Raw genomic sequence first — 72,089 nt, 5'->3', positions numbered from 1 at the left:
CTCTATTCTTGTCGGGCGAGGTCGTTTCCCTGCTCAGAGTTTGTAACTTTGGTAACTGCAGCTCCTACTGCCTTCTTGGCAGGTTTCACCGGACAGTCTCGAAGAAAGTGCCCTGAGTTTCCGCAATATAGGCATAATTGCAACTGTTTCCTCCTTTCCCGCTCCCTTTGTGTTAGAGGACCTTTCAGACCCCCTATTTGCATGGGTTCCCCGGAGTCTACTCCTTTGGAAGGAGTTGGCGGTTTGGAAAATACTCGAGCATCAAACTTGGAACGATCGGCCTTCCTGTTCTGCAGCCTGTGATCTATTTGAACGACCAAGTCTATATAATCCGAACAGTCTTGTGGGGGATTCACTACTTGGGCTAAAACGTCTTTGAGCTCTCCACGTAGACCTCTATAAAACAGCGTAATCCTTTTGTCCTCAGGCCATTGAGTTTCCACTATTAGTCTATTGAAAGATGCAATATAAGCCAAAAGGTCTTGATTAACCTGTCGCAACGAAAGAAGCTCATTGTCCAAGGCCTGCCCCTGTGAATGTCTTGCAAACAGTTTTTCCATACTAAGCTGAAAGGCTTGAAAATCATGGAGAACCGGATCGTCTTGATTAACTAGAGGGATCGACCAGTCTGCCGCATTGCCACTAAGGTACGAAAGTACAAAAGCTACTTTTGCTTGATCAGTTGGAAAGGCTGCTGGCCGGCATAAGAAGTGCAACCGGCACTGATTGATAAATACTGCAAACCTCTTTGGGTCACCAGAAAATCGTTCGGGCGGAGCCAGAGGTACATTCCCAGGTAGGTTGATCTGCACTGGATTCATAGAGGATGTTGAAGGAAGATTTGCCCCTGATGCGGGTAACGGGGTCTGTCCGGCTTGTGACTGTAGCACTTGTCTAGCAAGATTGTCTGTTCTCTCCTTGGAAATAATTAGTTCCCTTCTTAGAGCATTCGTTTCCTGACGAGCTGCATGCACTTCTGCCCTTAGTTCCCCAAGTAACCGGGCTAGGGGGTCAGTATCCGAGGTTTCCATAGCGCCTGGGCGAGAGTTTTGCGGTAGGCTTTGCGTTCTGTAACGCTCACCTGATTCTCGCAGAGGCGCTGGTCTTGACTGGGCGACTACCGTATCTTCAAAGGTGATGTGTAGCACCCGGTTGGCTCTTTGGGCTGGACCTCTGTGCACTGTATGCCTGACGTGTAGAGTAAGATGTCTGCAGATAGAAAATATGGGGTTAATGAACTGGGGTTATTGGGGTGTCCCTATCTCTTTCCTCTTCTCCTCTCCTGTAGACCCACAAAGGTTAACGCTCTCACCTTAGGTAAGTGAATGCCGAGCTCTCCATCTGCCTCGGGGCAGGGTGCTGTAACCAGTTTCTTCACTGGATAGGTAGCGCAGGCCTCTTGACTTCAGAGGACTGCTGTCCGTCGTTTACTGCACGAACGGTAAGTTTCGAGTCATTCAAATGTCTTTAAAGTCTTTAGTAATGATGTCTCTTGTTTTGCAGGGTTCCGGCGATGGCGGATGACGGGCTGAAGTGAGTTGAAGATGGAGCCCGTGTGATGAATAGAAGCGCCTGGAAGCACGTAAGTAAGCGCTTGTTGCCTGCTTCACGATGCGCTCTAACTGTCTTTTTATTTTGCAGGTACTAGTTCGGAGCGGCTGCAGGGTGCCGGAATACCCACTGGATTAGATGTTGAAAGGAGTAATGGCACGTGAGTATTAAAGTTCCCCAATGTCTTTAAACGCACCTTGTTTTGTCTTTCAGATGCGGGATGCAGCGCCGAAGGCCTCCGGAGCGTGCGAAGAGTTGGTAAGCTTTTGTCTTTCAGATGCCGGAATGCAGTGTGAAGACCTCCGGAGCGCATGAAGAGTAGGTAAGCCTTTGCCTTTCAGATGCCGGAATGCTAACCTGTTCTTTCTTGTCTTTATAGGTGTTGCTGAAGACTGGATTCAGGATGGTAAGCCTTTGCCTTTCAGATGCCGGAATGCTAACCTGTTCTTTCTTGTCTTTATAGGTGTTGCTGAAGACTGGATTCAGGATGGTAAGCCTTTTTCCTTAGGCCCAGGACCGGATGCAGAAGACACGATGAGCGTTCTGCTGCAGAGGTTGCAGAATAACGCAAAGCAAGATTCATCCACCGGGTGTGGTTTAAATAGCCTCCTGTAGTGCTTCGGTGTCTCCTTCCACAGCCACGCCTAGGTAAGAAAAGAGTTCCTGCTTTCCAGAAGAGTTCCAGTGTTCTGAATCTAGGGAGTGGCTCCAGCCCCACCCAACAGGAAAAGTAGTTCCAAACAGAAGGGGATCAGAGGCTCAACTGAAAGGCAAGTAAGCAGCATGGTCTGCTGCAGGTAAGTCCACCCAAGCATTATGAGTACGGCGCTTCCAGCGCTGGGACTGGGCATATTTATGAGCCTGGTGCCACTGGCGCCAGGACTGGGTCCAAAAGGTCCCAATTGGGACTGGTTGGCACTCGGAACCTGGGTTATGGATCTGCTTCCAAGGGAGTTGGGAAAACCCTGACCTTTTGGAAGCAGAGATCATGACAGGTTTCCCTGCCACAACAAAACGAACTAATTGAACAGTCTTCGTCAGGGTTTCCAAAATGAATGTGCACCGTCCTGTGTCAAAACCTAATCTGGCCGTCACACTAAAATGCTGCAAAATCCTACTATAAGGAGAAAGAAAAATGTCTCTCGGCTATCTCTCTGCGGCCTTCCTCTGTTCTCTGCACACTTGTCCCTGGTGTACAAAGTAAAGTGCCAAAAAATGTCCAACCACAAAGTTATGCCATCAATTGGCTGAGGGAGTTTCTCACATGAACGGGAGTCATTGTCCCCTAAGGGGGAGGCCATGCTCGTGATGTCCAATTGCCTCGACCCCTAAGGAGGGTGTTACAGAGCGGGCTCACCGCCCTAGCCTCACAGGGGCGGTCTCCCCCCTTGGGGAGAAGGGACGAATTCCCTCAATTCTTCACATACAATTCCACCACAGGCCAATATCTCTTTGGGTCTAGAATTCTAACCGGCTAAGCCTATCCAATCTTCCTCGTTCCTTCTCCCTAAGGCGGAGCCTCCACCTTTGAGGCTGGGAGGGGGGTAGCCTGCTCTGCAAGACTTTTATAGCTAAGTACTGTGATGAGGAAGAGTAGGACTAGGAGTAATGAAGTTTACCGGTAAGTAATCAGAGCAATAACGCACAGTATTATTTTCCACTTGCGAAAGGGAAGGAGTCAACAAGGATACAGCTTCTGGGGGCAAGAATTTAGGGAGGTCTTTTCCCAGCCTTGAGTCGCTATCTCCATGAGGGTAGTCTCTCACTACGATGTCCTCCTGCTGTTCACCACCTGTGACGAATAATGGATGGTGTAATTTCTCCCCTTAGGGGAGCCCTGCCCTGCAAGGATAGGGAGGAGAGGACGCTAACCGATATTCCCCATAGGGGTGTTAATATGCGGGAAGTCCTCACAGGGAGAGACTCCCCTCCCAAGAATAAGGACTCCCGTTCCTTAAGGGAACCCCCTTAACCTCTTTATTGTAAAACAACATGGTCTTTACAACATACCACTGATAATATAGGTGACACCACTATTCTGTGTTGTAATGTTTCCACAGAGCCTTCTGTAAACCGTGGGGAAGATAAGGTGATAAACCAGCAGGGTCATTCTCAAATATTTGGGCGACGTACTGAGAAGAGTAGGCCCCAAGGAGGCATAAAGACTCCTCCATTGACAGCAAGAATGGATTTGGGCGTTCCGCTGGGGAAGGCCCAGCACTTTAATATAAAAAGCAAAGAATGACTGTTCGAAAGGGGAGAGAGAAACCACAAGTATTCAAACTGGGCAGAAGGACAAGATGCTGCAGAAGCACAGTGGCAACCCGGAGTACTCCATCAGAGTACAGGCAGACTGCAAAGAGGAAGCTGGATGGAGAGCAAGGGAGCTTGTGGAGGTGGACCGTTTGGTCCTAAAACTGTGCTGATACCGCTGATCTGAAGGAGCACCGAAGGAGACACTGCAGGACACATGAAGTCATCGCAAAGCATACCAAAAGCGAATACTGAGGTTCAATGTCCCTGGAAGAACTGCCAACGTGTCCCTTTGAGGAAAGATGTAACACTGAACACTTTAGACCTGGTAAGGGAGTGGGACCAGTAAAGAACAGTGAATAATCCATCAGGAGAAAGCTCCCTCGTCCCAGTAGCTGCATTAATGCTACTGGTGAAAAATAAATGTGAATTGTAAATTGGAGAAAGCTCCCTTGGCCCAGTCGCAACCATAATACTACTGGTGGGAGGAACTGTGAATTGTGCATTGGGAGAAAGCTCCCTTGTCCCAGCCGCAACCATAGTGCTACTGGTGGAAGGAATTGTGTATTGGGAAAAAAGCCCCTTTGTGCCAGTGGCCACCCTATAGACCCTCCATAGACTCGCTAGTGGTCTGGGTAACTGGGACCTTACCGGGAGAGACTCCCCCCTTGGGGGACAAGGACTCCCTAAGCCACACAGCTTAGAAACATACATGGGACTATCTGCTACGAAAACAAATGCGTTTTCTACATATTTGGCTGAAGGTAATGCTGGAACCTACCAGCTTGGAGAAGGAAAGGAGAATGTCTCTTTAATAGAAGACGCATACTTAACTGTGCTAACATGGAGAAGCCACCTGATGTGAGCACGCCTTGGAGAGGCAGACCTGAGATGAGTTACGGAGGCCACGACTTTCAAAGAGCTGCAGAACGCCAGAGTGAGACACTGGAGGCCTGGCATACCCAACAACGGAGGAGCTGTTGTGAAATAGGAAAGCAGAGTCCTGTGTTAGGTGGTGGCGAGACAACTTCCATATTGTGATGGGCAGGGCACTCAATGGAACATGCTGAGACCACTAGAGAAGGCAAGTGGGAGCACAAACAGCTTCTTAGCATTAAAGCCCTTATACAACACGAAAGAAGCCGAGAATGGAAAGCCCCCCTCCGTGTACGGCAGAAGGGAAGCTGAGGACGGGAGCACAATGAAATCAAGAAAAATGAAAAGCGGTATCGAAGAGGATCACCTGAGCGAATGCCATGGCCTGCAACATTCCCAAAGCTACAGAGCCAAATACAAGAAGAGAAACTTGTCCCAGTACTTATGACGAGTTACTTAATATAAACCTATTTAATTGGAACTGTGTAAAGCTGATAAAGAGGAGATTGAATAAATCTGTCTGGGAAGTCTCTGAAGACTCTGAACAATGACCTGATAAAGGAGGGAAATTACTACATTAGCACCAAGATGAAAAGGGGAGAAACTGTGGCATAGAATCTTGCAATAAATAAGGACAGACAAGACTATAACGTGAAGAAGATATTTAAAAAGGGAGAACCCAGGAGAGTGAGAAAGTACCAAGTGGGGAGAAACCACAGCCAAGCTGAGAAAGCCTGGATCAATAGATTATGAGAGGTCTTAAACATCCAACAAGAAGGTGACAAAGTATCACGATGTACGTTGTCACAAATACCTTGCTAAACAGAGTACCTGTTGCAGAGGAGTTACAAGAGTTAATCCAAGGGATCAAGAGAGACTGTAACAGAGGATTATGCTAGACAAGCAGCCCAAGGAATAGAGACATTGATATAAAGATACGGCCAGAAGATATTGGGTGTCATTACGACCCTGGCGGTAGCTATGCCGTTAAAAACCAGCACGGCTACTGCCGGAGTCATGAATTCACAGCACCTGGCAATGGGGACTTAGCGGGGCATTACGGCCCTGGTGGACCCGATAAATCCCCATTGCCGCTAATTATTACTCGCCATTCCCATTGTAACCAATGGGAATGGGGAATACAGATGCACCGGCACCATTCATGAATGGTGCTGGTGCATCCATCGAGTTCTGCGAGTGGGTGCCGGTCCGCACGCCACGTCAGACCTGGCAGGCTGAAAGGCTCCCGCTCGCAGAACTCGTAGTTTGCCGTTCCTGAAACAACGGTACTGGCAAGCTTACTGGTACCGTTGTTTCAAGACCGGCAAACTTGTAATGAGGCCCATTGGCACACCAGGATGATCAAGCCAATCTCCTGGGCTTGTTTAAGTTAGTTATCATAGAGCAGGGCAGGTCAAACTAGATTTGCACTTAGGACATTTCTTTCTTTGGGACTAACTGACAACAGACCAGCATCTTTAGTTCCTTTAGATAGGCAGGGAACTCCGTCTAGGAATAGGGACAGATAGGGTGTTCTCTTATAATTTGAATAAAAGTGAATTAGGATGTCCTCAAAAAGTCAGACTCCTTCTTCCAACCTACCACAGAGGGCTTAGATATTTGGTGTGAGATGGCAGGTTGGAACAAATGATTGGGTGAGAGGAGAGGGTTCTAGGAGAGAGGTGAGGAGAAGTGTGATGCGAGAGGACACTAATAGAGAGAAGGAGAGGAGATAGGAGAGGGGTCAAGATATAGGAGAGGAGAGGGGTGAGGAGGCAGGAGAGAGGGTGAGGATAGAGGAAAAGAGAGGGGAAAAAGGAGGAGGGAGAGAGAGAGAGGACATCAGAGAGAGAGGGAGAACAATAGCAGGTATGAGTGAGGGTAGAGGTGGGGTGAGTGAGATTAGAGCAGAGGGTAAGGCATAGGAAGTAGTAAGATCGGGAAAAGGAGAAATGGAGTAAATGAGTGAGCGGATGGACCAAGGTATCTGTTGGTGGCACAATAAAAATCCCATTCTTATTGAAACATCTGGGATCGGTTTAGTTGGTCATGAGTAAGTCCTGGAGCGCAGGAGACAGATATGGCTGCCGCTTGTAGGCCTTCACTTTTCAATAGTAGCATTTACCGTTCACATATTGCCAAATCCTGGGGTTCGGGAAGCCTGGGCTAGGAAGCTGGGAGCCCATGGGTGGTTGAGATAGGAAAGCCACACTGGAAACATGTTTACATATTGTGAATTAAAAACCCTTGAACGCATCCTGGGGGTTATTGAAGCCATCCGTGACACCTTGTTGTGTAAGCCATGAGTATGTTCTCACATTGGTGATACTGGCATAGGTTGTGGGCAGAAGCATCATAATCATGTGCTTGGCGGTACTGGCATACGCTATGTATGCAACATAATGCACGGTGTTGTTCAATGATAATGCTGACATATTGTGGCAACAGGCATGAGTGCAATGGAAAATGATCCTGTCTGCTGTTGGTTTGCATGCACCTACCCTACAGAATCAACTGTATCCGGTGTGTCACAATGTAACATGCACCACTTAAACCTATTATTTAAAACATGTTTCCAAGGGAATAATCCCCCCAAACAACTCTTCATATTCTGGTGGTCGCTCCTCACCAGCTAAACATATTGACCAGCTTCCAATGAAGCTCTTGGATTCAAGCCATAAACTGGCTTCTTCTACAGTTAAGAAAAAGTTGAGATTGTCATTACACATAGCAATGCGCCAGATGAATATTTGCTTTATCTTTATATACAAAACTGAATGTATGTATGTGTGTATGTCTGGCTATACAAATCCCCACCGTTGAACGCAGGTCTACCAAATTTTGCATGGATCCTTCCTTTGTTTGGGGCAAGATCATAGTCTATTTTCGGATGCAAAAATCATATATGCAAAAAAAGTGTTGTTTGTATGTTTGTCTGGCTACACAAATCCACACCGTTGAACCCACAGCTACCACATTTTGCATGGATTCCTCAGTTGTCTGGGGCAAGATTGTAGTCTATGTTTGGATGCAAAAAATGTACTCTGTAGACACCCTAATTTACTGATGCTCACCATGATTGACTACAGTAGGTACTAGAAGGAGGCAAAATGTTCGATATGTTGGTTATTCCTTTAAAATGTATTACTACTGTATACAGTTCGAGCGTGTTTATTAAAGCATTTTTAAAGAGATTTTTTTTATCACGCCACTCCAAATTTAGGGAAGGTTACAGTTTACTTAAGTTCATTCACGAGAAGAGACCACAATCAATCAATCTTTCTTGGACATTTTCTCAAATGTGCTGAAGCCATTAAGTGACTGAAACATGCCGCACAAAAAACGAACATCACTTTTGTGGAAAGCGAATATCAATATCAAGACTTTCTGAAACACAACAACAAACAGCAGCGCATCTTGCCAACCAGAGGACATGAGCAACTTTCTCCAGGACAAATGAGATGCCAGAGCAAACTGTAGCAAGACTTGTTGACAAGAGGACAAGAGCAACATCCTCCAGGGCACATGAAACACCACTCGATCAGGGCACGGGCAACGCCGGGTACCCCAGCTAGTTTTGTATAATTTAGATGTATTGTTGGCTTGTGCATTTCATCTAGAATGTGCCAGTAAGCGTTACCCTTTGTCCAGACTTCGAGTCTGTAAGTCGATCCTTTGTCCACAATTGTTGTAGTGACTGTCCTGGATTGGTATCAGTGGCAAGCGGGCATTCTAGCCCACGGTACGGGAGGAGGGCCAGGCATTGCAGAAATGCCGGTGGAGGTCAAAGGTATCACATGATGGAAGAGGAGATGAGTGTTGGTGGCCTGCTTAGGACCAAAGGCAAGATGTCTGGTGCAGCATTAGCTCATCACCACTGCAGTAATTGTGGTTTACATCAAATTGACTCAGACTCGCTACAAATAAAGACTTAATTGAGGGCATAACTGAACAAGTCTTCTTTATTTAACACCAGCATAGTCTCTTGGCACCAGAACACTGCATACGTCCCACACACCTCGTGCTGCTGCTCTCGGCGTTTCCTTGCTCGTTCATGCAGGTGCTGTGGTGCGTGTTCTCATCTGGATGTGGGCAGCTTCTGCTGTGCGTGAAGACACATTGCATGATTTAAAGTGATATTACAGGACCAGCAAGTGTCTGTGAACTTTTAATGGTACCAATTGCTAGGGACCAACTTTTAATATGGCTGTTGTACTCTACTCTTATCATTTGCAAATTGATTTTGCACATATTGTATCTATTCGGTTATGTATTACTACTACTAAGAACAACACTTGTTACTATTAACTATAGAGAAATAAATTAAAGTAGCCAAGTGTGGACGATGGTGTCATTTGGTGTCCTGACGTTTATACTTTTTTTAGACATATCCACCAGGTACCTCTTCCTCGTCCCGGAACTTACTTTGAGACCACACTCCCAATGACAGGAATCTTTAATCAACTTAAATGCGTGGTCTCTATCTCCATGTTTTATATAAATGCACCTGAGTTAATCTTTTCCTGTCCTCCAGACAGGGGCATGCATCCTCTTGCTGCTTGGCTTTTAGTGGCAGCGTTGCTGGCAGTGCGTGTTCTCTCCTACTGGGCTCCGTGCTAGGTGAGGGGGCTTGGTTGTGGTATGGATTTTAACACGCAGGCGTTGGACATAGCTTTGGCTGATTGGCATCACAGGTTGTTTCTCTGATTGCACACAGGTGTTTCACAGCAGTTAAGAGCTTGCTGGGGTGGGAAGGCTGATCTACCTATTTGGGTATGTTTGGCAAGTCTACTTGATTGGTAGCTGGACCCCTGGGTGGTGTGGTTTAGTTTCGTTTGGTTTATTTATTTGGAACGTGCACCTAACCCTGGGGTAACTGGGTGAAGGAACTTAATAGAGGTTCCAGACATCCAGGAGGATTAAAATACAGACATGCCGGTCGACTGGTGGTTACAAGGTAGATGAAGTGCGAAATAAGTACATGTGAACATGTGGGAAAGGTGCCGGAGGTTACAGTTTAGGCGACAGTACCAGTCAGACAATGTTGCAAAAGGTGAGGCAGAATAAATTAACAGTACGCATAAGTGTTTAGTCAGTTAGTGTTTCTTATCAAAGAGCCAGCTCTTGACTTTGGCTCTGAAGGTCCAGATGGATGGTTCCATTGTGATGGTGAGAGGGAGGGAGTTCCAAGATTTAGCAGCCAGTACAGGGAAGCTAGCTCCTCAAGGCCTTTTCAATTTGAACCTCGGAATAGTGAGGCAGTGTGAGTACAACATTCTAGTAGGTCTGGTAGATTGGTGTTTGGAGAATTTGTCTGACAAATACTTGGGGACTGAGTTAGACAGACATTTGTGAGTAATGACTAAAGTGTGGAGAAATATTCTGTCGCACACTGGGAGCCAGTGGGCATCCTGTCTGAAACTGGTGATGTGATTGGATCTGGGGATGTTCAAAGCAGATCTTAGGGCGTTGTTTTGTAAGACCTTAAGCCTGTTAAGGTTCTGTTCCGAGGAACCTAGGAACAAGGTGTTACAATAATCGATCTGAGATAGTACTAGGACCCTGGCTAACGTGATGCAGCTGTTAGGAGACAGAAATGATTTGCATGCGTTAATGAGCTTATTGGTGTTGGCAGTATTAGAGGTGGTGGTGCTCACATGTTTCTTGAGTGAGAGGGTTGAGTCTAAGTGTGTATCAGGGGTCTTGTTTGTTTAGCCTTACTTGGGATCCGACGATCAAGAGCTTCGTCTTCTCATCAATGAGGGAGAGGCTATGGTTTGCCATCCATGCCTGGATCTCCAAATATATGTAATTGATCAATTTGGAGTCTTCTTCGTAACATCCTGACAGTGTAATGAGAACTTGGGTATCATCAGCGTAGTTCGTGTAAGTGACGCCCAAGTTGTCAAGACGGTCGAAGGGGAGCTTAGTGAAGATATTGTAGAGTGTCGTCGAGATGCAGAAGCCTTGTGGGACACCACACTCGTGGGGAATTGGGTCAGCTGAGGCTGAGGGTGCGAAGACCCTGGTAGTTTGATTGGCCTGAAGCGGGATTGTCTCAGTCCAAGTAAGTTATTATCCTCCAGATGTTTCTGCATTTGTAGATAGGACACTCTATCTAGTATTTTTAAGAGGAAGGGGACGGTAGTGATAGGCCTGTAATTGGTAGGTATATTCTGGTCTTGGGTAGTTTTTTTAAAAAAGAGGCATAACACAGGCCTCCTTGAGGTTGTTGGGAACTGAGCTGGTCTTGAATGAAGAGTTAATGACGGTAGAAATGAACGGTGCTATGTGCTAGGTCTTTGGCGCCTTCCTGAATGATAGCGGCCGTACAGATATCTCCTTGGCATCTAGAGGGTTTAAGGGCGTTGATAATTTTTTCAACTTCATTAGGTGTGACTGGTGAGAAGGAGAAAGGTAGGCAAGATGGGGCATGAGAGTTTAGTGAGTAGGAAGGATTGGAGCTATTGATCAAGCTGTTCTTTTTAGCCTTGATTTTAGTTTGTAACAGAGCAATTTTATCGGTGAGAGCTTTCTGTATTTTGGCACACCAGTCTGTGTCTTTCACACAGGCTTCAGTGGATGGGGACTCCATTTCCCTTAGGATGTAAAAGAGCTCCTTGGTCCTAGATTTGGTATTTACTATTCAATTGTTGTACGACTCTTATTTAGTGTTGTGAATAGCCAATTTATAAGTAGAGGCAGCAGAGGTAAATAGCATCTTATTGGTAGGGGTGGGTGATTTTCTGCATGAGGATTCAGCCGCTCTTTTGGCATTACGGAGGATTTTTAGTTCAGGTGTCAACCATTTGTTCAGGTGAGCTATAAGTTTGGCTTTTTTTAACTTGATAGGGGCAATGCTGTTTATGGCTGAATCAAGGGTGTCGTTGACTAGATTATTTGAATCTAGGTCTTTGTAGTTAGCTGGGTCCATGATGTCATGGATCAGAGGGCGTACATTTTGAAAGTGTTATGTTCTTATTGTTTATAGGATTTTGGGTGAGGGGTTTGTTCACCTGAATGGAAATAGTGATGCAGTGGTGGTCAGACCATGCAGTAGGTTTGTTGTGGCGGATGGCAGTAGAGAATGTGAGATCTGCCAGCCAATCCAGCGCTCGACCTTTGGTATGCATGGGACCTGCGATACGGTGAGTAAAACCAAGTTGGGAAATTGAGCTTTTCAGTGCAATAGCATTAGAGTCGTTAGGGTCGTGGAGACCTAAGTTGAAATCACCAAGCAAAATCATTTGCAAACAAGGTTTAGTAAGGTTGGATAGTAGGTCTGTAATATCTTCCTCGAAGGAGGACATGGGACCCGGAGATCAGTAGATAAGATGCAAGAGGATCGTTTGAGTAGCTGAGAGGGGAAGCTTAACTGAGAGTAGTTCCGCCGACGGGATGCTGGCATGGGAGCTGACTCTAAGACTTTTAGCTATGAAAGCTACTCCACCTCCTTTGCCAGAGTCTTTATCTGATCTAGTGATTGTGTAGCCCTCAGGGATGTCTAAGGATAGTGCTGGGCCTGCTGCCTGATGTAACCAAGTTTCAGTAATGGCAAGGAGGTCCAGGCCATTAGATGAGATAAGATCAGCAACATCGAGTGCATGGGTGACTACAGACTGTGCATTAATGAGTGCTCCTTTAATGGATAAGCAAGGTGGTTGAAGCTCAGTCAAGGGTTGGGGAGTGGATGGCGGAGGGCAGGAGATTGCAGTAGCCTCCGAAGTTTTTGCTAGGCAGATGGTACGCTTAGAAGTGGTGTCCTGCTGCTACCAGGGGTTTTCGTTAGGAGCCGGATATGGAGAAAAAGTTACTTCAAACGCAAGCATGTGGAGCTGGTCTCTGTAGGGGAGTCTAGTTCCACTCCTCATTTATGGGGTAGAGGCGGATGAAGCATGAATGGGGGCTTTCTATTTTTAACAGGGATTTGTGTTGCAGTCCCTGAAGGGAGCTTCAGGGTGCAGGAAGAGGACCATGGAGCAGGTGGGCTCCTCGTGCTCTTTTCAGTCATCCTCTACTTTGAGGTATTGTTTTTCCAGTAAGGAGTGGTTGGTGGAGAATGGTGATCACAGGGTAAATTACTGCTCTTTTCAGTCATCCTCTACTTTGAGGTATTGTTTGTCCAGTAAGGAGTTGTCAGTGGAGGTTGGTGTTCACGGGGTAAGGTACTGCTCTTTTCAGTCATTCGCTACTTTGAGGTATTGTTTGTCCAGTAAGGAGTTGTCGGTGGAGGTTGGTGTTCACGGGGTAAGGTACTGCTCTTTTCAGTCATCCTCTACTTGGACGTATTGTTTTTCCAGTAAGGAGTTGTTGGTAGAGAATGGTGATCACGTGGTAAGGTACTGCTCTTTTCAGTCATCCTCTACTTTGAGGTATTGTTTGTCCAGTAAGGAGTTGTCGGTGGAGGTTGGTGCTCACGGGTAAGGTACTGCTCTTTTCAGTCATTCGCTACTTTGAGGTATTGTTTGTCCAGTAAGGAGTTGTCGGTGGAGGATGGTGATCACAGGGTAAGGTACTGCAGCTTGTGGCAATGGCATGGGGTACCCTCTCCGGAGGTTGGCCCAGACATTGGTGCCTGGGATATCACAGGACCCCAGTGTGTGGCAGTTCAGGACGTCTCCCCGAATGGGGAAGCCTCTGATATCTGAGATCATCCACGGCATCTGAGGAGGAAGCAATCCCGCTCTTACCTGCACCCAGAGCTTTGGGCTCTAAGGGTACATACCTATGGTCCTTATGCTGCTCTGACTGTTGGGGGATTTCAGGGAGAGCATTGGTTTAAGGAAGGAATTGCATGCATATCTGAGATGGCATGTTTAGGGTTCTAAAACAGTGATTGCTTTGCAACATCTTGTTGAGAGGGCCAAGTTGATCAGGGACTTACTTATTGAGAAGGTGCATGAGGTCTTTAAGGGGCATCCCAAACTTCCGTGCATGGCTGGGGAATCTCTCGCTTCCTGCGGGCTTTGTTTCATAGGCCTGGTTGGACTGTATCTTTGTCTCAGCCACATCGACAGGCGTACATGAGGAAGGGAGTGGCTTGTATGTCTTCAATTCGTCAGGCCTCAGCAGGAGCTGCAAAGGTCCATACAATCAGTGCTGAGCAGTGGTGGGGCGGCGGCTACTGGAGGTCTTCAAACATCGGCTAATCCCTAGGTCCCTCGAGTAGTGCAGCTGGGATACAAACTTGACTTAATTTCTCCTCCCCTTCACCTGGGACCCATCATGACTCCTTGGCACAGGAACAGGTGGTTCTAGAGGTGGGGACTTCCGGAGGGCTAAGGGATTGTTTGCCTAGGGGGCCATCAGGTGAGTGTCCAGGACCAATGTGAGTCTGGGTTGTTATTCTTTCTTGTCCTGAAAGGTTTGGGCAAATTTGCGTTGTTGCTGGATTAGAGGGGTCAAACCTCCATTTAGAATGGTTGTACTTGTATGGAAAGGGGACTTCATGGCTTCCACTGACCTACAGGATGCATATTGTCATTCTGATTGGGAGGTCTCGACAGCAGTTCTCTTGGTTCGTTGTGGAGAGGCACCATTTTCAGTTCCAGGTGCACTCCGTCGCTTTGTGAGTAGCTCCCAAGGTGTTTAGGAGTGTCTTGGTTCTTGTAGTAGCGCCCCTTTTTCTGGAAGGGGTTTGGGTTTTACTTACCTGTATGTTTTGGCTGGTGATGGCATCCTCGACTGTCTTGTTGGAAGAGGGGGTTTGTTCTATGTGCACTCATGTTGGCTCACCAGGGCGTCTTGGCTTCTTGGGCAACTGGGGTTAGTACCATCTTTTGCCCTCGCAGGACCTGTCGTGTACTGGGACACAATTTGAGACACAATTTGGGATGCACCTGGGAAGGTTTTTACTTCCGATAGATAGTACAATGGGAAGGGCTTTTCTGCAAGATGTGGTGAGGCCACAGCAAAGATGCAGCTCTGTGCGCAGAGGCATATGGCATCATGGATGTTGGTTGTGCTACGGGCACGGTTGCACCTTAGGTGTCTGGTGGCTCACCTGCATCGACATTGGTGCAGACTTGCAGAAGTTCATGGGTCTTGGGCCTGTGACACAGTAGCCGCAGAACTGTGCTCACTTGGGGGTGGGGGGAGCGGTTTGGCCATTCAGAGAGCCTAATCTTTTTTTTGTATTTGGTGTATAGGTGCTGCTTGGTGGTCTAGATGGACAATACAATGGACTGGGGAATAGGCGGAGTCGAACCCAAAAACCCTTGATGCAGTGCATAGCAATGGGTGGACAATGGCTCTGCGGGCTAGCTCAGCAGTGTTTCCCCCTCGTTCCAGCAGGTGCTGCTGCAGCTGGTCTTAATCCATATGATTAGGGCAAGATGTGGGTTGTCCAGTCTGGATCTCTTTGCTAATCTGGAGACTGCTCAACTTCCTTGGTTCTGCTCCACATTGCAGAGCAAGGGTGCTTCGTGGTACATATGATGACCATTGAGTGGTGGGGGGCTGCTATACACGATCTCGCCATTCATGTAATGTTTTAGCTTGAACGATTCGCTCCATTCACTCTTACCACAGAGGCCGAAAGGCAGAGCATGTGGGGAAACTCTTGGGAATCCAGCTCCTCAGGTAGTCTGGTATCTGCAGAGAAAATGCATTTTTCCAATTGAAAGGAGTTGGCAGTAATGGCTAGGTCCAGCAGTGTTGAGCAAACTCCAGGACAACACGTCCGAGCTACTTTTGATGGTACCTATTGCCCACAGAGGTGCTGGTTTCTCCTTGTTATGACTCAGGCATGAGTCCTGCCTAAGTGTCATCAGATGGGATTCTCCAGGGAGCTAGGTCCATCTCTGGTGAGATGATCGGTTTGGACACTGAGAGGTAATGCTGGCAACAGTTAGACTTTACTCCTGAGGTGGACCTTCCCTTGAGAAATGCCAGAGGTAGGCCACTCTTAAGTGCTGTGGCTCAGATGGCCTTAAGAAGGCCAATATTCCAGGAGATGGTTCAAGTGTTTTTATTTCGCGCCTTGAAACACATATGTATAGGTGTGTTACAAAAGATATGATATGATAGGTTATTTATAACGCGCTTAAAACCCAGAGGTCTGTAAGCGCGGACCCGTGGATCGAGCCTGTGTTGCTCGCGTCGTCTTGCTTCCAAGGCGAGCATGTTGCCGCTGAGCTATCCTCCCTATAAATGCCATATCATATATATCATATCATTTTTCAAATGACGCTGGCTATTGGTGCTATGGAAGGGTGTGGGATCTGGCTTGTTTGCATGCTGAGTGTCAGCTGTCTTAGCTATGCCAGATGGAAAGTGAATAGTGAGTGCTATAGTGGAATGGTGAATGCTGGGGATTCCAGAGAGGACCATTGGTGGGGACTTGGAGATGGGAACCTGAAGTAGTAGCATGCCTAACCCTATCTCTCCCATGTAACCTTCTACCTGAGGTCTTAGTAATAAAGTACATTTCCTATTTGAACTTACCTGACTCCTGTGTGGTTCAGGTGTGCTGGTTGGCAGTTCAGAGGTTCCCAGATGCTTCAAAGGGCAATAGGACCAACTAAATGCCCTCTCTCATTTCCCGTGGGCTTCCTAACTCCCTCGCTGAGGCTTCTCTTTCCCCTAGGTTGACTAGAGATTGGTAACGCTCTTGTCTAAAAACCTGAAATAATGTCCTAAGTTGCTTCTCCCACTTGTCCCCTCTGGGATATTCCTAGGTGAAACCTATCTTTCCTGCCCAGTAATATCTGGACTTCACAATGGGATGAGATGCCTTTCTCAACTGCCTCTGTTTTACAGTCTCCCTCTTTCACACTCTTGTCTTCCTACTTTCTCCTTTTACTATTTAATTCCTTCCTCCTCCCACTTCCAAATTTCTTTCTCTCACTGTTTTTGTCTCTCCGATGTTGCACAACTCCCTCCTACTCTTTCTTTACATCAGTCTTTCTCTCTCTCTCTCTCTCTCTCTCTCTGATAATATCGGCCTAAAACTCTCTACTCTGTTCTCTACTCACTTCTCTCGTCTACTCTCCACTCCCCCTCCGCTATGTTCTCCTTTATTCTTTCCTCTCCACTACTCCCTACTCTCCTCTCCTCAACGCTACTATCCCTTCTCCTCCCCTTCTTACCACTTACATTCAGCCCCTTCCATTCTCATCCACACTTACCTCACTCATCTATTCTCCTACACGTTTGCTTAGCTTCCCTCACCTTCTGCACACTCTCACACACAAAAGTACCGCTTTCTCTCACAAAGCAGTACCTCACCTTTAACAAACTCTCCATCTCCTCCACGCTCCGCTTCACAATCCCCCCTCCGCTTGGCCTTTTGGTCCAGCTGCTTTCTCCGTGACCTCAACTGAACAACCCACACTTCATGGTTCCGCTCGTTCATTTGTATATTGCCTTGGGTGGTTTTGCCTTCTCCTCCCCTTCCATTGGCTATTGTGTTCATCGGCCTCTGCCTTTTCCCCAGGGGCCGGGTTACTTAAGTCCTTTCCTTTTCGTGATATGAAATTATTGACTGTGAAGTCACTCTTTTTGGTGGATTTCTTGTCTACTCGCAGTTCAGGGGAGTTTGGCATTCTTTTAAGTTAGGAACTTTTCCTTATAATTCTTCTGGATGCATTGGTAATTCCCTGTGATTCTGGTTTTCTTCCAAAAGTGCTTCTCGATTCCATAGGTCTCAGGCATAGCTCTCAACCCACACGCTTTTGGCGGGTGTCACCCGCCTTCTAAACAGCTGACTCACCCGCCAAGCCTCCTGCATGCCCATTCATTTCAATGGGCCTCTCACCCGCCAAAAATTAAATCGGGTGTTTTCACCCGCCTTTGTGACACAAATGGTTGAGAGCTATGTCTCAGGACAATGGGCTCCCGTTTTTCCATCCGAATCCTTCTTCCCCAGAGGGTGAGAGATGTATGCCTTGGAGGCCAGAAGAGCTGTGCTCATGCACATTGGAATGCCTACATGTTTTCAGAAGGTGGACAATTCCTTTGTCACCAATGTGGCCTCGGGCTGGCAGGAAGGCATCTGTGGTTTCCTTTAGTTCATGGGTTCAGACTATTATTGGTGTGGCTTTACGAAGCAGCTAGTTTCCCTCGAACTGAGACGCTTTAGGGGAGACCACCCAGTGGCAGGGCGCCATCCAGGTCTGATGCACAGGGTTCCATGTAATAATGACCCGCAAAAATATTACCATGCAAAAAAATCGCCGAAAAAAGGCTTTTTTTTTTGCGGGGACATTATTACATGGAACATGCGGGGGACACCACCGCAACCCCCAAACCCTTTTTTTTCTTCATGGGGAGCAGGGGACAATCCCCGCTACCCCTGTCCCGATATATATGGTCACCCATATAATATCGCCACAACCTTTTCCCGGCAATATTATATACGGCGACCATATATAAGGGGATAATATTACCTGATGCCATGCCAGTGAGTTTCTCTGCGTTACATTTTCAGAGGTGCTACATCAGCAGAACAGAATTCTTTCATAAGACAGTAATGGCTCAATGCAGGTTATCAGGGGGCCTGTGCACTTCGTACTGATATTCTGAGTTCCAGGATACACTGAGTGAAATGGTGCTAGCTGTCTGTCGACAGAGGTGGTGATGGGTTGTGCATACATGCCAAACCTCCAGATTTAGGCCAGAGACTTACAATTTTTCTGTCAAAAATGTGGCTATTTTTGTCTTTCTGCTTCCTAAAATATCCCTAACATCAATGGAGTTCAATGGGGACATTTCATTCTCCTGCTTCTTTTGACAAAATCTCCCTTCTAGGCAATCCAAAACATTGGCATGCATGGGTGTGTTAGAGCATATATTTGAATTGTGTTGTGTTCATACATGCCAACATTTTACATCACCTGGGATGGAGATTTTGTCTTAAAAAGTGGGAGAATAAAATGTTCCCATTGCATTGCATTGGGTTAGAATAGTTTGAGGAGGGTGAAGGTAAAAAATTGCAACATTATTGATTAAAAACTTGTGAGTCTCCCAACCTGAATCGGGAGGGTTGGTATGTATGTGTGTAGTGTTTAGCTGGTCCGATAGCACAGCGAGTAGAGTGCTAGTTATGACATCTGAGCAGAGCCTGCTAATGCAGGTTTGAAACCTGGCAGGGCCAATCTCAGCCTTTCATCCTTCTGAGCTCGATAAATGAGCACCACACTCCGTGGGTAATAATAAACAGCGCTCAGATACCTAAGGGTTTGTAGCACTATATAAATGCTAAATTATTATTTATAGGCAGTATCATCGTTTTTGGAATTCCTCAAAAGTAAGAACTTGAGTGAGGAGTAGGTACATGGGGGTAATGCTTAGATTACTTACCGATAATCCTTATTACTTCTATTCCCATGCTTCCTTATCACAGAACTTTCGACCTGCCTCTCTCTTGCATAGCTCCCAACTCACCCGCTTTTGGCGGGTGTCACCCGCCTTGTAAACAGGTGAGTCACCCGCCAAGCCTCGTGCACGCCCATTCATTTCAATGGGCCTCTCACCCGCCAAACACAAAATCGGGTGATTTCACCCGCCTTTGCATCGAAAAAGGTTGAGAGCTATGCTCTTGGGGTGAGGGATAGTAAGGCTCATAATCCCTGGTGGGGAATAATCAACCTGAGCTCACTGGGGAAGACAGGGTTTATACTTCCTGGAGGGCGGGGGAGGGGCATTACCATAGCTCTCAACCATTTGTGTTGCAAAGGCGGGTGAAATCACCCGATTTTGTTTTTGGCGGGTGAGATGCCTATTGGAATGAATGGGCGTGCAGGAGGCTTGGCAGGTGAGTCAAACGTGTGAGTTGAGAGCTATGCATTACAGTTGGAGAAAGTGCATGTCATTGGAGGTGTAACTGCAAAAAAAAGTACTGTGATGAGGAAGAGTGGGACTAGGATTAATGAGGATCACCAATAGGTAACCTAAGCATTTGTTTTTTGCTTGACATAACAATGTGTCTGTGAGTGAATGGGCTAATCATGATTCTGGTACAGGCGTTAGGTGTGCATTACCTCCACGTCCACTCTTCCTAGTCCCAGTACTTACCTCATGAAACACCTGCCTCTGACACAGGACCTTCTTTTATTTCGATTACTCCCTATAACTCATCCCCTCAGTTTACATAACCAAGCTGGAGCATGGGAATTTCCCTGCAGGGAGAGATGAGGAGGGTGGTCAGTACTGTGAAGAAGAAGAGTAGGACTGGGAGTAACGAAGATCACCGGCAAGTAGAGCATGACCCATCGCGGTTAGTTAGCGTGCTTCCAAGATGGCGGCTCCGGTGGCCTGCGCTTAATGTTTACAGATGGTCCAGCTGCTGCGCATGCGCAGTACATGTACGTCCCTGCAGCGCCTTGAACCGGAAGGAAAACCAGCGTCCGGGGGCAAGGAGCAGTACAGATCCCCCTGAGAGGCGCACTGAATATGTGCGCAGTATTATCTTACGTGTTCATGTAAGGTATGTATTAAAAAGTATTAAATGCAGGCATGGGCAGAGCGCGAGGCTTCTCCGAGCTCCGACATGTGTGTGCTTTTTGCAGGGGAATGTCGAGAGTTTTTATTTACTATTGTTTGTCCCCTTTTTCTGCCTTTTTTCGCCCGTTTTCGTCGAGGAAAGCATAACGTCCCGCGTCTGGATGCTTTTTAAGATGATAAAAGTACCTCGCGAAAGCACGGTTCTGACGGAACAAGTGCAGTAAATCTATATGCATCCCACACACTGTTCTAGGATGCAGCAGGTTACTTGTGTTTGCAATGAGAATAAAATAAACTGAAGCTAATGCAGTTTGATACAATACATCGTCTTGTTTAATATACCAAAGAAGCCATATATTGTTTGGCCTAGATCACAACATTGCAGTAGTGTCCAGCATGACTGGTAGGGGGCAAACTATGACTATGAAAATCATCTTGATTTTTAGGAGGGCACACAATGGTAATGGTTCTCCCAAAATGTGGTCAAAAGCCAGGCATCCTTGCGCACATTCCCAACCCATTCTATAATGTTTAGTTTGATCTATCTTTTGGAAGAAAGTCATTCTGGCCCTGGCACTCCTAAGTTTGAAAATGTTGGGCACATTCTTACAACATATCATCAATAGGTGTCGAAAAAAGGGGTTGTTTTAACTAGTCCCACTTGCATTTTGGTAAAGGTGCTTCCTTTTTATTAATACACAGCGATAACTGCTAGATGGATTTGAGACAAATAAGTTGGGCACAAAGAGGGTAGTTTGAGTGAATCCATTCCGCAGTTTTTGAAAAAAAACGTTGAAAGAGGCGACCTCGGACCCCAAATAAAGTTTATTTATATTCCATGGTGCATTCCTGCAGGTGAGGCTTTTCATAAATTAAAATCCGCCATTTTTTTTGTTTAATTCATACAAATCTGTCTCACAGTAAATTCTTCCAAGAACGAAGGGACGGGTAGTTCACAAAAAAACTATGCTAAAAGACAATACCACAAAAGAAAGCCTGCAAACTGTAACAGAGAAACGTCTCGTTGTGCGTAGCTTAGGAACATACTATTGTATTTTTATAGCGCAAACCTAGCTCGGGAGCAGTGTGGAACTGTACAGGCCATAGAGCAAAACATTGGTAGAGAAATTGTAAGTCCTCACAAGATATTGTGATATGATATGGCATTTATAACGTGCCTATACACAAGTGTTTCAAGGCGTGACGAGACAAGGGAGGGGGGGGATCAAAGGGAGGACGGACAACGATCCTACTAAGCCAGGTGTCATTCAGATCGCACAAGTGCATGGGAAAGGGGAAAGTGCAAAGGTAAGTGCAGACATCAGGTGTCAAGTGCTGGTAGTAGGACTATAGGGATACAGAAACAGTCCACAAGTGCGGGGATTGCCAGGCAGGCAGTGCTGGTGTGTGTGAACTGGCGGGGGAGGGACCTGGGCCCGACAACAGCGGTTGGCCAGGTAACCAGTGCAGATTCAGTTTCGGTCAAGAGGTCAGCAGGGGAGAGGAGAAAAGGCAGAAGCAAAGAGAAAGGTTTTGAGGTGCTTCCGGAACCGGAGGTAGTTCTCCTCAAGTTTCAGGGAGGCTGGAATGTTTTCCTGCTCTTTTTCTAGCTCCTTCTCGTCCTGCTACGCTTCTACAGAAATTCAGAAGAGATTGTACTTGCAAACTGTTGCTTTTTCAGTATCCTTGAAGAATGATGGACGGAAAAGCTTTGAATCAATCACAACCAATTCCAGTAATTCATGATTAATTCAGAGTCTTTAATCAATCACTTTTTGGTTTCAATTGGCCAGGATGGACTTGCTGCATCAAAGGAACTCAGGGTTCACATCACTGATGATGCCCATCAAGGTCAAACAAGTCTTGGGTAGCTTGTGTTCTTATGCAGATTGACAAAGCATAGCAGCTGGACTGTTCCCATTGGTGCAGGACCAAAACAGATTGTCATATGGTTGGTTCCTGTGCAGACACGCCTAAAAAGCCAGAGCAGTGTAATCAATGTCCCACCCCCTCCACTGAGCGTGCCCATTGAACTTCGTCTGCTCAGCCTTCCTTCTGCCAGCACACCCTGCCCTACAGTTGACGACTGTGAAGGATCTTACACAGGACATCTTTTCTCACCTCTCTACCTTACTGAACCTCTATCTCCCAACTGCCATCTTCCCAACCCGTCAACAAAACATCTACGGTAATGCCACTCCTAAGGAAAGGTATGACCCCCCCCCCCAAAAAAAACAATCTGCGATTTGTCTGTTGCCCCTTCCCTACCACTCGAATCCTCTAGAGGGTTGCCCTTGACCGCATAGTCCACTATCTCAAGGTACTTTCACTTGCCGCTTCGCTGCGAAACTGCACAGACTGCTTCTAGCTCCAATATTCCTGTTTTTATATATATATATATATATATATATATATATATATATATATAGGTCTTTACCAGCAGTCTATACCCCTTTAAGTTCCTCTCAAAGTGGGACATGGTTGTAAAGCTTACTAGTGCAGAATAACATTTTTTTGGTGGTGTTTTTGCTAACTCTGTGATTCAACTATTTTGATGGCTTTCTTGGTTTTAAGAATTCGTTTTCTGGCACAGAGACCTCTGGCAATGCATGTCTGTTTTTTGTGTGTCATATGTAGTAGCCACATGGCTATCGGGGCATCCCAGGAGGTTTCACAACTAGAAAGTGTGAAAGGTAGTAGATTGATGTCAGTAATATATTTGGATTTTTCAATGCACTGAGTCATATTCCCATATATAGTGGTAAGCTGGGTACTTAGGCTTTATATTTGATGATCTTTCTTTTTTAAATGAGCCTTCAGGAACAGTCCACATTGCTATTATTAGGGATGTAACTGTATGACGGTATACCGTTAAAGATACTGTGAACCACTTAATTGAACAATAATAACAGTCACATTGTTTATGCCCATATACCGTTAAGTGTGCTTTTCAATCTGATTTGGAAAGGCTGCAGTAAGCAAGTGCTGCATAGTCTTGGTCTTGCACTATTGGATGTGCAGTCTGCCAAGTAGTTTCAGTTGGAGCAGTTTTTAATGCCATTCCATAAACCACATGTGCCTGACATAAAATCAATGTTAGCAATAGGAAGAATAAATACAGTGCCAAGAAGGAAAAGGGTTTACTTAGGGATTGCGGCTTTGGGGTTTATATATTTATAATGGATAATGTTTGCTAAACATATGACAATGGGTGATTTCCCTGGTTCCATCATTGAATTTACATATAATAAGTCACACTGCGAAATTCACTCATCTCTCTGGGTATTCCCTGCTGCCTTACCAAAGGGTAACATGTCCGTGATTACTGAACACCTTTTGGCCCGCAAGTAAACTAAAGGCTGTAACATAAAGAGAGAGTGTGTGTGCATGTGTGTGTATGCGCACAAGCGTATACGACCATCAGCCTCCATTAATCTGTGGCATGCAGGTTATCAAGATGGCAACATGTTAATATTCACCAGTAGCCAGTGGGGGAGCTAAAAGCCTAAATGACCACTTAAGAAAAGCTATTCAGTTTGCTTTGCCAGTCGCAGCAGGGCTCCTGCCCCACTCCTCCTCTCCACACCATGGACGTCATTTAGGGGTCGCCAGAGGTTGCAACTGCGACCTCTGAGATCTCCTTTGCGACCTATGTGGTCTCCCTTGCAACCTCTAAAAAAGAAAATTGTAATGCAAGCTCCTGGGCTGTGGCCAGCACCATGTGGCTCTTTACTTCGGGAGGGGCTGGCTTTCTTGTTCAGGCCCCTTAAAAAAAAGAAGAAAAATAATAACAGGAATGCCACAAGTCTAACACTTTCAGCACTGACCCTAAATAAGTAAGAATAGGAATACCAAATAATGTGTCTTTCTGGAATTCTATACAATAATTGCTAGACTCATTAAAGGTTTATTTCAGGCACACTTCAAGGGGTCAGTCACTGATTTAGTCTGTTCTTAAACGCCTCAACTCAGCCTTTCATCCTTCTGAGGTTGATAAATGAGTACCAACACAGGTTGGGTGATATTGTATGTATATTTTTTCTATATGTAAAGCACTTAAGCGTAAATGGTATATAATACATTTATCATTTGGTCAAGGACGTCTGCTTGCATTCAGAGTAATATGGATCTATACACACTGATCTTAATGATACATATGGCGATCCATTCTTGTATGAAATGTACATCACATTATAGTGATATTGTAACCATATTTTTCGTAGTCTACAGTGCTATGTGATGCCACTTCCTGTTTTGTCAACAGGTGAAAGGTTGTGTTCCAGCACTTCCCGCGATATCACTTCAGAGTGGGGTCAAATGACATCACTTCCTGTCAAGGGTCGTCTGATGTCACTTCCGCTTCCCTTGGCATTTTTGTGAAATGACGTCCCTGCTCCACACGTGTGTTTGGGGGAAGCAAGGGGTGGCATTTCAGTGGAAAGTTTGTTGAAAAGCCCAATTCTGGCCTTGGGTGCCTGGTTTTGTTTTTGATGATAAATCTGACAATTTAGGACCTTTTTAGAGAATATTTGTTAAGATTAGTTAACTCCACCTGCTATACCGCGATAACCATGATATACCGTCATTTGGCTAGAAGGTTATCATACCGTCATAAAACTAATACCGTGACACCCCTAGCTATTATATACATTAAAAGGTTCACGCAGATTCTACGCAGGCACCCTTAGTTTGACGACCGTCTAGTTTATACTGGATCAAGGTCTTGCAGACTCCTCATTCCACATCTCTGTGGGTATATCTAAGTGTATGGAGTTTGGCTGGCCATACAGGATTGTATGGCCTGCCAAAACATTGTATGCTGCATGGTTGTGGATTTATTTGTGTGCAGTGGGTGCCCCAGTGTGTGTATGTCTAATGTGCTTTTTAACAGATTTTGACTTGTAACTTACTTGGAATACTTCTGGAGAGTAGGGATGCTCCTGACTTTGCTGTCCTGCTGGAGCGCTGCCCTTTTGTGGACACTGCTCCACCTCTCCAGCATCAAGAATCACTTCTGGAAGCCTCTCCTCCTGCTTTTCTCTGGTGCCACGTGCTGTACTTCCGTGCATAGATTCTCTGGTCTTCTCCTAGAAGACTTCCTGTCCTCTTAGTATTTTCTGGGTTTAAGGCATGCGCCTCTGATGCCTTGCTGCACCCACAGTGGCTTTCTGCTGCACAACCTTATTTTTGCTCCTTTGTGGGGTCTCTTGGATTATCCCCTGTAACTGATTTGTCACAGGACCATGCCTGCAGCCTTGGATGAGCCCAAGTCGTCTCTGACCTGCTTGCTGAACCTCTTCAGTGTTCCTTCATTGCTGTGATGCCCTCTGCTTCATCGGTCAACTACATTGTTTCCTACTTCCTAAGGTTTCATTTTCTTGGCTCTATATAGGACAGAACGCCCCAACTGCAGACTATGCAGATATAACGTAGAAACTGAAACCTTGTTTGCTTTACAACACATCCATCACCTTAGATCACTGTCGCCAGGTCTTGTGACCCTTGTTTGGTCCCTGGGGTCTGGATGTAGAGCATCTTGATTTACCTCCATGTCTGCAGCGGTTTGTCTACTGTATGCTTGTGTCCAGTTCCACAACCTTCCTTCTCTGCACCTCTGGTGGTGCAATCAGGGTTCTAAACTGCTTTGGTGGGATCCCACTCCTCTTGCTATCACCTCCTCACCTGTTCAATGTAAGTAATGCTGAGCTGATTTTCACCCTAACGTTTGGGTATTGTGAAGAATCCTGCTGGTCCGTCGCTGAAACTCTGCCTCAAGTCTCCTCCCAGGTGGCCAGGGGAAGACAAGACCCTTCTTGATCCCAACCATGAGGGTGGTGTACTGCGAAAGGATCACCTGAGTGGAGACGGGGCCCGCGGTAGTGAGGAAATTGCATGGGGGTGAGACACCGTTTTTTTCTCTAATGGGGAGACTCTTACCACGATGCCAGAAGAGGTTATGGCTTATTGCCATTTTAATGTTTTTCAACCGTCTTTTAAATCTAAGGTGGTAAACCCTAAGACTATAACCCAAAAGCATATTATTCCAAAAGAAAGAATCCTTTTGGTTCCTAAAATGAAATGCTCTCCTCAATACCACGGGTACACGACAAGGAATGGCGAATATGTTGTCTTCTCAAAACCATCTGGCTGGCAAAGTTACAACCTACAGCCCCTCCATTAAAATTACTAAGCGAATTAAATCTACCCTTAAAATTACTCTAGAAGTTGAAAAACCGAAGTTTGATAAAGTAAATTACATGTCTCATAATCCTATGGGAACTGAGATGCAGAAGAGGCATGTAGATGTAAATCAGGCCTAACAGCCTTTCCAAGGACCAGGCAATTAAAACCAATGGCTCACATCTGGAGCCAATTGCCAAACCTGTGAGGCATAAAAGGCTGTGAGAGGAGAGGAGAGAAGGTAGGCGCAGGGGTTGGAAGGCTGGCCGTAGTAGTAGGAGAAGAGCACAAGGCAGGCAATTTGTGAGAAAGTGTGATTGCAGAAAGGATGCTGGGATGTGGGGACAGCAGATTTCACCTACCAAGTTCTGAGAGGGTCCTGTGGTCTCTCAAAACATGCATTGCCTTGGCTGTACCACGGAAGACATGCTGAGAGTGGAGTTTTCCCCATGTGCACAGAGTAGCTTTGATTGCAAAGCCATGACCATGCTGAAGCCCCAAGGCCACATGCAGAATGCAAGCTGAGGGACTGAGGCGTGAAGGAGCCTCTGAATTGGTGTGGCCGGACCGGAGACACACCCGTGCTGCCGAATGTTATGGTTCCAAGTGTGCCCAAAGCAGTAGTAGAAGCTGAAGAAGTTAGGAAATTGAAGCAGCCTGCAACTCGGTGTTCCTGGAGCTGGTGAGTGAAGCTCGGCATTGAGGTTCACTCAGCTAGCCTTGCCGTGAACTATTACCAGCTGAAAAGTAACTCACATAAGTGTAAAAGCGAGTATAAACTGTTCGTCGTTGTAGAAAACAAATATATCACAGGCACTAATAATGAAAGCCGTAGTGCTCACATAAGAAGAAAAAATCTTATTTCCATTGTTGAACCACTTACTGTTGCCGGAGTGGTCGTGTGCACCTAATTAAAAGGGACCGCCTGTTCAAACATTCCGAAAAACCTAGCGTTGACTTGCCCAAGAGTTGCAAGTGAATGCAGCATCAAACGACGGTCACTTGTGGCGAATTGTTTCCCGATAGAGTTTGAAAACATCTCTGTGATATTACATGGGAATACAATCACCTGCAACCTTTAGGATAGGAGATCTATCTCAAAGAGTGATCGTGTGTGCCTTAAACTGTTTTTCCTTTAAAGGCTGAACCGTGTAGAATTCTGAACAATTATTCTTTGTCCAGAAATAATTGTACTGACGAAGAGAACGAGCATTATCCAATTGGCAAACCTTTTTAATATTGAAACAAGTCCTATTTTTATATCTATCCACCTGATCTGCAAGGTTGTTAAACGTCCAGTGTCCTCTGATACACGTGCTGCATTGTTACCTGAAGCTGGAATAGTGGCAATACAGCTTTAGGGTAGTTACTGGAAACAAGAAAGTGTGAAACAAATTGGGGAATCAAGCTGGGTGCTTGTAAAGAAGGTTAAGAAATTCTGCAATATTGAAGACGAGAGAAAATCGGTGTTGGGGCAGAGGCAGGCTATACTTGTGGCAGTAAGTCAGACAGAATAGGCTGCCCTTTTCTTGGAGCATAGGAAAGAAGAGTGACTTGCCAACCTGTAGAGGTCGAATTGTTTTCTCTTTATGTGCCTAATAATATTGAAGTATGAATTGGAAGAAGTACCTGAACTGTGGTGATGTAAGTAACTGTTAGTGGATGTTACATTGAAGCTGGTTGAAGTAGTTGACATACTGTGGAACAAAGGAGAGGGAAGCAGACAAAACCACTCAAAGATTCTTCACCTTAGCCACCGGAACAGGAAGGGGACGCAAAGAAGACGGACAAAAAACGAGGACACCCACAGTGAAGGATCGGGTGGGGGCAGCCGACCCCCCCAGCACCTCTGTCTTGTCTCCATTCAACTTCAGCCAATTGTGGTTCATCCAATCCCCGACGGCCATCAGGCACCGAAAAAGGCATGATGACATTTCAGCCTGATGGAGATCTAAACGGATCAGGATCTGATTGTCACAGAAGGAGCGGATGAGACACATTAGTGGGCAGATGTAAATATCAAAGAGAATAGGAGACAAGGCAGAGCCCTGTGGAACACCGCAGCACAGGTGGCCCGGAGCAGAAAAGAAAGGGCAAAGAGAAAGGACATGAGTCCTGTTGGCCAGGAACGAAGAGAACCAGGCCAATACTTGACCAGGTATTCCACTCTGGGCCAGGCGGGTCAGCAGGGTGGGGTGGACCACAGTGTCAAAAGCCACTGACAGATCTAATAAAATCAAGGCCCCAACCCCACCATCATCCACAAGCCTTGTCATATCGTCCTGGAGAGAAACCAAGACACTTTCAGTACCCTGCCGAGCCTAAAGCCTGACTGGGCAGGGTCAAGAAGTTCAGAGGACTCGAAGAAGGAAGATGAGAGGGGTGAGACCAGGGACTCCAAAAACTTCATGAGAAAAGGTAGAAGGGAAATAGGTAGGAAATTAGAAAGCAGTGATGGGTCCAACAATGGCTTTTTGAGGAGGGGATCACCGTGGCGACCTTGAGCTCTGAAGGGATACTCCCGAAAGGCAGGAGGTATTTATAGCCACAGTAATCTCACTCAATATGTTAGGCTAAATAGCCTTCATTACTGCCAATGTGACCGCATCTAAAGGAGCACCTGACCTAATAAGTTCAATAGCACTAGCTACCATTGCCTCGGTAAAGAGAGGAAAAGATGACATATCACGCACAACAGTCAGCCTAAAGTAACAACCCAAAGAGAAGCATCCTGACAATTATACCAAATGTACCGCAGAGTTCCTAACCAGTTGTAGAAGAAGAAGTTGTGAACCTGTTATTGAACTGTGGCAAATCATCTTGGAAATAAGATATCCAGGATTAACATTGGTGCTATTCTCGGCTGGAATTGTTACCAGCGGATTTTTACTTGAACGTTTGTGTTGACTTGGAACTTACAAGAACTGGCTTAAGACTTTCCTTTTGAACATTTTGCGGAACTGATGAGAACTGGTTGAAGACTTTTCTTTTCCGTTGAACATTTTCTTGAAGTTGACTTTGAAACACTGGTGAAGGGAGTTACCCAGGACAGGTCAAGGTCATCCAAATATGCTGTTTAATTATTGTGTATTCTTTTATGATTACCTTTGAATGTTTTGTTGTTTAGTGTGAGGACCAGTTTGTCTAAGTTAGGAGTGGTTCTCTTAGCCTTTCGACTAGGTAAGGAATTCCCGGATAGAATAGGGCAAGCAAGGCTTGTTTATCACATTTTCACTTTAATAAAATGTCTGATCTTGAGAAAACTACAAGCGGTTGTCTTCCTCACATTTTTGACCCCCCTCACAGTGTGTTATGGTAAACCCTCTGGACATACTTTGTGGAACTTTTAAAACTCTGAGTGACAAACTTTAGATAGCTGTTTTAGAGCAATCTTTGTACTTTTATACCATTACTGTGATTTCTTATGCATTTGCACATGATACATCACAACAAGGGCTCCCGGTGTTCCTTCGAGATTACATAACATGATGCCTGAATGATTTTAGTGGTGAGTGGGGACTTTTAGAGTAGCGAGAAAACTGAGTGTAAACAGTTACCCAGATGCTCACACACTGCTCTCTTCATAGAGCTGCAATGATAGTTTCAAAGTGTATTACTGCATATATTGGAAAAAAGAGGTTTGTTGCTCCCGGCTATCTTGCTTGTAGTTTGTGAAATAAATATTTTTGACACTTAAGTTAGTACGAATTAATTTGTTTATTGTTGGTGTTTTTCTGGGTGATTTTTTTCTTTAAGTACATGTGTTTATGAGAAACACTATTTGGAACTTGACGAGCAAGTTTAGGTCAGCCGACACGTGTTTCGACCTTACGGTCGTTCTCAAGGCTGAACAATATTCAATTAGTGACAAGGTAGTGCCATATTACATTATTTTTAGCAGTGGTGTTAAGGTGATGTGCAAACATGGTGACAGGTAGTGACATGACATCAAAACACATTGGTGTGTCGGTATAAAGAAAGTTTGCAAATGGAAGAAAAGGAGGGAGGAAGAAAAGAGAGAGGTAAGTAGCTGGTTGTGAGAGGCTTGAGGATCCTTATTTTCCCAGACTTTGACGATCCACTGGACTCAGATCTAGCAGATGAATGGGAACGGAACCTGATACTTGGATCAACAAGAATGATAGAATTACTAATAGAACACGCCAAAAGAAAACATTATATGGTTGTGATTCAACTTGAAGAACTAAAGAAATAGAAGACTATGACGCTCCAAAAACTACCAAAGAGAAAAATTACAAAACTATGTATAGAATTCTGAAAACACAACCAAGATGAAGTGAAAATGAGAAAACTCCACACATTTTTCAGGGATGATAAAGACTATAGAGAAGACAGAGTCTTCACCTATCAACCCAAATACGACCAGAACCAACAACAACCTAAATCCAAAGAAAGCACCCCAAACAGCTCAGGGGCTAGCTCCGAAATTGACAGTGAACCAGGTGAAACACCAGACTTGTGTGGGAAAACAACAGATAAACCACCAACCAAACGTTGTCTTTTAGATCAAAACAAACTACACAAGAAAGCAAGTCGTCTGAAACCACAACCCAAAAACAACAAAAAAACAGTATCCTTCGCAAAACCTTTGACAAATACAGGAACCCAACAAGAAGAAGCAGAGGAGGAGAAGAGTCAGAAGAAGCAAGACAGCTGGAAGAAGAAATAGAGCAAAGACAGACCAGATCCCACTCACAGAAAACTGTGGGACAGAAACAGAACAAAATGTAATCATGAACTTGTCCAATAGAGAATTCACAAATCCTGAAAAGAAAGTGCTCAACAAAGGACTTTCATTTTCACCATCCAGCAGGAACAACTTCGTAGACATACAAATTGATCTATTTAAATTTACAAGACGCCTATTTAAATTTACAAGACGCCTTAAACTTAAGAAATTCTTTGCTACCAAGACATCGGTATACAAACCACCGGAAATAACACCTAAACCAAGCCCACTCACCATCGGGGATGTTGAAGACATTCATCTCCTCCGCACACTTGCTGAAAACAACAAAACCAAGCAAGAATGCTTACAAGAACTGGGCATCCAGAATATAGCAATGACGATTCCGGAACTAAAAACCAAATCTAGATTCACGCCGCAACTCTATGCAGAAAATTATATCGACACTTTTCACCAAGCAGTAACCATAGATCTACATAAATTGGAAGACCAACGGACCCATGAAACAGAGACCAAAGGCAACCTAACCAAGGAAGAACAGACCATACTCAAAAATCTACGAGAGGAAACTGACATTATAATCAAGGAAGCTGACAAAGGTGGAAATATAGTAATAATGGACAAATCGGATTACATCAAAATGGCACTCAACCACCTGGAAACACCCAGCAATTATGTCAAATTGGACAACAACCCACAGGCGAAGATTCTGAAAGAACATCAGGAACTACTAACCAATTACAAAACAACAGGGCTGATAACAGATGAGGAATACAACTACCTTAGGACAGACCACCCTATTATGCCAACCATCTATTTTCTGCCAAAGGTCCACAAAGCTTTCAACGCCATTCCAGAGGGCAGACCAATCCTGAGTGGTATAGGAGGAATAATGGAGACATTAGCTAGATACATCAATAATGTTATACAGCCACTGGTCACAAAAATACCTAGCTACCTGAGAGACACTATGCATACCTTAGAGATCCTTGCCAAAATCAAATGGGAACCGCATTTCCTAATGGCTACGCTTGATGTCAAAGCCCGTACACATCAATTGACAATGAATTGGCCATAACCAGCATGGGGTTTCTTCTCAAACACGAGTCAGCCTCACACCTAGACCAGGTGGAAATGACTAAAGCCTTCCTTAAATTCTCTCTCAAGAACAATATATTCATATTCAATGGAGAATATTTCAAGCAGACCAAAGGGATCGCAATGGGAGCCAGCTATGCTCCTGCGCTAGCAAACTGCTTTATGCACTCCTATGAACTCAAACATGCAATGAAAGAAGACAAATTCACCAGGCTCATTGTCAATTGGGCCAGATTCTTAGATGATATCATCTTAAATTGGAAGGGAACTAAAGATGAACTTAATGAATACATGGGCTATCTCAATACCAATGACTTTGGTATAGAACAAACTAGCCACATCAGCAATGTTCAAATTGACTTCCTGGACCTCAAGATTGAAATAAAAGAGAACAAAATCATTACCAGAACCTACCGCAAACCAACGGAAGTAAATTCCACCCTCCATGCACAAAGTTGCCACAGAAAAAGTGTCATTCGCAACATTCCGAAAGGAGAATACATTCGGGCAAGAAGGAACTGAAACACAGATAAATCGTTCGTAGAAGAATGCAACCTGCTGGATCAAAGATTCAGTAGTCGCGGCTATTCCCATGTGAACCTGGCAGAAGCAAGAAAACAAGCATGCCAACTAGAAAGATCAACATTGCTCTCACCCAAACCCAGAAGACATGATGACAATCCAACAATCAGATTCGTAAAACGAGATACAACAAAGACAGGCACTCCAAAAAATGTTGAGAAAACACTGGGGACTACTCCTCATGGACGAACATATCAAGCCGCAACTAGAAACATATCCCAGCATGTCATACAGCAGAGCACCAACCCTAAGGACTTTACTGAGCCCCTCCTTTCTTGTAGACAAACATATCATGGCACAGGACTGGCTCAGAAAAATGACACCAATTGGTTTCACGAAATGCGGGACATGCTCAACGTGCAAGCATGCAACACAGACCAAATGTGCCAAATTCTCAGGCTGCCCAATCTTCAACATCACTGAGCACATCAACTGTAGAAGCAAACTTGTAATATATGCAATTATCTGTGTTTGTAATAAAATATACATAGGCAGCACCATCCGTGAGACACGCTTCAGGATTAGAGAGCACATGAATAGCATACATTCACAAGACCCCAAACTCCCGTTGGCAAACCACTGGCAGAGGAACCACCAAATGGAGAACAAGAGTGACATAAGGTTCATCGGACTAAAGACGGTCCGGCTGGGCCCAAGAGGAGGAGACAGAATCCGAAAACTGAGACAAGAGGAAGCACGTTTAATTTGTCATTTCAGATGTGTGAAAAATGGCCTTAATAAAGACCATGATTTAAATGTCTTCCTGTAAACTTCCCTTTTTTCTACTTTTCCTCCTATTCCTCAACCCCCACAGGGACTCGTGACCTCAGGTTTTGGGTATAACACGGCCCAACTAGAGACCATGCCACACACAACTTTTTTATTCTAAAATTGACCCAATTATGGGCATGATGCAAGTGATGCCACTTGCACGTACCCATGTCTAACTGACTCACTTCACCTAGGGATGATACCCCATATATGGTTTCAACTATCATACTCCCTTGACCCCCACAGACTACTGTAACACATAACCGCATCATTAACTCAGTTTCCCCTTAGATCCCTTTCTGCCACGCAGCCCCCGGGACTAGCGCTAAGACACTACACCATCGCGCATGCGCGGCCCAAGACTAACGTGAGTCAACAGAAAACTAACAGCTCTTAATGGCGGCACCCAGCGCGGTGTGCAGAAGCAGCAGAGCACCGCCTGGGACGCCAGACAGAGCACACAGGTAAGCCTCCCAGCCCATCCAAGGGACAGCAAGCTTTTGCCAACCCATGGACAGTCCTTAGCAATGAGCGCCATTTCCAATGATTCTCTTTTTCACTTTATCAACAAATGGGATATGTAATCCAATGCTCTACATGGCTGGGTACACACAGGAGCACTTCTCCAAAGAGCCCCTGATGTACATCCCAGACCATCTATTTCCACAACCCCAGCCAATTCACTGCCTGGGGCCAACCACTTGAAAGCTACATACTTAGATGATACTGCTATTACGACAACCAACACGCACAATGGGTGGGAACACACAAAGGCTATTCAAGAAAAGCCCTTGATGTTTTCCACAGTGCTCGTGTACAATGACCACAGCCAACAATTCTTAACTAGGCAAATGGGACCATTGACGTACCTTGGGGGGATCATGTTGCAAGTTCCAAACAACCCTCCTCCCCCTTTTTTCTATCCCCCCCAGGGCCCAACAGGAGCCAGGACTGCCGTAAAGGACAGTTTATACTACAGAACCCCACTGAGGGCACACAGCAAACCGTAATTGGGTAAGAGGCAATTACCTCAATCCATTTTACCATTAGCACATTTTTAACCAGCTACTTGCCTCTCTCTTTTCTTCCTCCCTCCTTTTCTTCCATTTGCAAACTTTCTTTATACCGACACACCAATGTGTTTTGATGTCATGTCACTACCTGTCACCATGTTTGCACATCACCTTAACACCACTGCTGAAAATAATGTAATATGGCACTACCTTGTCACTAATTGAATATTGTTCAGCCTTGAACGACCGTAAGGTCGAAACACGTGTCGGCTGACCTAAACTTGCTCGTCAAGTTCCAAATAGTGTTTCTCATAAACACATGTACTTAAAGAAAAAATCACCCAGAAAAACACCAACAATAAACGAATTAATTCGTACTAACTTAAGTGTCAAAAATATTTATTTCACAAACTACAAGCAAGATAGCCGGGAGCAACAAACCTCTTTTTTCCTACTTACCAAACTGGGGCTTAGGCTAAACCCCAAAACCGCTCCTGTGATCTTGCCTAAAATCGCAATCACAATACATTTGGAGCTTAGCACTGGCAGGCTCCACTCCTAGAGCCTAAAACCCACCTTACTGCATATATTGTCCAATAAAAAGTAGTAGTTGTTGAAGCTCAAACATTTATCAAAAGATGAGATTTAATTAATCAACAATAACACAAAAATAAGGGCAAATGGCAGCCTTATTAAAATAGGCACATTAGCCAATTCATTTCGGAGTATAACTCAATCTTCAGGACTGAGCGTTAATTCAAATGGAAATAGTGTACACGTACATATTAAATATACATCGGTACATGTGGTTACTAAACATGTTCAAATGAATCAAATAATTAGTCCGTACGTACCATAGGGAGTCATTTGAATTTTTGTATTAAGATAGAACAAATCAAAGAAAGAAACAGAAAGCATCAGTCAACGTTAGGGGTGACTTAAGACTTGTAAGAAAGATCAGGAGAGTCACTGACCTGCTGCATGCGGGCGAAAAATGTTCTGCAAAGATAACGCGAGAAGCCTCTCTTTGTATACTGATGTTGTCCTGGTAACTGTGGGTGTCGTGACATCACGTTGCCAGGGGGCATAGCAACATCACTGGCGCTTCGCGTCTGAACCTTCTGTGTGGGCACAGAACAGCCGGGAAGGCAGGACTACGGCAGTACTGAAGTATGAGCTAGTAGGGTCAAATAAAGAGGTAATATGTGCATGAAATCCATAAAAATGGAAACCAAAAATACTCTAACTCAATTGGATGACCAAAAAAAGGTGCCATGGACTGGTAATCATTCTTACTGCGATCGTGCATTAGGTCGAAGGTAACGTTCAATGTATATTAGAGAGAGTATAACATAAAGTACGAATCTTCTCCGTACAACAGTAGAAATATTATTCACAAGGGGAAATCGTAAATGATAGTTCCTTAGGGATATCATACATTGTTATGCATATACAATTCAAAAACAGAATAACAAACAATTAACAGTCAGAGGGTGTACATATATGCCAGATTACATCAAATGTAGCATAGAAAATGTATCTGTTCATTCATTCCATTCGGTGTGAGTGTTCCAAGGCAATCGATCCAGTAGGTTGCCTTCTTATCGTGTTTAATATTCATATTCTCATGTGGATTTGACCTTGTGACAGTTTGCAAGATTTGAAACCGGATTTGTGATGGGTTATGCCTTTTGTGAAGCCAGTGTCTTGCAACCCCAGAGTTGGGATGTTAACTCATAATACAGGATCTATGTTCATTCCACCTGAGTTTGGCTGAGCGTTTAGACTGGCCAACATAGTAGTCTGCATGGGCATGTCATGGAATAGATAATGTTAGAGGTATCACAGGTAGCATATTTCGTCCATTTTATTTTTTATTAAAAGTGGGGACTTTTGGAGACCATTTATTTGATTTGCTTTCTTTAATATCTGTGACTCTTGTGTCCAATTGAGTGCCAAAGCACTACTTTCCCCTTTTGTGTTAACCTTGCAAAGTGAATAGTATTTGACCTAATTGTAATTGTATTTTAGTGGTATTCGCAGTGAATTGAGTCTGGTTAACCCCTTCACGGCAGCCTTTTGTTTTTTTTTTAAATACACTCATTTGAACTGCTGTCACTTGTTACTCTTATATTATAATGTGTGTGTGTATATATATTTCTGAGGCTTGTGGAATCTGCTTAGATCACAGGCTGTGCATAAGCTGACATCTAGTGGAAGCTGCATAGTATTACAGTTGTTGTTTTTGAAACTCGAAAAGGGACGTCGACAGGACGTGCCAGTAATACTATCCCTAGTGTGACGTCCCCTGGACCCATGATCCCTCGCGCGTCTAGGTCCCTCAGATAGTTATTTTTTCCCGCTATTCTAGACGGACACGTATAGCGGGGTTCCTTTCGGTGTAAAGTCATTGACTATTTACAATTAGCGATAGTATTTCTCTTTATCCTTTCACCGACCTGCGAAACACCACGCCGGTGAAGACAGAGAAATTGCTCATCGAAGACTACTGCAACGGACCGTTCGGCCTTGGAAGGCCACCCCCGGCCTCGGCCCAGACAACAGGGAGAGCGGGTGGGGGGGCATTTTATGATGCATATACTCCCCTTCCTACACCTTGTTCGCCCAGCTGCCATAACCTATTATTATGGAAAATGCACCTTTTCAATTCTGCCCCAAGTGTAATCGCAAATTCCCGTGGTTAGACAAACACTTAGTTTGTGACTTGTCTCCCAAGAGACCACATCTAAAAGTCTTGTCGAGCGTGCAGGCTCTTCAAGCCAAAGACGTTAAAGGACCGCTTCATGATATGCTGGGCCCACCACACCAGGCAGCTCGAGGCCATAGAGATAGAAGGCGCCTTTAGCGATGGCAGCGACGCCGTCCTCTCGGACGACGAGGGCGACGGAGTAGCTCCAGCTACTCAAGCGCAGGCCCCTGACCCCGTAGGACAGGCCGGCGGCCATGTTATGGGGTCTACACCCGGCGGCGGTAGCGCTACAAAGACGCACACCACTAAGCACATACATCCAGGTCGAGACTCGACACATGGGTCGAGTGATCGACAACGTTCGACACGAAGGGAAAGGTCAGCTGAGTCCTAGTTCTCTGTGCAATCAAGATCTCCACACGACCGGGCCCAACCGTCGAAAGACGGCAAGGGTGTCGCTCGTAAAACTCCCTCCGAAGGTCGATCGTCCGCGGATGAGGACTCAGCCCTACCCGCATCTGAAATTCGAGGCTCGGCATCAGATAAGGTGGCAGGTTCCAAGTAGTCAGTAAAACACTCCTCTGGGCCCCGGGGAGTGGGGGGGGGCATCACAAAATGACCTCAGAAACTCCTCATAGGGACAAGAGCCATCTCAGGGAAAAAAACACCTCAGAAGGAAAAGCTTAAACAATCCAGGCCCATAGAAAAACCTAGAGAGTCTAGGCCTAAGGTGGTACCTCCCACAGGTGAGGAGTTAGGGCACTCCCCTCAATCTGTGGTAATACCAAGTTCCAAAGAATGGTCTTCCCAACATATTGAGTGATGAAAAGAATGACCTTTAGGGACAATTTTTTCAAAAAGAACCCCGATTACCTTCAGAGCTTCAACTCCACTCCCCCACCACAGCTCCATCTGGTTCTCAAGCCTCTGCCTTACCTACTCAACCCCCTTCTAAGAGGTCTTGTTCAAATGTTCCTTTACAGAGTACAGTCGTAGATCTCTATGACCCTGAATCAGACCAAGATCTCCTTTGTAGAGGCAGCTGACCCTCAGTTTATTGATGAGGATACAGGGGACCCTTATTATGGGGATGACGAGGACCAAGAGGCAGACCAAGAAGCCAATATGTACTCTATAGATTCCCCTCTTAACCAAGACACTCCAGTTGTCGATTCTCCTATTGATAATCAACCCCTCCTCATTGAAGTACTAGCCAAGGCGGCTGAGCACTTTCAGATTGACGCCCAGGAGGTACAGGAGGATAAAGACTTAGCAGAACAAATCCTTGGGAACAAAAAAACAGTGGCCCAGTTAATCCCACTACTGAAATCAGTGCAGCGCAGAATACAGCCATCTTTAGACGCCGCTAATCTCACACGGGCCGTAAACCCACGAGTAGAGAAATTATTAAGACCTGCACCTTCAGACCCATCATATATTAGAGGGCATCTGAAACCAGACTCCTTAGTTGTGACTACAACCAGAAAAAGAGCAGGCACATCCCTTGCTTCATCTGAGGCTCCACCGATAAGGAGAGCAAAGAGATTTATGCCATGGGCAGAAATGTTGCCTCCTCCTGCGGCCTATTGCACCAGAATATCGAACAATGCAACTCTTGGCTAGTTACAACTGCCACAAGTGGGAGGAAATGTCTGCTTTACTTGCGTCTGCCTCAGAGCCACTCAAATCCCAACTAGCACAGGTGGCTGCAGATGGGAGGGCAGTGTCTAGCTGTCTCCTTAAAACCAATTTTGATGCGGCAGACAATGCCGGAAGAGCCATTGCGCAAGGGACCATTATTAAAAGGCATGCATGGCTGCGCCAGTCAGGTTTTGGACCAGAAACGCAGGCCACTCTAATAAACATGCCGGTTGAACCTAATGTGCTCTTCGGTAAGGCCGTAGAAGACAACCTTAAAACAGCAAAGGATGAGTATGACATTCTCTTAAATCTTTAGGTCAACTCACAAACAAGCCTTCTGGACAGATGGGTAATGGAAATTGTTGCTGTTTTCGAGGCCACAACTCTCAACGAGGATCCAGCTATAATTAAGGTTAGGGTTTCTCCTGGAGAAATAATGAAGACCAATCCTCCCAGGGCTATCCCAGAGGTCGGGGCAGAGGCCCTGCTCGAGGTGGCACTCCACCTAAGAGCAAGTGACATTCCGCTTCAGATGCCCTCCCATGCTTCTCCAGTAGGAGGGCGCATTTCCAACTTCACCCCAGCATGGGAGGGAATCACCTCAGACAGATGGGTGCTTCCACAGTAGCAGGCGGATACTGTACAGAACTACTCCAACATCCCCACGACCACCCCCCACGACAGAAGATCCACTCAGAAGAACACCAGCATATCCTTCTCAAAGAGATGGCCATAATTCTATTAAAGGACGCCATCAAAGTTGTCCCGGCCAACCAGGTAAACGGGGGCATTTATTCAACTTACTTCCTTGTGCCAAAGAAATATATAACCATGCACCCATTATTAGATTAGCGCCCTGCAACCAAGTTTGTCAAGCCACAAAAGTTCTGCATGACTATGCTACAAGAGGTAATCCCTCTCCTAAAAAGGGGGGGAGGTTACATGGCAACACTGGATATGAAAGAAGCCTATTTTCATATTTCAATGTTCCCCGCGCACATAAGATTCTTGCGTTTCAAGGAACCGGCACTACCAATTCAAGGTGCTGCCCTTCGAGAATAGCCTTGGCTCCAAGGGTATTCATAAAGGTACTGGCGGTGGTGGCAGCGCACCTGTGCAGGGAGGCAATCCCAGTGTACACTTACCTGGGCGACTGGCTCATTACAGGGGAATCGCCCCTGATTTGCAGACAAAACATTCAGAGAACAATCAACCTCCTCTTTTAATTGGGCTTCTCCATCAACGGGAAAAAGTCAGGCCTAGTGCCAAGCACTTCAAAACAGTTACTAGGAGCTGTCTTAAACACAGAGAAGGGGTTGGTCTTTCCATTAGAGGAAAGAGTAAAAAATGTGTTACTGCAAATACCACATTATCAGACTGGCCGCCAAATAAGGGAGCGCAAAGCTATGCGTTTAATAGGCATGATGCCATCTTGCATTTACCTGGTTCCGTACGCGTGCCTGCGACCCATGCAGGAGTGGTTGGCGAGTGGTCTCAGGCAAGTGGTCATTGGGGCGATCTAAAGGTCGTTTTGCCAACACTTGTACAAAATCTTCGCTGGTGGACAAGAGAAAATCTAACGAAAGGAAAACCTTTCTACGATCCATAGGTACAGGCGGTTGTCACGACAGACGCCTCACTGGCATGGTGGGGGGCTCACTACCTTCACCACACAGCTCAGGGTCTGCGGTCTCGCACTGTAGCTCAGAACCACATCAATCTGCTGGAACCTCTGGTAGTATTCAAAGCCCTTGAGGCATTCGTACCCCAATTAACAAACCTATCTGTGCAGATCCTAACAGACAGCACTACAGCAATGTTTTATATCAACAAACGGGGGGGGGGGGGGGGGGGACACGTTCTCCAAATCTGTCGCAACTTTCACAGCAAATTTGGAAATGGGCACTCAGATGGAAAATGTTCCTGTCGTCGCATGTTCCAGGGAAACTCAACTCTCTAGCAGACTCATTGAGCAGAGATCCCCTACCAGAGGAACACGAGTGGCATCTACACGAAGAAGTCGTAGAACACCTTCTCTCAATGGGTTTTCCCAACTATAGACTTATTTGCCACAAGCGAAAACAGTCAATGCCCAGACTTCGCGTCCTGATTCCCCCAGCCAGGCTCCAAGGGGCACGCCCTATGGATGAACTGGTCAGGGAAATTTGCTTACGCTTTTCCCCTCCAACACCCCTCATGAGGAAGGTGGTGAACAAGATACACAAAGAACCGATGATGCTTATCCTAGTTGCTCCTATGTGGGCAAGACAACCATGGTATCCACATCTGCGTAAACTGGCGATGTGCGATCCCATCAAATTCCCGTGCCAGTACAACCTACTCACTCCGCACGAGGGACTAACAGTGCACTGCACCCACAGCCGCACTCTATGAACTTGGCAGCATGACTCCTGAAGTCATAGAGTTCGGACTTCTCAACCTGCCACAGAGATGCATGGAGATCTTAAAGGAATCAAGTAAACCAAACACCTAGGCACTGTTACTTTGACAAATGGAGAAGATTCGTAATTCGGTGCCAGGCTAAACAAATCAACCTGGTAGAATGTATGCCATCCCACATTCTAACTTATATGCTCCATTTGAAAGATGCAGGATTAGTATTCAACTCCCTATACGTCCACCTGGTGGCTTTGTCAGCCTACACAACCTCTCATATTAAGGTCTCATGGTGGAAAGTACCGGTCATCCAGGCATTTATGGAAGGAGTAAAGAGACTCCACCTCCAATTTCTAACCCACAGCCAGGTTGGGACCTCAATGTGGTACTCGCTAAGTTCATGGGACCCCCTTTCGAGCCTGTGCACAAGTCTAGTCTCAAACAACTGACTTATAAAACTGCCTTCTTAGTGGCTATCGTCTCCATAAGAAGAGTTAGTGAAATTCAAGCATTGTCAGTGCAGGATCCTGTCTTTGTTGTACACAAAGACATGCAGGTTTTACGTATTCACCTTAGGTTCTCCCCTAAATTCATCTCCAAATTTCATGTAAACCAGTCGATTGAGCTACCGGCTTTCTTCCAGGAACCCAACAGCTCAGCTGAGGTAAAACTTCACACACTAGATGTGAGGAGAGAGGTCCTCTACTACGTAGACAAGACCAGAACGCTAAGAAAGACAGAACAATTGTTTGTCTCCATAGACAGCATTTGTAAGGCAGCTACATGGAGCTCTATACATACTTTCACACAGCACTACTGCATTGACATTCATTCAAAGTCCGATAAACGAGTGGGACAAGCGGTTCTAAGACATTTATTCGCTAATGAACCTACTCCCATCCCACCTCCTTCTTCCACTTCTCGCTAATCTATCCACAGCAGGTGATCTAAGCAGATTCCACAAGACTCAGAAGGGATACATTACTTACCGTAATCGTATTTCTGATGCTTGTATCGGCTTAGATTCACATGCGACCCACCCTTCCTCCCCTCGGAGAGTAGGCGCATGGATGCTTATGAGCTTGTCCGATATGTATCTGCTTGGATGCAACTGTACTCACGCTACACCTCATGTCAGAAAAATAACAATCTGAGAGACCTAGACGCGTGAGGGATCATGGGTACAGTGGACGTCACACTAGGGATAGTATTACTGGCATGCCCTGTGGACGTCCCTTTTCGAGTTTCGAAAACAACTGTAATACTCCGCAGCTTCCACTAGATGTCGGCCTATGCACAGCATGTGAATCTAAGCCGATACAAGCATCAGAAATACAATTACGGTGAGTAATGTGTGTGTGTGTGTGTGTGTGTGTGTGTGTATGTATGTATGTATGTGTATATATATATATGTATTTATTTCAGATGCTTGTGAATCTGCTTAGAATCACATGCTGTGCATATAGTCCGACATCTAGTGTTAATCGCAGAGTATTGCATCCTTATATCGAGGATCGAAAAAGGGACGTCGAAATGGGGGTGACTGTAACACTATCCTTAATGTGGCGTGTAGTGTACCCAAAATCCTTCACATGTCGAAATCCCACCAGATTGTTTTTTCCACCGTTGTAGTCGGTCGTATATTGCAGTGCTTGTTACAGAGAATATATTGCTTTATCTTTGCTTAGCGCGTTATCGCCAAACTTCTTTGGCTGTCACAATGACTACGACATCCTCTTGACGACTGATATTGCCTCTCTGACGTTACACCTCTGGAGGCTCGACGGCTAATTTCTGATTACTGACTTTCTGCTGAGAATGCCTTTTCTTTGCCCCCTCCCTTCATCTGGCTGCTCTTTCTCTCTTTATGGAGTGAACACTGTTTAAATGTTTCCTGTCCTGCAGCAGCAAAGTTCAGTGGAAGGACACTCCTAAAGAGTGCAATCAGCGACCTCCTTGTGCCCACAGCGAGCAGTGTTGCAAGGCCTGTAAACATTTTTGGCCCACATCCCTAAAAGGCAGGCGCACCAAGCGGTGGGTGGCGTACGCCATGCAGGCCGAGAGTCACTCCCCCAGCGTCGCCTTGAACGAGGAGTCTGTCTATTTGCAGCCGCAGCTCCGATTCGGAGGACGAAGATTTAACACTGAAATCTTCAGATTCTTGGCACCGATAAGTATGCTACGGCAGTGCGATGGGAAGAGCACACCCCTGTGACAAGGACACACACCATACTACTACACACACACACCCATAAGCTTCACTCGACAGATTCGTCGAGGAAGCCATTGGCGCCTGTCGGCCCGCCAAGACCTTTCGGGCCTACTGAACCTCGCAGTCCAGGGCCTACTGCAAGACATCAAGACTACATCTTTAATGGGTACTTCCCATGAATCTTCAACCCTCGGTGCTGTAGAATCGAAAGCTACGCCGTAACGAGACCACCCATCCAAACCGCTTTCCAAAGCTCTAGGTAAAGCTTTGAGGCCCATTCTCACGACCCTGGCCCTAAAAAGGACTCCCCTTTACCTGAGGGGTATTCTACAGCCTCTTCCCCTCCCCTCCCCACCTCCGGCCCTGCAACAGGATCCCGTTCCACCTGCATCCCCCATCACTCCCGCCCTGATGCTAATTCCTCTGGGTGGACTAGGCCTGTATGGAGAAGATGTCTCAGTTGATCAACTTTTCAGACCACTTTGACGATATTTTTAAGCGGCATAGGCCTGTGGCTACTTATACTTGTCCCAAGCCTCCTTTCTACAGGGGCAGTGTTTGCATCTCTGTCTGAAAACCACCCACTCGTACTCCCTGTGGATGTGCTCCATGAGGACCAGGAGGACCCTGATCCTGATGAGGACCTCTACTATGTACTCGATCCGGATCAGACCTCACTGCACCCCGTCTCTCAAGACCCAGACTGGGGTCCATGCTAATGACCAGGGCACTACTTGGCACACTACTCTGGCTCATGACCCTCACCCAGTTAACATTTTCTTAGATATTCCCCCAAACCCCCCTACGTTGTTTTAGCTCCTGGACTTGTTTGTTTATTTGATAGAGCGCAACCAAAACCCTCAGGTAGCTGAGCGCAAACATTACAAGCATACTTAAAGCTTAGTTACAGGGTAGGTAGGTACATATATACATAACTGAAACATAGTTACTAACACATAATTTGCAGTGATACCCATGGATACATATGGATATTCCCAAATAAGTATACAGTCACGTGGTACAATAGGATATATACAGTTGAAGGTGGTCAGGCCTGGCGGGCATTATATAGACTGTGCAGTCAGGGTGTGGGGGGGGCCATAAAAGGCTCAGTTAGAGGTAAAGAGGTCGACAGGATTAGACGTTATTCGTCCGTATCCAGGTGAGGACTTTGTCTAAATCTGGAGTAGGGCTGGTCTGTTCTAAGATCTAAGGGGAGTCCATTCCAGGATTGAGCAGCTATGACCGGGACACTAGATCCGCCGGCTGTAGTCGGTTTAAATCTGGGAACCTCTAAGGTGTAGGCGTTGGCGGATCTCATGGGTCGGTTAGTGGTCCTCTTATTTATTCTTTCTGCCAGGTAGGGTGGCACTATGTTATTCAGGCATTTGGACGTGAGAGAGAGTGTTTTGAGAAGATCCTGCCCTTAATCTTAAGCCAGTGGACATCTCTTCTAGATGCAGAGATGTGTTCTCTGTTCGGAATATTTAGAGCTGCTCTAAGGGCATTATATTGGAGTCGTTGCATTTTGTCCATGATGTAGTTATTGGATCCCGCATACAGAGCATTGCAGTAATCCAGTCTAGATAATATAAGTGCATTGGCTAAGGTGATACGGCTAGTTTGAGAGACATGGTCTGCAGGCTCGGATCAGTTTGCAAGTATATGCTGTTGATGATGCTAGTGAATTGACTTGCTTCTTAAGGTTAAGTGCAGAGTCAAGGTAGAAGCCAAGGGTTTTAACTGCAGGCATCACTTTGATGACATTGTCAATGTTGAATGATGCATAGCTGGGGTTGAGTATTTTTGATGGCAATCTCTGTACCTAGGATCAGTAGCTCCGTTTTGTCGTTGTTCAGGCATAGGCCATGGGATGCCATCCATGCCTGAATGAGGAGGTATATCTTATTTACTAAGGCTGAGTCCTCCAGGAAGTTGCTCGAAAGGGGAATGAGGATTTGGGTGTCATCTGCGTAGTTAGTATAGGTGACACCCAAACTGTCCAACTTGTCAAACAAAGATGTTATACATAATGGGAGATACAAAAGATCCCTGAGGTACGCCGCAGGGGACTTGTATGGGATCAGCAGCTGCTGAGGGGATAAGACTCTCATTGTACGGTTAGCTAGGAAGGACTGAACCCAGGTTATGGCATCACTTGAGAAATGGGCAGCTGACCTACAGTGGTTGCATAATAATGCATTATCCACTAGGTTGGAAGCTGCAGATAGGTCAAAGAGGAGTAGCATAGCTGATTTCCCAGTGTCCATCGACTCATCAATTTGGGTCTTAAGGTCAATCAAGGCTGTTTCTGTGCCATGGAGGGTGCGGAAGCCAGACTGACGTGATCCTAATAAGTGGTTAGCTTCTAGATAGACCTGTATTTGTAGGTAAGCTACTCTGTCAATGATTTTGAGTAAGAAAGGGACAGTGGATATGGGTCTGTAATTAGTCGGGATTGATGGGTCTAGCGTTTGTTTTTTAAGTAGTGGGAGCACCCAGGATTGTTTAAGGTTATTAGGCACTAGGTTAGTCTTGAAGCAGGCGTTGATGAGCTTCGAAATGAATGGGGCTAAGTCTCTAGCTGCATCCTTTATAATTTGGGCTGTGCATTTGTCTCCTTTGCAGTTAGAGGGTTTAAGTAAGAGTATGATTTTTTTCTGTTTCAGCGATGGACATTTTCTTGAAGTTGAAGGTAGAGTGGTACTGTCCTGTGTGATTAAGGGTTGTTGCTGAGGTAGAGGCTCCGCAGGTAAGAGCAAAGAAGCTTTCTTTTTAGCTATTTTGATTTGGAGGGAGGTGATTTTATTCGATAGGGCATTGTGTATGTCGGTGCACCAAGGTTTGTCCTTAGGAGTGTTATCAACCTGTGGTATTGGTGATTCCATCTTGCGAAGGATAGAGAATAGTTCCTCAGTGTTCGATTTTGCCTTGGATATTCTGTCATTGAATATATTCTTTTTTTGTACTAGTTATTTCATTCTTGTATAGTTTAGAGAGGTTAGTTAACTTAGCTTTATTCTCCTCGGTGGGCTAGTGGCGCCAAATTGATTAAAGATTTTTTTTAATCCTTAATTCTTTCATTTGGGGTGTGAACCAAGCAATTAAGGTGAGATTTCTGTCTACCTTTGCAGAGTTTGACAGGTGCAATAGTGTCTAGAGCCTTAGTCATGGTGCTATTAAAGACCTCCACTAGTAGGGTGGAGTCTGTGTTGTTGGCTAGCTTGTTAAGAGAGGGGAGAAGATGCAGAAGTCATTTTTCCGCATTAATGTCCTTTTTACTTCTAGTAGGGAGTGGCGGTGCCATAACTCGTTTTGGGGCGGATGAGGTAAAGAGAGGCAGTGAAGGTGATTAGATAGTGGTCAGTCCAGGATTGCTGGGTAATGTTGGTAATAGTAGTATTACAATTCAGGTCAGTGACCCAATCTAGGGTCCTTGCTTTGATGTGGGTAGGGGTGGTGACTTTTTGAGCCAGCACATAGTCCTTCAGAAGTGCAGCCGCTGATTGTGCATGTTTGTCATCATTGTCATTAAGGCCGAGATTAAAGACTCCCAGCAGTAGGATTTGGGCATGGTCTTTAGTGTTGTTAGCTAGGAGACAAGTTAGGTCGTCCTCGAAGGTTCCTAGTGGTCCAGGCGGTCTGTAGACCACATGGATATTAAGGGTACGGTTGTTAGAGAGGTGAAGTTTAGCTGTCAGTATCTCGCAGGATCTGGTAGCCATCCGGTACAGCTGTCACAAGGGCGGGGCCTGCAGCCTCGTGGAGCCAAGTTTCAGTTATGGCAAGCATCTCCAGGTTCTCATTAGTTAGGGTGTCGGCGATATCAACAGCGTGAGCCACTATAGATCTGGCATTAATAAGCAACCCCGATAGTGATAGGGTGCTTGTAGGTTTGGTAGTAGGAGGATGATTAGCTATGGGTAGGTTAACTCTTCGGGAATTTTTTGTCATTATGGCAAGATGTGCAGGGGTCAGATTATAAGAGTTGTGCTGCAGTGTACCTTTATTGGATAATTCTCTGGGTTGGGCAGCATTACGTATGGTGCCTCTGCTGCTATGTTTGTTTTGGGTTCGTAGAGGCGGGGCAGTCTTGATCTCGATCTCAAATTTCAGTTCTTAGGTAAACATGAGGCCAGAGAGGCAGCGGCCATAATGGCAAGGAGGCCTAATATTAAATGGATTATCAGGGTCCTTAGGAATTTGCTCATGAACTAGACTAGACCAGTTGAGAGTAGTCGCGAGGTAAGCTCATGTGGTTAGGGTGGGGCAAAAGTCACTAGTGTCAGACTGAACAAGAGTCGATTCTGTATAGTTTAAAATTATTTTAGGGTCAGAACTAGTTTCAAATGCACATGGATGGGCTAGATTGTTTTCAGAAAAAAAACGCTAGGATCACTTTAAAGGTGGAGCTAAAAACAGATGCGCATGGATAGGCAGGATCAGTTTCAAAATAGGCAAAGTCACTCTTAAATGTACACAATCACATTCTGGTGGGGCTAATAACAGATGTACACAAGAGGCAGGGTCAGTTTCAGATGGGCAAGCCCATGGGCAAAGGCACGAGGCGAGTGGGCAAAGAGTGTGCTTACTGACACGAGCAATACGGGCAATGGTAGGCAAGTATAGCTATGTTCAGATAGAAGGGTGAGGTTGTAGGAGTGCGCAATGCAGAATCCAAGTTACTTGATAGTGACACAATGAACAGGGAATGCAAGGAGTGCCAGGCATGTTATCATATACCAAGTGGCTAGTGGATACTACAAGAATGCAACTAGGCAGTTGGCACTTTCCAATCCGTACAGATCTTTCATGCAGATGCAAATAACCATGGCATTTGGATAGGGTGATAGCAATATGGAATGCTGATGGTTAGGTACCGACGACCTAGAGGCAGATGAATATAGCAGAGTAAGGCATGCTAGGGTTACTGGCGGGTAGCTGGAGACATTAGATCATAAACTACTGCGTTTAGAAAATCGTCAAATGTCTTACGGTATGTATATTACCAAGTAGTAGGAGTAGCAGCATCAGCAACGTTCTAGTGCCAAGTACGGACGGGCAGCGTTCTGGCCATGGGCTCTGTCGACTCTGGACAGGCTCAGGACAGGAAGCCTTGTTGGGAGGCCTTAGTGGGTTGGCCAGTGTTCGCCTGCCGGCGACAGTATTGGCTTGATGTGCAGAAGATCAGACAATCACGGCTATCCGTGGCAAATAGGGGCTGTGTGATGCAGGTTGAAAATGCGGTCAGCCATCTTTGAATGCCCGCAACCTCGTGGACTTTAATGGAGGCTGGCAGAAATCATGAATCTCGTGGCAAAGGCAGGGACCTTGGCTTAGACGCTATTTTAAGGTATCTTGCATTGAGATTACACACACAATGCAGATTTTAAATCTGCTCGAGGCGCAGTAATTCATCGGGCGAGGTGTCAACCAGGATGAAGCAGGGGTACACCCCTGGCCTCACCTATGTAGATGGTGGCACTGCTCCGGCATTGGTGGAGCGAATTCTGCTCCTCCGGTGCTCCAGGTGCACTTGTTGCCCTTAAAAGATCAGATACTCTTCATCAACCTCTTCAAGAAGGCTTCTGACCCCTTAAAAATAGTCACCCAGGATGCTGTACCCGACACAGATTTCCTGGAGGATTTCCTTAAGGAGAAGGTCCAGATCAGTCGGGCAATTCCTCTCCTGAACTCGGTGAAGAAACGCCTTGCCCCTTCCTCATTACACCAAGTGGACTGTTAACACTAGAGTGGAGAACATATTCCGTCCAGTGCCCTCGGATCTCTTGTATATCAGAAGACATGCGGTTCTGGACTCATTGGTGGTAACAACCACCAGAAAAAGGGCAGGGGTAGAAATATCCTAGTCGGAGTCTTCACCGGACAAGGTTGGAAAAAACTTTACGCTGTGAGCAAACGGATCACCACCTCGGCTGCCTTTTGCACTCATATCACCAATAATACTATGCTCCTGGCAAGTTACTGCAATGCCCAGAATGGCCTTCAGAACACTCCAGAGCCTACTCGCACACATCTCTTAACAGTGATGGCTGAAAAGGCGTCCGGTGACAAACAACATCCTCAAGAACACTCTGGATTCGGCTGAAACAGCGGGGCGTGTTCTCGCACAGAGGACCGTGTTAAAGTGCAATGCATGGCTCAAAAACCCAGGGTTTAAGACAGAGACTCAGGCTTCTCTCATCAACAAGCCTGTGGAAGACACTGCTCTCTTCGGTAAGATGGTCAATGAGGCCCTCGAAACTGCAAGAAAAGAGTACAAGACTCTAAAGTCGTTAAATCAAATCTCTGCCAAATCCAACAAGACACCTTTAAAACCCTGTCAGTCCTTTCGCAGGCAAGGTTTTTCCCACTCCTCCCAGGGGAATCTACGGAACAGGAGCGACTCCTTGGTTTTCCAGACAAGGAGCAGCTTCCAGTCCACCCAACGTAAGGGATTTCAGCACGGAAAGGGTAGAGGGAGACAATCTGCAGCCAGAGGCTCTCCAACTTCGGCTAACAAATGACTCCGCATTATGGTTCCCCTCCTATGTCTCCATGGAAGGGGGGAGATTAACATCTATTACCCATGCATGGGATGGCATCACTTCGGACCAGTGGATACTCAAACCATCACCCACATTTACTGCATAGAATTCCTGCAACCACCCCGCTGCCATCCATCCAAGAGTAGACGACTGTCAACAGAACATCTACAGATCTTGCTAGAAGAGTTCCAGATCCTACTCTAAAAGGGAGTGATTGAGGTTTCCCCTCATCTTCAGGTTAACAAGGGTATTTATTCAATATACTTCCTTGTACCTAAAAAGGATATAACCATGTGTCCTGCAAACAAGTTTGTCAAGCCGCAAAAGTTCAGGATGACAACTCTACAGGAAGTAATCCCACTTCTGCAACAGGGGGATTAAATGGCCACATTGGATATGAAAGATGCATACTTTCTTATTTCAATGTTGCCAGCTCACAGAAAGTGCCTTGGGTTCAAGATGGAGAACACCCACTATCAGTTCAAGGTACCCCCCTTTGGTATTGCCTCCGCTCCAAGGGTATTTAGGAAAATATTAGCAGTAGCGGCAGCTCACCTGCACAAGTAGTCCATTTCAGTGTACCCTTATCTCGATGACTGGCTCATAACTGGAGACTCGTTTGAAACGCGTCTGGAGAACACTCAAAAGACAGATGATCTCTGGCTCAATCTGGGATTCTCAACGAGAAACAGACAAGTCAAAGTTTCTGGGGACACTGATTCAGACAGAAGACATTCTCATCTTCCGCTCCGAATGGAGGGTTCAAAACATGTTGTTCCAGATCCCTTAGTATGTATCCAGTCGCTGGATGACTGTACAGAAAGCCATGTGGCTACTGGGGATGATGGCATCCTGCATTTCCAGATTCCACACGCCTGTCTGCGCATGCACCACATGGAGGAGTAGCTCTTGAGCCAATGGTGTCAGGAAAGCGGTCAGTGGGATGATCTAGTGGTTACCTCGACAGCCCTCCTTCAGTCTCTGCAGTGGTGGTCAAAGGAAAACCTTCTGAAGGGGAAGGCCTTTACCACCACCGCAGTAGAAGCCTCTCTCACCACAGATGCATCCCTGTCAGGATGGGGAGCACACCTCCTAGAACTGACAGTGCATGGCATGTGGTCTCCATCAATAGCGTCCAAACATATAAATCTGTTGGAACTACTGCCGGTGTTGAAAGCACTGAAAGAATTCCAAACACATTTACAGGGGAAGACAGTTCTGGTCCTCACAGACAGCACCGCAACCATGTACTATCTGAACAAACAGGGGGGCACTCGCTCTCTAGGGCCATCCCAACTGTCACAGAACATTCCTATCACCACAGCGTGTTCCAGTGCCACTTGCAAGAGCATATTCTACTCAACATCTTTGCAGAATGTGTCATACAGACATCAATTTCTTTGCAACTCTGTCGAACGCCCAGTGCCCAGATTAGGTGTCCAGTTACCCTCAGAAACCGTCTAAGGGGAACGGTATCTGGATAACATGGTCTGGGAGATATGCCTACACTTTCCCCATGATTCCCTGTCTCAACAGGATAGTGCACAAGATGCACCAGAGCAAGTCACACTGATCCTGGTAGCACCATTGTGGGCCCGGCAGCCACGGTCCGCTCATTTTATGAGAATGTCCGTCTCCCCTCCCAGGAAACGGATATGCCCATACAACATGCTGTCACAAGACCTAGGGAAAACACTGCACGTGCCCCCAAACACTCAACTTAGCAGCTTGTCTCCTGAAGTCATAGATTTTGGGCTCTAACTACCTCAAAGATCTTTACACCAGGCATTGTTATTGCAATAAATGGAAACGTTTTGTCATTTGGTGCAATACTAAATCATCAACGCTATTGACTGTTATATATTCGTAGATATAGTCCTTTATCTACTACACCTCTTAGATTCAGGACTTGTTTTCATTTCTCTAAAGGTCCACCTTGCTGCCCTCTGTGTATAGCAAGGTTTCATGGTGAAAAATATCTGTAATTAAGGCATTCATTGAAGGGGTAAAAAGACTTCACCCTCCAATTTCTAACCCATCTCCCGGATGGGACTTGAATTTTGTTCTCGCAAGACTAATGGGACCTCCTTTTGAGCCAATGCATATAGCCAGTCTTAAGGCCCTCACCTATAAGACTGCCTTCCTAGTGGCCATTACCTCTATAAGAAGAGCGAGTGAACTGCAGGCTCTCTCAGTTCAACACCCATTTGTGACCATCCATAAGGAGAAGGTTGTACTGCACACACACCCAGGCTTTGCGCCTAAATTATTTTCTAAGTTCCATGTGAATCAATCCATCGACCTTCCTACTTTCGTTGAGAATCTACCAAACTCAGCTGAAATAAGCCTCCATACACTAGATGTTAATAGAACAGTGGTGTATTAACTTGAGTAGACGAAAACACTAAGAAAGACACGCCAATTATTTGTTTGTTGCTGCTGCGAGAGAAGGCGACCCTGTCTCTAAATCAGCTATTTCTAAATGGATTGTTAAATGCATCACAATGTGTTATTCTCTTGCCAAGAGAGATTTACCCTTTACGCCTAGCGCTCACTCTGCTCAAGGCACAGGAGCTACTCTAGCCTTTATTGCAAATGTTCCTCTTGATTCTATTTGCAAAGCAGCTACCTTGAGTTCTGTTTGCACTTTCACTCAACATTTACTGCTCAGATGCACACTGTTTGATTCTCAGGTAGGACAGGCGCTGCTAAGACCTTTTTGCTACATTTCCTTCACACTTCCTGGTACTGCTCACTTGTGATTCAAAGCAGATTCACAAGCATCAGAAGACATGCATTACTGACTGTAATCGTATTTCTGATGATTAGATTTACATACGCCCAGCTTTCCTCCAATCTTGGACTAGAAGGAACATGAACATTGTATACCATTTTTCCCTCTGTACTCTGCGATGAATCCTACGGACCCCTCAATAAACCCATGCCTAAAGTCTCCTCCCAGGTGGCTAGGGAAAGGCAGACTTTGTGATCCCCATTCTGGGGGTGGTATACTGTGGGAGGATCATATGAGGGGGGGGGAACAGTCAGTAAGACTGGGAAGAACCCCTTTTTAACTTCCCCCGTAATTCTAACCTTTTGATGGCTGTTTGCTAAACAGTGGTTGAAAGATCTAACCTGGTTAATGAGGACTACAAGTCCCATACTCCCATGAGTACTGGGATGATGAAGAGGGCTGAAGAAGCATGCCGTAGCAACGGTCAGGCAATTAAGCCTAACAGACTATACCTAAAGGAAACTGGGAGGCATGAAAGGCCTCCTCAGGGGCAGGCACAGTGCTGGCAAACCAAGAAGAAGTGGGAGAACAAGAGAGATGCCGGAATGTAGCTGCAGCAGATTACACCTGCTTGTTCTGAGAGGGTCCTGCCCCCCAAACCCCCAAAATCTGAAGTGTAGAGGCTGCGAAGCACAACTGTCTTTCCACATGTGAGCCTGATTGCTGGCCAGGAAACATGTTGGAGACCGAGGCGAGAAGCTGTGGTCGAGTCGCGGGTCCTATGTTGAGTGGCTGGACCGAGGACACCTTGGCGGAAGAAGGGTATGGGTCCCAAGTGAGCCAGAAGCAGTAGAAATTGTGCAACATGCAGGAAGAGGATCACAGAAGTCAGTGAGTCAAACCTGGAGTTCTGTTTCCTTGCGCGAGCACTTCCGGCAATAGTATCCAGCTTGAATGTTAACTCGCTTGGAAGCAGAAGCGAGTAGAAGTTGTTCGGGAACAATGGAAAGTAGCACTTGCATGTGAACCAAAGCAGTCCTTTAACTCGCCTAGAAACAAGCACTGCTAAACGCCCATTGTTAAACCCTTAAGCTAAGAAGTGGTTGAGTGTGTCTCTCATTAAAGGGACTGAACATTGCAAAAGCATTATTGAACACTTAAAGCTTATAAATCTTAACAAGAAGTGGTTGTGTGTGCCTAATTTTGTTTTCCAAGTGAAGATTGAACTTCTTTTTTCTTACCAACAATCGTTACTCTCAAAAGAAGCTAGGTATTTAAATATTGTAACTGCAGTGGGAGAGAGCATAAGCATTGCCCAAGCCAAGAGTGGCCCCTCTTTGAATTGGAAAACGCCCTTTCTGAAAGCCAGAAAACAGTACTACAATTACTCTGAGACCAATATAAGTTCAACCTTGCCCAAGCTACAAGTGTGCACGCATTAACTGAAGCAAGGAGACTAGCACCAAGGCTTCAGGGTAATTAATTGGCTTACAGTTGGCATAGAGATGAAAGCTAAGCTGGGGGAATGGAAACCTTGTGGCTTATGAACACAGTTGGAAGTTGACGCAACCTTTTATTGCCAGAAACTGGTGCAGAAGGAAGAGGTGGGTCCAAAGGGCAATCTTGTGCTGTTATTGGTGGTATACAGACAAGATAGGCAAAGAGTCTGCCCCTCTTGAAGAGAGATATTCAGAGGAAGAGTGCCTTGCCTGGTTGAAGGTGTTGGAGTGATTTACTTGACTCTTGTCCAAAACTGTCTTGAAATACAAAGTACTGTGGTATATCTAGTTGTCAGTAGATGCAAGACTTCAGTGGTTCCATTGATTTGGAACGCTGTGAATGTCCTCATGGTAAACTTTAATAGAAGAGAAGTTGTTTAGAAGCAATACAACTGTGAAGTCATACGGACAAATATACCTATTGTGAATTCTAACCTGAATAGAGGAATAATTACTTTAAAATAAGACTAGTGGTCTTCAAACATTCTAGAAGTTGTTTTCCTTTTTGAACTGTGTCAAGTCTTCTTGGATAACTGGAAGTGGTAAACGGCATTGTGGAAGATATAACATTGATGCTATTCAAAGGAAGTGGAACATCTATATTTCACCAAGAATATGTACTTTTGTTGGGATTGTGGTTGACAGATCTTCACATTGAGACATTTTAAGAACTGAACTAAGACTTTGCTATCTATCTGGAATTACCTATGAACATTGAAACTGAACATACTTTGAATCCTGGGGAATTTAGATCACCCAGGTGGTTAAAAGGTTGTCACAATACTGTGAACATTACTGTTGATTTGAAATGCCATATATTTCTGTTGGTATTTGATGTTTGTGTGAGGGACAGACTTCCTGTGTTAGTGTTTCCCTTTAGTTTGGGTAGGTAGGGAAACCCAGAGCAGAGTAGGCATAGTGAGGCATTTTGGCATAATTTCTGTTCACATAAAATGCCATGTCTTGAAGGCACCAGCACACATCATAATTTAAGGAAATGTTGAATGCACAAGAATATTCCCTTGTAAAGCCCTATTGGAAAGGGTTTGCTTGTGTGCTACACAATGGAAAAGGCAAGGAGTTTAAGTTTGGTGTCACAAGTTGGGACACCAAGGATTCACTGATGTGATTCATTCCTCACATACGCGCACCCTCTGGTACTCTCAAAGCTCCCACAGCATCCGCATACTCAGTAACAAAGCAACATACTGTCATGATTAGCGGCAGGAGCTGGGAGTCAGTCAACTAGTCAGCTGCCTGGCAATTTACAGAGGTCTCAGATAGGATCTAATTTATAGTAAGGTGCTTCCACTTATAAAGATCTCGCCAACAATATTAAAGTGTTTGTTGCTGCTCCTGTTTTTTTTTTTTTATAGTAGCCACAACAATGCTCTTGGCAGAGAAAAATGTACAGAAAGTAACAAATTAATGCAGATTATCATGTACCTATGGGGATGATTTCTTGACTGTAGCATTGATCAGTTACTTCACAATGAGCTTTAAATTCTAATATATGTATTTCATTCTTTTAAATAGGCTTTGGCCAAGCAATCCCATGCATGGGGGACATACAGTGATGGTCATGCAGTTTTAGACATTCCAAAGAACGTTACCAAGAACAGCTTAAAAGAAAGATATTGAGTGTTGGGAAATGGAAGACCCAAGGACAAGAGTAAATGAAAATGAAGCCACGACTATACATCAGTCATCTGGATTGGATAAGAGCATTACGAAAAAGCTGAAAGAAATCAAAGGAAAGAAAACTCATGTGTGCATTGATTGCGGTAGAAAGTTTGTAACCCATTCATTGCTGATTAACCATCAAAGAAGTCACACGGGGGAAAAACCATTTTTGTGTACTGAATGTGGTAAGGGTTTCAGTTGGATGTCATCCCTTGTCACACATCAAAGAACACACACCGGAGAGAAACCCTATAGCTGTAGGGAATGCAGTACAAGTTTCAGTGACGGTTCATCGCTGATTAAGCACAAAGCGATACACAAAGGTGAGAAGCCCTATGCATGCACAGAATGCGAGAAAAGCTTTATTTCTGCCTCGTACCTGATAAAACACCAGCGAATCCACACAAAAGAGAAACCATATGCATGTACTGAATGTTGTAAACGTTTCAACCAAATGGCGCATCTGACCGCTCACAAGGCCGTGCATGCTGGAGTGAAACCATATTCTTGTGGTAAATGTGGTAAATGTTTCCGCCAAGCATCACACTTGACGAGGCACCATAGTGTACACAATGAGAACAACCCATTTCTATGCATTGAATGCGGGAGGAGTTTCAAGGATTCAACAATGCTGAACAAGCATACAAAACTCCATGCACAAGATAAACCGTACATATGTTCTGAGTGCGGGAAATGTTTCAGTGTCCAAAGTTTGCTAACCTTGCATCACAGAACTCACACAGGAGAGAAGCCATTTTCATGCAGTGAATGTGGGAAAGGCTTTAGCCAATCATCGCACGCAAACAGACACCAGAAAATACACTTGCAGCAAAAACTGGCTCTGTGAAATGAATATTCATCCTCTTAACCTACTTTCTGGTTCTTTTCTGGCTTCTTGTATAGCAATGGTGACATTCTACTATGAACGGTGTATTGCTCTTGTCTCTACAGAGGAAAGGGAAGATATGGACTTTTCTTATGCTGGGAGCACAAACCAGAAAAGTAATACTTGAGAAATGTATTTATTTAGAATTTTAGTTGACCGTGCCATTGTAACTTAAAATGCTCGAGTATAGAGAGTATACTCAATGATGAGTTTTTATTTAGCACATTTTGCCTGTCTTGCTTTTAGTGCATTCAGAAGTATATAATTCATGCAGAATATACAAAAGGATATACCATTCAATTGGCATTTTAAAATCATTATACACAGGAAGGACACCCAAAAAGCAACATCATGGAAGTGCCACTCATGAAACGGGAAGCTATGAATGCGCTCAGTGCAGTATATGAGAAGAGAAAAAATTATTGTTTATGTGCAAATTTCCATAGAAAAGGCCTTATGAAGGTATTATACAAATGTTCTTAATGTTTGTATAGCCTCTAAAGCAAATAAATAAAAAAATGGCTATAGGAAACTTGGGTCTTTTCTTTATTCATTAGGTCCGATTATGTTTCATTGTGATGGTGTTCTCTAGTCAGTATGGAAAATATACTGACTTTTTTACAAGCATTGCAAACTGACAGTGTAATATTACTAAATGTTCTTAAAGTGCAGACCTAGCTTGAGAGCAGCTGACGTGGCCCCTAGGGTACCCTCGTGAATGGAAACAAGGCACAATCACCACACACAAACTGATACACCAGACACGAGGTTCAATTCCCAAAATCAAGGGTTTATTGCAAAGCAGATAGTCTCAGTCGGCCGACTGGGTCTCACGTCCCGCAACGTGTGTCACCCAGACCTCGTGGGACGCAAGAGAGCGAACATTTTACATCAGTTACATATATACAAAATGACCACCATATTATCAGTAGTGACACACTCAAAACCGCCCATAATGCATCTTCCTTTGCAATGGTTTGATGATTGTCAATTATGACAATTATGACGAATATGATACCGTCAAAGACAGTTATTCAGCAACAGTTGCAATCTGTGAAAGTGCAGACACGATTCTTTGTTACCAAGAACATAGTGCTCTTGTTCTGCAAGCAAGCTGTGTTCGTAGGAGGGACACTATCTCTTGGTTTCTATTTGCGAGCTAGAGGTCGGCTCAATCTAATGGGGCCCAGGAAAGGGGGGCCGTGAAAGTGAGTATAATTCAAGCCTTTAACTGTCTATTTCTACAGTTTCTGCCGCTCCAGCGAGACTAGCTGGCACCTGCGTAGTGATTAAATGCCTTTCTGCTTACTTCCAAGGACTTGTGAGGGAGGAAACCGGTGCATTGCTGTCTGGGCGGTCTTTCAACATGTAGCTTGTGGCCTTGCTCTGTGCATGAGCAGAACGAAATGGAATTCACTTACAGCAAAGCATTTTGAACAGAAAAGCAAAGAAAGCGAAAATTACCAAAATGGCGAATTCTATTACTACAAAATGGACGCTCTCTGGTCATGCTGATGATTCTGTACTGACGGTGCTAGATATATGATGTGGTTGGTTTTAGGCCAACATAATATACCATCTATGCTATGGAAGGGTATTTTCTAGACTCACAAACCTTCCTCTTGGCCGTAAGCCAAACGCATCAACCAAACATCGCGTCTTCCTCTGACCATGTATCTGATTCTGAACTCTGCATACTGCTATTATCGTCATCATTATCATTCATATTAATAGACATGAATTCTTTCACTGTGTTCATTTCGTGATTCGTGTTTGTATTCAATCCGGGAGTTCTTTTCTGTGTCCCCATGTGTATGCATTCATCACTTACTTCAGTGCAAATTATTGGTAGACAGTGTATGCAACAACAACATGTTAGGAAAACTCAGAGCACCGCTGCTAGAATTGCAACCAATTTCCATCCCCATGAGCTTAATAATTCCCAAAACCAGGAGCTTGTGTCTAATTCCCAACTACCTACTGGGGGATGGAGGTCAGAGCTCAGGATGTGTAATTTTCTTATTGCCTCCAAAATTGTAGGGCTCAGTCACTTACAAATACGCAACACGATGACCCCACGATTTTGCAAACTCCTCCACGATCAGTCAAAACTATGTCAAGAGCCATCCTATTTTGAAGTGTCATTAATCTAATTGCCTTTTCCTCCAGAGTCATATTATACAATATATCCATTGTTCCATTTATTGTTTTCTCTAAAATCCAGGACAGTTGTCTTATATGAATTTATTGCTTGACCCTAAAATGGTATAAATGATTTTGCTATGTCTTCTGTGATTAATCCTCCTTCCTCATCTCGTCGCAGCCTTGATCTAGATAATTTTGCTATGTCTGACGTTTTTGAAAAAAATACCCCGGGAAATAGAATCCCTAAGTAACAAGTACCTCCCCAATTTACTGCTTGTGTGGAATTGTAGGGGATTCTTTTGCTTTCTACAATGTTTTTTATTGTCGTAACGGCATAGGTAGCCGTTGATGTGCCGTCAGGAAATTTAAAACGGAGCCATCACAAACAGTTCTCCATCTGGCTCTTTCTGTGGGGTGTCTGTTAAATCAACTCTTCCTTTCGTTTCTTCTTCAGTAACCATTAAACAATCATGGGGAGGTGATTCATTCTCGCCTATTTCTTCCCTGGGCAGTGGCATTAATTCTGCAGGATTCAAAGCGCAACACCTCAAAATGTGAATGTTTGGTGCGAACAGGACAATTTCATATCTAGTCAATCTAGCGGATGTGAGGCGTTGCGTCTGCGTTCTGTTTAAGGTGTCAGTCTTCTCCCCTCTTTAGAAAGTAGGGAGCCCAAATATGCCACCTCCTTTTGACAATAATGGAATTCTTTCAATCTAGCTTTATGGCCATGTTCTGCTAAATGTGACAACAACAAAATGGTACACTCTTTACAAATCTCTTCTGTATCAGCAGCAATTAACAGGTCATCTATGTATTGCAATAGTACCCATCCCGTTGGTAATTCTAACATGTCTAGTTCTTTTAATGCCCTGCTGTAAATACTTGGGCTTTCAGTGTAACCTTATGGAATTCATGTGAATAACCACCCTCCTAACATGAAAGCAAATAAGTATCTGCTATACTGGTGTACTGGAATGCTAAAAAATGCATTTTTAAGGTCAACTACACTAAAATATGTAGCTGCAGCAGGTATCACAAAATTGTAGTGACGTCTGGGACCAACGGGAACTGGGGATCAACTACTTTATTCAATGCGCGTAAATCAATTATGAAACGGAATGGTATTTCATTACCTCCTTTCTTATAACCTGGAAGAATGGGACTGTTACAAGTGCTACCAGTAATCTCTTCAATTATGTTTCTTTTGACCAAATCTGAAACGATACATTTCAATGCTTTCTCACCTTCAATTGAAATTTTATACTGGGGAATACGTGGCAATGTTACTCCTTCTTGCAAAACAATATTCACCAGCTCTATTTTCAAACACCCAACATCATTCTCATTCATTGCCCATGTACAAGTTGGTACTTTACTTAACTCTTTCGACAGCGGTTTCGACAGGAACTCGGACACTGGTACATTCTGTGGTGCTATTGTCAAAAACACTCCATCAGGAGTACAATGGATAATCACACTTAGTTTCTTCAACAAGTTTAAGCCTAATAGATTTTCTTCACAATTCTGTGTCAACATGAACGGACAATATTCAGTGAATGGTCCTAGTTTTATTGGTACTGATTGGGACACGGGACTAATTACTGGGGTGTCTGCGAACCCTACTGAAACATTCTTTTGCCCTGACGGGGGAATTCCTGGAACCAAGTGGTGGTCTATTGAGCCCTTCTGTGCACCTGTGTTTACGAGAAAACTGTGCTCTCTATTCCCAACTTTCATTTCTACGTAGGGTCCTTTCTGGTCAACTGGAATAGACCCTGGTTCCGACCCCTGTCTTGGGCTGTCCTAACGGGGGAACAATACGTCATCTGATGTATAGTCACCAGAATAGTATGTATTTGGTTGAGTATTCAAAAATATTCCCGTCCCCACTTCCATTGTGCCGATTCTGATTTTAGTTTTGGTTCCGATTCTGGTTGCTATTTCCTTGACTATTCTGGTTTTGCTGCGTACTATTATTTCTATCCTGCCAATGTGTTCCCAGGCGACCGCTGTTCTGTCTTCTCTGACCATACCCATTCCTATTTTGCAAGTGTGGAAATTGTGCTCGCCAATGACCTTCTCCCCTACAATATGCACACTGGTTTAATCCAAGTGGCCCTCCATGCATGTTCGAATTACTTTCTCCTTTGTGCATTTCCTCTTCCTCTATTATGACCCTCTACCTGCTGTAGTAACACCCTTGCTTTTAGATTCACTCTCTTTCACTTCTTTTTCTTTCTCTGTATTCACCCTGTTTTCATAATACTGGGCTATGTGTAATACCTCACTCAGTGATTTTGCTTGCCATGCACTTTCAGATGTCATTATCAAGTTTTGGATTGGAGGTAACAATCCTCTCACCTATTTGTCAACAAATAGTCTTTTTCCCGCCTCAGTACGTAATTCTTGCCCACTAAAATCTGTAAACACTTCCTCAAATTTGTTGAAGTAGTCTGTAGCCAACTCATCTTTGCCTTGGAAACATGCAGTTAGTTTGTCCCATACAATTCTCTTCTCTGGAACTATAACCTTCAATCTCTGTATTATCCATGCTGGTAATGCTGCCATATTGACAATGGTTTCTCGCCTGCTTGCCTGTCCGCATCCTTTTTTGCTAAATTCTTCCACGTATCACCAAAACTGTCCTGATCATCTACTTTTCTTATTTGTTTCCATATGTCTGCTGGTAGAATTACTGGGAGTATTAGGTCAATATCGTTCATAGTAAAAATGGACGATTTCAAATAGGATTTTTTCTCAAATCAGGGAGTGTTTGTTTTATATTATTCACCTCTTGTCTGTAGAAAGGGACATGCACATATTGTGCTGTATAATGTGCTTCTGTCACTTGCGCTGGTGCCCCGTTAACACCAGGAATTTCTATCTTTGGTACAGAAGTGGGTGGAACCTCCCTCATGGGAAATATCGCACTCGCTTTTCCTTCTCCCTCTCTCATGTGCAGCACTATTGCCAAATCAAGTGATGAGGCAGTTTCTCCTGTATCTCGTGTAAATGCTCTTATACACTGCCATTAATTCAGATAGACAACGTTGCTTATTATCTACATATTTATCCTTTAAATATTGAACCATCACCTACAATGCCTTTCTTTGCATTCCTAATGTATATCGATCAAATGTTTCATGTACTTCCATTGTAGGAATGCTAGCATCTGTAATCCATCTAAGCACCTCTCGTGTGCATATTTTCATTTCTTCACTAGCATGTTTTGGCGGCACAAAAAATTGCTATTGCACATATGGTGCCGCCTCTTGCCTTCCTCTCCTTATGTCCTTGTTCCTAAACCCAGGCATAGAAAACATTTCAGCATACAATTATTCAAGTTCATTTTTAAACTCAAAAAGCCTATCCACATGTTCCTTCATTTCTGAATCACGTTCTCTTATACGTGCAAAAGCATTCAAGGTCCCGCAACTTCTGCGGCGGCACCATTCCAATTAGCTGCTTCCATCTCTCCATTAAATATTCTCCCATGCACTCCAACAATACCTGTTTCTCACTAAGCTTCCTATTATCGTACATAGAATACAGCGTTGAGGTCTCATCGTTAGCGTCAATGTATATTTCTGCCTGTTCTTTCAACTCCTTCCTCCTCTCTTTGCTGACCGCACTATGGGTTGTTCTAGCACACACACTTTGTGGCTGGCCCCACTCTTACCATACTGTCTTCTCTGATAGCTATTGAGTCAAGTTCAGTAGGCGCGGGAGTTGGTGGAATTACATGCAGTGGAGGGGCTGGTGCAGATTGAACGACTGGAAGGGGGAGTGGTAGCTGCGGCTGTAATGGAGGTTGGACAACGGGAATGAGCTGGGCAATGGGTGCTACTGTATTTATGTCAGTCATACTTTTGGGACGTTCTTTTCATTTAATATCATATTGATTAATTTGTCTGATGCATGCGATTGTTGTTGGGGATATATTTTGTCTATTCCCATCTGGAGACCTTTCTAATTTGCTCATTCCATTCTTTTTCTTACTGATCTAGCACTTTATCTTCTCTAGATTTGTGCCTACGCGCATGGTTCTCTCTGCTTCTCAAGAGGAGCATAGCTTCCTTCCTCCAGTCTCTAATGACGTCAAATGTCGCAGGGCGTGCTTTCTTGTGCAGCAATACTGATTACAAATAATCTGTACGTGCCATCTCATAGCTCCCATTTTTAGGCCATTAGAAATCTTCTTCGTATCTGGTTTGCCTATGCCAAATTTCACAAAACATTATTGCCCCTATTCCATACTTCACATACATCTCATACGCTGGCGACCCAATGGGTGGCGCAGCCTGGCCAGTTTCCAAAGATTGTCTACCGCAGTGGAAAAATCCCACTAAACAGGAAGACAATTTCCCAGGCGTGTTTTAAACTTCTTCGTACCTTACCCTGGGCGTTTGATCTTGCAAGAGCAACACTCAACCAATATCAGGGCTATTAGAATCGGGGCACAACTCCCCTGATCAACCAAGTCGTCTTTCAAGACGCAATTCGTCCGTATACTGACACAACCAAGGATCGTCGTGTCTGCGTATTTGGCTCACTCTGCCTCGTTTCGGGACCCTCACCTTCTTGCTGTCTGGCGGGACACGTCGATCAGGGATCGGTTGTGTACAGATCTGCAAAGCAGTCTCTCATCACTTTCACAGGGGCCCCCCGAACACCTCTCGACTACCGGCTCGACGACCTCATCCTCGATTCGTTTTTTTTTGTTGCCTGCTTTAAATTACAACGTACACGATGGAGCAAGTGGGAGAGGGTCCCTGGTTGGGCGCCATTTTGACGGGGCCCCTAGGGGACCCTCGTGAATGGAAACAAGGAACAATCACCACACACAAACTGATACGCCAGACACGAGGTTCAATTCCCAAAATCTAGGGTTTATTGCAAAGCAAATAGTCTCAGTCGGCCGACTGGGTCTCACGTCCTGCAACGTGTGTCATCCAGACCTCGTGGGACGCAAGAGAGTGAACATTTTACATCAGTATACAAAATGACCACCATATTATCAGCAGTGACACACTCAAAACCGCCCATAATGTATCTTCCGGTTACCAGACATTTGGTCGAAAAAAATTGGTCGACCAGACAAATGGTCGAACCAATTTGGTCGAAAACCAAATGGTCGAATTTTGGTTTTTTTTTTTCCTTTTTTTTTTTTTTTTTTTTTTTCTAAAAACCCATTTTTGTAAAAAACGAAAACCCGAAAAAATAAATATATAATTAAAAAAAAAAATTCGACCATTTGGTTTTCGACCAAATTGCGTCGACCAAATGTCATTCGACCAGTTTTAGGTCGAGCAAATGTCTGGACACCCATCTTCCTTTGTAATGGTTTGATGATTGACAATTATGACGAATATGATACCTTCAAAGACAGTTATTCAGCAACAGTTGCACTCTGTGAAAGTGCAGACCCGATTCTTTGTTACCAAGAACATAGCGCTTTTGTTCTGCTAGCAAGCTGTGTTCGTAGGAGGGGCACATTCCAAGCCTTACTGTCTCTTGGTTTCTATTTGCGAGCTAGAGGTCGGCTCAATCTAATGGTGCCCAGGAAAGGGGGGCCGTGAAAGTGAGTATAATTCAAGCTTTTAACTGTCTATTTTTACAGTTTCTGCCGCTCCAGCGAGACTAGCTGGCACCTGCGTAGTGATTAAATGCCTTTCTGCTTACTTCCAAGGACTTGTGAGGGAGGAAACCGGTGCATTGCTGCCTGGGCTGTCTTTCAACATGTAACTTGTGGCCTTGCTCTGTGCATGAGCAGAACGAAATAGAATTCACTTACAGCAAAGCATTTTGAACAGAAAAGCAAGGAAAGTGAACATTACCAAAATGGAGAATTCTATTACTACAAAATGGACGCTCTCTGATCATGCTGACGATTCTGTACTGACGATGCTAGATATATGATGCAGTTGGTTTTAGGCCAACATAATATACAGTCTATGCTATGGAAGGGTATTTTCTAGACTCACACAATGAGAAGTACTGTGATTGGTAGTATGTGCGTCGGTATGTGCATCCATTGGTATTAGTCCTTCGTCGGGTGTTGTTAAAAAGCCATGTTTGATAGATTTGCAAAATTTGAGAATTGCGGGGTCATTCGGAGCAGATCCGGGGTTCGAGTTCCTGGGGCTGGCATGTGATGAGAGAAGGATTGTTTGTGGATCCTCTCTGTTAACGAGTTATGATTCAAGCAGATTTTGTCAATTTACGGCGTGTGGAGCGTGTACCACCAGATATGGGGAGCCTAGCCACCAGGTATGCTGGTGTACTACACGTGATTGCCTTAGCTTGGCGAGGTAGGTAATGTAATTTTCCTAGGATGTGGTGATTCAGTACGCTGTAATAAGACGTTCTGCAACATAGTGGATTGCTTTTAGGGGAGCCAGCAGGTGGGAGCTTACGTCAGTAGGGCATTTCCTCCATCAATGTGCAAGACAATAAAGGCCTGTACTATAATTGGCAAGTCCTGCAGCGGGATGAAGAATTTGGTTTTGTGAAGGGTGGAGCATTGGGGGATAGGCTGTTTAGCCTCCTTGGATAAGTGTTTCTGTAAGGTCAATGGTGAAGCCTAAAGACTTTGCTGAATCCGAGAGTTGTGGATCAACCCCTGTAAGCGCATATCATTGAGCCAGTGTTGGACAAATTGATTTTAGCTGGCAGATCAATGAGATTCCCGGGTCAGTGCTTAGAAACCTCTGGGTATTAAGCACATTATAAATAACCCATTACAATTCAGTCTTGGATAGGTTAAGGTTGAGGTAGACAGTCAACATCCAGGACTGAATGATGGCTACGTAATTCTAGTCCTGGGTCCACTTTGCTTCACTCTTTGCACCTCTGCACTTGGCACCCTGATCTCCTCCTATGGCTTCTTCCATCAACTCTCGGCTGATGACACTACGATCTTCTTCTCCTTTCCCTCCTTATCTGATGAGCTACAGTAAAAAAGGTCTGTTTCTGCCATCAAATGCTGGGTATACACTCATTTCGCCGCCTGAATTTTCATTGTGGGACATTTCATCGCCAAATTTTTCATCAAAAAAAACTCATCTTTTTTTGGGGGGATTTATAGGGGCTGGGGTATGATTATTAAAGTAAGAGGGAGTTTGGGGGGCGAACCCCCCAAAAATAAAAAATAAATTTAAAAAAAGATGAAAAAATCAGGCGGCGAAATAACGTAGAACCAAATGCTGGATGGCCTGTTACTCATTCATGCTCAACTCCATTAAGACTGAAGTTCACTACTTCCCATCCAAACTGGCCATCCACCTCTCCCCCTATTCTATTCTATGACTACCATCCCTACTCTGCTTCTGCTCGCAACCTTGGTTTCCTCTTTGACCCATCTCACAACTTGATCCTCTGCATCTGCAAAACAGACACATCATCAGAAAAATCAGACATCTTCCCTTCAACACTGCTAAGTACCTAATCTCCTCGGTGATCTGTCGATGTAACTACTGCGCCAGTCTACTCTGGCCTTCCCAACTATGCTTTTACACCCCTCGACAAAGTCCTCAACTTTGCTGTCTGTGCAGTCTTCAACCTTCCACGCTTCACCTCTCCATCCCATCTTCAGTTAGGCTGGTTATCTATGAGACCGAGGGAAAAATATAAACTCATTCTCATCTTCAAAACTACCACAGACTTGCCCCACTCTACCTATCTGCCCATATCACTCCCCACTCTTCCCCTCGCTCCCTACGATCATCCTCGGCTCACCACCTTTTGGGGTACTTGTGCCTCCTCTAATTTCTACTCTTTCTCTCCTTGCTCCCTTACTGTGGAATGCTCCTCCTTTCCCTCTCTGCACTACTCCCACCCCATCTCTATTTAAATCCAACCTCCTAGCTCTCCTCCTTTCTGAAGAACCACTTGCACAGCATTCCACGCCACCACATCTCCCTGTTCTCCTCTGCTATTGGCTTTCTATGATAACTCCACAGTACTTATCCCTCACCCTTCATCCTTAAACTAAGAACTTCCTCCACTATGCCGTTCTTATATCATACTCTATAGTCCTTGTGCCTGGTTTGTTTCTACCTCCCCTGCATCATTGGTTTTATATCCTCATCCTCTTGCCCGTTGTTAAGGACACTGGCCCTCCACTCTGTAAATCAGTGTTAAAATGTTATGCAAGCATTTGATGCCAAAAATGCATCGTTTTCCCTGTTAATTACATTAAATAAGTGATCATGGAGAAGAGTGATGTCATGTTGGCTCTCTACTATACTGTACAACTGCGTATCGTCTGCTTATTGGTGGATGGCTTTATTGAGACCTCTGAGGAAAGTTTCAAGAGGCTCCATATAATTGTTGTGATCTTGGGGGACTGCACAGAACACTGGCAGTCTGGTAGAACACAACAGGTTCATCTGGATAGGTTGGTGACTGCCCTAGAGGTAGGAGGTAAACAAGTTCAGGAAAGTGCCAGAAAATCCTATCCTGTCGGCAAGGAGGGAGAAGAGGACACAGTGGCCAACAGTTTAGAAAACGGTCAAAGTCCACGAGGAGGCACAAGTTACACATATGAAGCATGTGTCAGTTGAGGCTTTTGCCGCCACTTTCTTCCCCCCCCCATCCACCTTGGCTGTCTCTCATCCTGATACAGCCCTGTCTCTGCTCTACTCTTCAATTTCTGATACACTTGATGTTCTTGCCAATGTCATGAGGATCCGTTTGAAGTCCGACTCTGACCTAGCTACACTTAAACGTAAGTGTAGGGCAACTGAGAGGAAATGGAGGACTTCCTGTTCATCCTCTGACAAACTGGCCTGTCGCCTGCTACAAAGGCAATACGACTCTATGTCCTCACCAAGAAGAGAGTCCACATTCAAGCTTGTGTGTCTGCGGCATCTAACAACTCGGCCGAACTCTTTAAAATCTGCAAGGAGCTGGCCAACCCTGCTGCAGTCTCTACCCCTCCTGTTGCCTCCCAGGCTCTTTGCAATGCCCTTGCCTCTCACTTCATTTCAAAAACCCAGGACATCCTGTCCACCATCTACACCCACACTCCTCCTCTTCCCTCTCCATCTGTGCTTGCTGACCCTCCTTTAGCCACCCTCCCACCATCCATACTTCCCGTCCTTTCCTCTTTTCACCCCTGACGAGGTTGCTAGACAAGTCCGATCTATGAAAGCCTCTTCAAAACAGGTTCATCCCTGTTCCTCTAAAACCATCAGGAACCACATTGACACCCTCGCTCTGGCCCTTGCTGATTTTTGCAACCACTCCTTTGCCTCTAGATCCTTCCACTCCCCTCTGAAGCACTCCTTTGTGCATCCTCTTCTCAAGAAACCCACAGCTGATCCTTCTTGTCCAGCTAACTATCGCCCAATTTCCATTGCTCCTTTTCTTGGCAAACTCCTGGAAAAGTTGGCCTTCTCTCAGCTTAACTTTCATTCCAATTCTTTTGGCTGTCTCCATGACCACCAGTTAAGCTTCAGAGCTGCCAGAAGCACGGAAACTGCTCTCCTAAACATCCGTGAAGATCTGCTCACCAACCTTGACTCTAACATTCCCTCTGTCCTCATCCTCCTCGATCTCTCTTCTGCCTTCGACACGGCCAACCATACCATCCTGCTCAACCGTCTCCGTGAAAACCTGGGTATCACTGATCAGGCTCTGGTCTGGCTGACCTTTCCTCTCAGATCGACCCTCCCAGGTCCAACTTGGGTCCTTCCTTTCATCTATCATCCTCTCTACCTGTGGTGTTCCCCAGGGGTCTAACCTCTCGCCCTGGCTTTTCAACCAATACCTGGCAACTCTCGCCCACTGCATTGCCATTTTCTGCTCAAATTTCCAGTGCTACGCTGACAACACTCGACTCATTTTCACGCTGCCCTCTGCTGCCTCCTCTCCCATCTCTGATTGCCTAACTGCCATTCAAGATTGGTGTGCCGCCAATGATCTCTGTCTGAATGCCAGCAAGACGGAGATCCTCCTCATCGGCACACCTTCACCATCCTTTCCCCTCACTCTCTCGCCAGCCTCCCTTGGCCCTCCTCCTACCCCCACCTGCGAGGCTAAGAACCTTGGGGTCCTCTTTGACTCCACCCTTTCCTTCTCCGCCCACATCTCCGAGGTCTCTAAAAAGTCAAATTTCCGACTGCACCTCCTCAGAGGTACTCTGCCTTTCCTCTCCTTCCCCCAGAAGCTCATGGTATCTCAAGCTCTGGTTCTCTCTAGCTTGGACTATTGTAACAGCCTCTTTCTAAATCTACCTGCCTCTACTCTCCGCCCTCTGCAACTAATCCAGAACAGGACTGCAAGACTTGTCCTTGGCCTCAAGCCCTGGGATGGTATCTCTCCAGCTCTGAAATCTCTCCACTGGCTCCCAGTGGATGCAAGGATTAAATGCAAAACCCTCTGCATTGTCCACAAGGCTTTCTGGGGCCTGGGTCCAAAATACCTTCAGCTATCCCTCCGCAAATACCTCCCCTCTCGAGCTCTTCGCTCCTCTACCTCCAACTCAATCAGGGTTAGTCGTTTATCTAAGAAACGAGCTGGGGGTAGATATCTGTCTTCGGCTGGGGCCTCCCTCTGGAACAGCCTCCCTGCCACTCTAAAACTTGAGGAGAACCATCTCAGGTTCCGGAAGCACCTCAAGACCTTCCTCTCTTCTTCTGCCTTCGCTCACCCTGGTGTCCAGACATTTGGTCGACCTAAAACTGGTCGAATGACATTTGGTCGACGCAATTTGGTCGAAAACCAAATGGTCGAATTTTTTCTTTAATTATATATTTATTTTTCGGGTTTTCGTTTTTTACAAAAATGCGTTTTTAGAAATAAAAAGGGGGTTGGGGGGGACCCCCCCCCCCCAAAAAAAAAGGTGAAAATAAAAATTCGACCATTTGGTTTTCGACCAAATTGGTTCGACCATTTGTCTGGTCGACCAATTTTTTTCGACCAAATGTCTGGTAACCGCTCACCCTCTCCCCTACTGATCTGTTCTCTCTTGGCACCGTGCACCTGGCCACCCTCTGTCCTTTGGGCCCAGGTACCTGCCACCTTCCCGCACTGCCTCCGAGCCACCCCTTGCACTGGGGTCTGTATCTGTACCCATACAGCCCCGGCTTTTTCTTCCTGCACTTATCAGACCGGCCCTGTCTGCGGCCTTAAACATAGCACTTGCAAATTGCTGGCTGCATTACCACTGTTTGTTGTCGTTATTATTTATTTATTATTTATCTGTTTCTCCCCTGCTTCGCACTTTCCACCTCTCCCCCTTCCATGCACTTTTTTTCCCCTCCCCCCTCTCCCATGCACTTGTGCGTTCTCAATGTCACTGGGCCTAGTAAGATCGCTGTTTTGTTCTCCCCTGTTCCCCTCCCTTGCCTTGTCGCGCTCTGAAACACTTGTGTATGAGCGCGATAGAAATAAAATATCAATCAATATGCATAATTTGGAGGGCATCATCCACCAACTGATAGTCATTTAGGGGGTGAAGTTGTTTGATTCTGGCACCTAGTGGTGTAGCAACTACATTTTTCAAAAATATATTGCCACAAAACGCTAGACATCGTCACTACTCCCCTATAAAAAGCTAGTGAGGTGCAGCCACTATCCAATATCTCCCTAGGGGTGGTTTAATGAGAGGTACTCATGGCTAGGGACTCCACTTCTGGGGACAAGGACAAATACCTGGGGTATAGCTCACTACATCACCCCAACATCCACTAGCCCCCCTCATCTTCCAATCTCTATCTTAAACCTACACTCATGTACTGCTGCAAGGTTGCAAACCTTATGAGAAGCAAAAGTAGTGAGGCGAGGAAGAACAGGAGTAGATCACCCCAGCACTGGTACGAGGAGGCCCCACGGAGGCCTAAGGATTGAAACAACAAAAGAAACAAAGAATTCAGACAATGGGCTACAACAGCACTGGCAACAATATATAAAGATCAATAGTGGACTAGTCTTGGTCGAAGCCAGCCACGATTGGTTGCAGGTGTGGAGTGCGCCCTAAGCGTGAGCTTCAAACCAGTCTCAGAGACCTAAGAGGAGGGAGAACTGATGACGCTGGCAGTCGGTCCAGTGTGTTCATCGGCAGGCTGCGCAGGAGGAGGGCGAGCTGAAGCTAGTTGGTGGAACGCTGTCCCACGACTGCTGCGAGATGCCAGAGAATCTATACAGACTTCCTGCTGTCCCAGGAAGTCCCGGTAATGTGCCAAACCCTGGTTAATGTAAGGATTGGCATGGTAGACCAGGAGTGGATGCAGTGACATAAAGCATACCGGCATAGGCAATTGACCCTTAGTAACCTTATCACTAGGGAGGCACGCCAAACAGATAAGTGCAGCAGACCTCCTCCTTCACAATTGCAGAGATTAGACCACTGACCACCAGGGAAGGGTCGAAGACCCCTACCACCAGCGGTGAAACCTGAGGGGATGTCCCTCACCACAGTGAGAGATAAGACCACTGAGAACCCCGATGAAAGTATTAGGAGCAATAAAAGAAGTCTTCCTCACCAGACTGGCTGTGACCAGTCCACCAGAAACCTGAAGGGAACTTCGGAATGTAAAGAGATTTGGAGAAAGTCGCAGAATAAACCCCAGGACATTTGTGTTGAACAATATTTGTAACCTATGGATGGGATGCCAGGGGAAGAGAGTAATTCCCCCTTGTTACCTTTTGCAACCAAACCCTGCTTGAGACCATACCCTTAAATCTGGAGAATGAGCCTTTGTCCCGGTGAAGGAACTTTATGTTGAACTGCATTATCCCTTTCGTTGTAGTGTGAGGGGTAGAAGTGGGTTGGGACATTCATTTTGATGGACATTCTGACAGCGCCCAGCACAAAGGCCCCAAGCGCAAAGTCCCACATCTGGCCCTGCAAGCACTGAGCTGTCTCCATTCACCATCCTGCACTGTAGTGCGAGGGCATCCAGCCACATTCTACATCTGCACATCATGGCAGCAGTGATTGGGGACTCTTAATGGACCAAGAAGCAATATTTATTTTCAGCTCATCAACGACAAGCGTTGGGCATAGTGAGTACTTCCACTTGTTGTGCAGTGTTTCGCTTGACCGGCGCTGTTTGTTTCTACAGAGCTTCCCTAATTGAGTCTGGGCGTTTCCTCAGGCCAAGATGTCCGCCCTGCTCGGCACCGGAGTGCCGCTGGAGGTATCCCTGG

At 45.3% G+C, this 72,089-nt stretch overlaps 1 long non-coding RNA gene across 1 annotated transcript; it reads left to right on the top strand.

The window, feature by feature from the left end:
- The first annotated feature begins 19,957 nt into the window (after positions 1 to 19,957).
- LOC138516957 (uncharacterized) lies at positions 19,958 to 57,318 on the top strand. The gene is made up of 2 exons (XR_011282335.1): positions 19,958 to 20,107; positions 55,754 to 57,318. It is a non-coding gene; the product is annotated as an uncharacterized lncRNA (long non-coding RNA).
- Positions 57,319 to 72,089: the final 14,771 nt, after the last annotated feature.

This window comes from Ambystoma mexicanum, chromosome 6q (assembly GCF_040938575.1).
Source record: "Ambystoma mexicanum isolate Mex_15411 chromosome 6q, UKY_AmexF1_1, whole genome shotgun sequence".
Taxonomy (NCBI): domain Eukaryota; kingdom Metazoa; phylum Chordata; class Amphibia; order Caudata; family Ambystomatidae; genus Ambystoma; species Ambystoma mexicanum.
The sequence above is the reverse complement of the archived record's forward strand: the minus strand, read 5'-3'. Positions and strand labels throughout refer to the sequence as shown.